The sequence below is a fragment of the Agelaius tricolor genome, unplaced genomic scaffold (genome assembly GCF_023055355.1).
Source record: "Agelaius tricolor isolate 1412-34295 unplaced genomic scaffold, bAgeTri1.0.p SCAF_10, whole genome shotgun sequence".
Taxonomy (NCBI): Eukaryota; Metazoa; Chordata; class Aves; order Passeriformes; family Icteridae; genus Agelaius; species Agelaius tricolor.
The window spans coordinates 33,084,255-33,156,343 of NW_027269270.1; the positions used below are offsets into that span (position 1 = coordinate 33,084,255).

At 42.4% G+C, this 72,089-nt stretch overlaps 1 long non-coding RNA gene across 1 annotated transcript; it reads left to right on the forward strand.

Annotated features, from left to right (window-relative positions):
* The first annotated feature begins 7,950 nt into the window (after nt 1-7,950).
* Nucleotides 7,951-45,680, forward strand: LOC139593932 (uncharacterized). The gene is made up of 6 exons (XR_011680440.1): nt 7,951-8,198; nt 14,577-14,685; nt 21,394-21,536; nt 28,624-28,723; nt 36,563-36,623; nt 44,902-45,680. It is a non-coding gene; the product is annotated as an uncharacterized lncRNA (long non-coding RNA).
* Nucleotides 45,681-72,089: the final 26,409 nt, after the last annotated feature.

Genomic DNA, 72,089 nt, shown 5'->3' on the forward strand with positions numbered 1-72,089 from the left:
TTTAAGTTGTTTATTTGCCTTTTTGGTGGGAAAAGAGGCACCACAAACTTGTGCATTCACATTTAGCATCTTAGAGAGCAGGAAACCTCTTTATGGAGATAAAGGTGGTTTAGTGTCAGTTCTTTCTTCTTCTTCTTTCCAGCCCATGCTAATTGATGGAGAAACCTGCCTGTTGTTTTGAATGGGGAGAAGTAGAAGAGGTTCTATGGATATGTACATAGAGAGTTGTATATGTGCATAAAAAATACAAAATTTATGAAAATTTGTAAATACATAAATATAGAGATGCATAAAACTCAAAATATAACCTAAAAAATGACTCTAAATAGAAGTGGAAACCTGAGTGCTTGCAAACACTTGCAGATTATGTTTCCCAAAGGTGTGTGGTGCTGCTGCAAATAAGAAAACCCTTTGCCAAGTAGGAAAAACAGCTCTTACCTGCTGACTGATGGGAAAATACATTGTCCAGGGAACTTGCTGAGCACTCCAGTGCTGGCTTTACTTTGTGTCCAGGGTGTAGAGAGCCAGGACTCTGGGCTGGGATCCAGGAGGGCCAGAGCTCAAGAACTGAGCTCAGGCTTTAAGCAAACTCGAGATCTCTGTGTGTGGATTCAGGTCACTCTGGGACTGTGAGATAGAGCTGAACTAGATGTGGACACAGCCAAACTCATCCATGGAAGGGAGCAGAAACAAATATTCCTGCTTGCTTTAATGATTTAAATAATCCCATGTATTAGGGACGGGTTGCTTTTGCAGGGTTTAGACTGAAAAAAGTGATCAGAGAAGCTAAGACATTTCTAAGCAACTCTTCAGAGTAATATTTCATGAGATCTGGAAATATTTCCTCCTGAGAATAATACTTATGTAGTTTAAAAAAGTAATTCAACTGTGCATTGTCCTCACAGGAGAGAGTTTCTAATATTTAAGCATGATTATATTACATGTCTTAAATTTGGGGTTCCTGGGCTTTGAGCATTTGAGTTTGATGCTTGAACTCTTATGTGTTTCATTTAGGATTTCTGGTTTAGCTGCACTTAAATAACCAGAGAGAGCATTTCATGAATCCACATTGTCAGCATTTAGGGAAGTTGAACACAACTGTGATTCTATGAAATTCTTGTATTCTACTTTTTTTTTTTCCTTGTAATAATATATGCACAGGCCTAAATCTGCTGAGTGTCACTGTTGTTTAGCAAGAATAACATGGGTAAAAGCTAAAGAACCTGCAGTTTGCTTTCTCCTCCCTTAAGCAGAAGAGCTCCCTGTCATGAACTACTAAAATATTCTCATAAAGCCCCAAATGAAAAGAATTTTTTGGGTTGTAACCCTCAAGACTTAGAGATTTTTAAATCCTGACACTTCAGGATTAAAAAAACCCCACCCACGTATCTATCAGGGAACGGTGAATACATGTTTGTGTAGTTTGCCTTATTTGCATTTGTTGGTAATTAATTAAAAAACATGAGTTTAATTAAACTTGGAGTTAGGGGATTCATTAAAATAAAAACAAAAAGCATTTCAGTTAAAAATGTAAAATAACGTGTTTGCCTGAGTTTGCTGGTGCAGCTTAAGGATTTGCAGTAGGAAAACTTTAGGGACTATCACACTGCACACAGTGAGAGAAGAGTTACTGAACAAAGAGTCTTTGTCAGCAGATAAATTTCACCTTGTAGTTACTCAAATTGGAATAACAATGTTTGCCCTCAGTTTCTTTCTGGGCTGAGTCTGTGGCTATGAAAAAATGACAGCCATAGAAGCCCAAAGGAAAGGGTTGCAGCATAACTGGAGGAAGGTTATTAAAACAAGAGCTAGAGGGGAAAAAAAAATTAAAAAGCCTAAAGAGAAGAGGTATAACTCATCTAAAACTCAAGACTAAATTGCATCTACCTGTTCTTACTGTCATGAAAAGTTATTTCTCTTTCCAGTCTCTTAGTCACAACTCACTGCCTCTAGATTTTTTCCCCTTTGAGAATCATGGAAGGGGCTCGATTTCTAAGGAAAGACATGCTAGAATGTTGAAAGCAAAAACAGAAAAAATAAATCACCTCAATAGAGAATTAAATGTTTATTAAGTAGTTTTCTCTGCTGCCCTTGACTTTGCCCCTCTTGCAGGACTGGGCTCATCCCTCCAGCAGAAATGTATGAACAGCAGAAATGTTGAAGTTTTTATAGTCTGTGTCATGAAAATTATCACCTAGGAAAGTGAAACCTTTTTACCCTCTCAGACTGAAGGGGTTTAGTGAAGCTCTCCTGAAGCAGTCACCCAGGTGGGATTTTTGCCTACAAGGACCTGCACATGCTGCTGGCTCCAGAAGCTTGGGACAGACGCAGATGGCAATGTCAATGGCACCTCTGTTCTCCTGGGGTAGGTGAGCTGGTGAAAAATCACCAACTTTCATCAAACTGCCTCAAAAATCAAGAATTTCTACTTTATTCTTCCCCTGAAGTATTTAACTTGGGGAGGAAACAATTATAATAACGGAATATAATACTCCCTAAAAAATTCCAAGTTGCATTCATTAGACTAATTTTCCCATTAAATTAATTTAAAACACCTCAGCAACGCATATGAAATGCATACAAAAAAAAATAAAATCTCAATTAATTTGCCTGGAGGTGCATCACGATGGTGGCTTGGCACTGCCTTGCAGGGTGTTGCAGGACAATTTTGGTGTGCAAGGGAGCAGGTTTAAAAGGAAAAAAAAAAACCCACAACAGAGAAATATTTGGTGTCTCTCTGAGATAAGAAACCATCTGTGGGTGCCCATTTCCTGCAGGGCTGGGCAGGAGGATCCCACTTTAGCAAAACACCTGCACCCACCAGGGAAGGTGGCCCTGGCAGGCAGCAGATGCTCCACAGCTGAAGCCTTTCAAAGGAGACACCTTTAGAGCTCCTGCCCTGATGGGATAGCTGAATCATCCATAAATAGTCTTTAAAGGCAGCATTGTCTGCCTAAAAAAAAAAAAAAAAAGAAAAAGAAAGAGAAAAAAAGAATGGAAAGGAAAACGAAGTAGGGGTTTTGTGTGTGGGTAAAGTAAATACGGTTGGAAATACATGACTTGTTAAAAGCTTTTTGAGGACCCCACACTCACGAAATCTTTTAGGTCATGTGTTTGCTTTCTGAAACATTTGGTAAGTAATAAGTGCCAAGGGACTATATGCACTCCATCTGGAATTAGCAGATTCCTCTTTGTTCAATTGTTCCTAAATTTGGAACCAGCCGACTTGTTTAAAAGTATTTTGATTTGCTTTTAAATAAATATGGGAGATAAACATAGCCCAGGACCAGGAAAGGTAGGTTATTAGTCCTCTCCCTCTCTCCACACAACTCTTAAAGGGCCAATTCTGCTGTTTGCTGTTGGTTTATGGTAACAATTTGTTTGGAGTGGTCCATCATTTTTCTTCCATTTTTATAAATAGTATCAAAGAAATCAGAGCTGGACAAAGAACTATTAGATCACTGAATCCACTCTGCTGCCAACACCGTCCTGTTCCTTACAGAGTATTTTTTCCATTTATTTCTCCAGGTTAAACTTGGAATTAAGTTTAGAACCTGTAGGGTCTAAGGAGAGGTATAAGTGGAGACTTCACTCTTTTCTCCTTTCCTAACAAGAAAAATACCTCATTTTCATCTCCAGCATCCCTACACAAGGAAATGGCATGTCAAAAGATCAAGTAGAGGCCTGCTCCTTGCAGGTGTTGCAGATTACTACCTCATCCCTGTAAAACTTTAATTTTTGCTTGGGGAGAGCAGAAAAGGAAGAGAAAAGCAGCACTTCTCTTATCTTCCCTTATGTCCTATAACATCTAAGAGTCTGAGACCAGAACACCTGCTTGTCCTGTAGGCGTATGAAAAGAAACTGCATTTCCTTTAGGGCCTTTAAAACTTTTTTAGACACAGGCCTTTACAAAAATCTTTGAGAAAACACTTTAAAGAATTGAAAAAGCAAACTGGAATAACCCAAAATTCCACCGAATTCACGACAGAGAACTCAGCTGGAGGAAAAATTTCACCCCGAAAATGTTTTCAATGAAAAGCTCGTAAAGCAGGGCTCAGGAAAGTTGTTACATTTGGCTTGTGAATAATTATGGAGAGGTGCAGATCTGTAGATTTGGGATCCCAGCCTAAGATGTTCAGCCTGTATGTGTTGGTTTGCTTCCATGGAGTGGAATGGAGCAGTCCCTTCTTACTCCAGCTGGGGATGGATGATCCCTCTCTCCACTGGCTGTGGAGGAGGCTTAGGGAGACTCTCCTTCCTAAGCCTTCCTGGCCTTCCTGAGCTGTGTCTTACCAAGCATTACAGAGCAGGATCAAGGTCTTTATCAGGTTCACGGCTGCTCAGAATTTCTTTTCATCCAAAGTTTATTCAGAGTATAAGCAAACATTTTATTTCTGCTTCAAGCTTTCCTAGGACTGCAAGCAGCGTGGCACAAGATACATATTTCCCTGTCTCTACAAGGACTTTTTATTTGGTCTAGATACACATCTGTAAGTATTTTACCCTCTCATATATTCATATATTCTGTAAGTCAAAGGAGCTTAAGTTTTCACTGCTTGCATTGCCTTGCAATCACTGTTTCATGGGGTGCTTCCGATGCAGCAGCCTCAGGCCTTCTCTAAGTCACTGTTCTGACCTTCCCAGCAAGCAGGAACTGAAACTGTAGTGAAAGATTAGTGTGGGATACTCAAAACCTAACCATAATCTCTTCTACCTCTTTTCCTATTCCAGTCAATCTTTGTTTTGAGGATAAATCTGTATTTCCTGCATGCTTGAGGAAAGTCTGTCAGGGTGATGAAGTATCAGCATCACTCAGCAGGACCTGTTGAGGAGCCAGTGTTTGGGCTTGGCCCATCACAGTAATGGCTTATCCTTTTTAAATCTAATTTTGTGAGTATGAGCTTAGGAGCTGTGCCAAAACTTTGTGGTGACTGTTGTATGCACACACTCTAGGCTAGGACACTTCGGCATTGTTATGAAACAGTGGTTTCTTTTTGTTTCTGGCATTGTTATGGTGATGGTTGGACTTGATGAACTCAGAGGTTGCTTCTAACCTTAATGATTTTGTGATTCCAGAACTCTAATTCTTAAAGAGAATGAGCTCTCAGCTCTAAGGAATGTAGTGCCACAGGCTGCTGGCTGCACTTAATGTATTTGTTTATGTATATATATATATTATATATTTTATATATATGTTCATGTTAGGAAACATTTAGCTGAACCTGGTGATTTGAAAAGGGAAAAATTTAAAAACAGTGCCTGAAGGGGCTCCAGAAGAGCTGGAGAGGGACTTGGGACAAGGGATAGAGGGACAGGAGCCAGGGAATGGCTCCCACTGCCAGAGGGCAGGGATGGATGGGACACTGGGAAAAATCCTTCCTGTGGAGGCCCTGAGAAGCTGTGGCTGCTCCTGGATCCCTGGAAGTGTCCAAAGCCAGGCTGGACAGGGCTTGGAGTACCCTGGGATAATGGAGGGTGTCCCTGCCCAAGGCAGGGGGTGAACTTCATGGTTCCTTCCAAACCAAGTCATTCTGTGATTCCATGAAAATGCAGCAACTCATTTCCTTCAGTACCTGCGACGTGAGTAAATACACCTGCTAAGAAAAAATTGTGGCAATTGTAATAATTTTCTGATAATGTGTCCTGCACAAAGATTTTTGTAGGGCAAGAAATGAAGAAATATTCATAGAAATGTTCATTCTTGCTCTATAGAACTGAATTAAAACCTTGTAATTACCACCTGTGAGAGGACAGAACCCCAGTTGCTCTGTAAGTGAGAGACCAGTGGTTTCTTTTTGTTTCTGGTTATTATTTATAAATTCTGAGCAAACAACTTTGTTATGAGACTCAACTCATTTGCAACTTGTGAATTTTTTTGACAATGCATATGTTCATGCTTCATATTTTGTCATCTCCTTTTAGGAGACTACACAAATTTCCATCATTTCACTTGGAAAAATTTCTGATAGTCGGGCAAAACTTTCTTAGAAAAAGATGAAGAAACTCTGGGAACAAACAGAAATATTGGATGGTAGGTGAGATGAATCTAAATTTTACAATGAAGGAAAAGGCTATCGGAGTTTCACTCTCACAAACTGTGGTTTCTCTTAAGGGGTTGAAGGCAAGTGGTTGTGGCAGGTCAGGTTTTCACATTGTGCTATAGTTAGAACTCTGGGCTGGTTCCATGCTGTTGTTTGTTGAGATGACTAAGTTGTCATTTTTAATTAGCTTTATGCTCCTCTCAAAGGCTAATTACTTTACTTTTTATCAAGAACACTTGATTGGTAATGACAAGGGTGCCATAGTTACGTATTTTCAGAGAATTCCCCAACCTGCACCATTATGTGATTTCCTTTTCCCCCCTGGATTCTTTGTGCAGTAAAGCCTTCAATAAAAATAATGATTAAGAAAAATAGAAGTTTACTGAAGATATTGGTGGAAAAAAGTATATTTTGATTTTTTTTTGGCAGGAAGGACACTGTTAATGGGTTTACTCAGTGTAAAACCATTACGCTTAGTTTAGCTCCCTGTCAGTGATACTCACATTGCTCTATTACCTTCACTGAAGTTACCTCAGACAAACTGAATTTGAGAACTTCCTTTTTTCCCCCCCCCTCTCATTTTTCTATAGCTGTACATCTGCCCTGATCATCATGGAAATCTGGACTGACTGAACTGCACCCCTATTTCCAAGTGTGGATATTGCACAGCTGGACAATGACATCCTTTCAGAGAGGATTCACCACCTTTTTACCAATACTGGGTTGGAGAGCCCTTGAGATAAACATGAGAGGTGTAGTCACAGGTGAAATCTCTCTTTTCTTTATCAACTTGTAGGTTGCTCTAATCTGTTCTTGTTTGGAATGGCAGCAGCCCAAAAAGTGAAACATTTCTGTGAAGGCTGCCTTAATGGGGGGGGGAGACAGCAATGGGAGACATAAATATGACATTTTTCAGAAATACAGTTTTACCCAGAGAATGGCTGCTTTTCTCCTGTTGATAAATGCACATCAGTTGTTTGGTAAGCCAAATTCTCCCAGGAGCCTGTCCTGAAAGAGGGAAAGACAGTGATTTGGAGTCCACATCTGCAGTCTGAGCTGCTTTGGTGCCTGCTGCTGGGAGAATTCCCTGCACCAACACCCTCCCCATGCTGGGCTTGGAGCTCTTCCAAGGGGATCTAAGGCAGTTCCCACTGGAAAGGCAAAGAGGGGACAGCCACCACCTTCCATTGCAGGGGGAAAGGGACTCCCTGGTGACAGCAGCTCTTGAGAGCAGGATCAGAGGAGAGATCCTCCAGACCTGAAGGTCGGAGTGGTGGGATGCTGGCATGGCACAGGTGCGTGCCCAAGCTGCCAGGAGGAGCTCCTGAAGGATGTGCTTGGCTGGGGAGGCCTGCTGGAATGTTCTCAGAGGCAGGAACCACATGAGGGACATCTCTGTAACCAGGCAGCTGGAGCTGTGAAGGAGTTCTGGAGCAAAGGCTCTCACAGCCCCTGTGTTTTGATGTTCTCCTCCTCAGAACCAGACAGGGAAGGCAGCAGCTCCAGCCACTGTCAGTCCTTGAAGCCTACATGCAAAAACCACCTTCTTTACTGAGCATCTCATCTCCTTAATGAGCCAGTAACACATTGAGGACTTCACTAATTAAAGTAGTGTCATTGCTTCTTACTGGTGTCAGCACCAAGGAGGAAAGAGAGACAGGTAAGGCAGGCTGGAAGCCTCTCTGGGAATCAGGCATTTGGTTCCCTGCTTCTTCTGCTGCCATAAAAATAGACAGGACTGGATCCTAAAGGTATCAAATTCCTAAATCCTATGGTATTCAAAGTGAGTGGCTAAATGCTGTGGGGATGTGGGATTAATCTCTGTATGCTTCATCTGTCCTATAAATATAGTGATTCTTTCCTGTTCACAGTAAAGAAAAATAATAGATAATTATGGAAAACAAGGTGTCTATTGCTGTCTTTGAATATATATATATACACATATATATTATATATATATATATCTAAGCAAGACATACTTATTTACTTTTTTACTTTTACTATTTTACTTTTTTTTTTTTTTGAGTGATGATTATGTCATAGTTTTCAATTTCAGAGAAGAGTGCTTGTTGATGAACACATTGCTGTATTCCCCAGCTGTAATCAGGATGCAGTTTCCTCTCCAGAAGTTCACCGACAGCAAGGATCAACAAGAAGGTGAGGTAAAGGTTCAACTTTTAGAATTCAGACTAATAATATTCTTTCCTCAGTGCAAAGCTGAGCCTATTTCACTTTCAGGCTAACTTTCAGCCTCTCTGATTTCTATGTGGTGCCTTGCTTCCAGTATAAATAAATGATCCCACATTCCGTCATGATAACATATGCTCATGCAGAGCTCAAAATTAGAAGGAATATGAAGTGTTCTATTAATTGCATGAATGTTGATTGTTAAAATCATGTGCTAATTGGTAATATCTGTGTGCAGTAGGTTCCTGCAATATGTGTTAGATTACATTAACTGTGCTCGTGACTCAGATATCAGCATTATGCCTTTCGTGGAAGGAGCTTTTTTAGACTTTGTGTAATTAGGTTCTATAGATTATCAGTGTAGGAAAATTAGTAAAAGGGCATGTGAAGTTAGAGGCATGAGGAATACTGAGCTTGAAAGATGCATCTGCTCCTCTTTCTCATGGTGTGCTTTTCCTCACATCCTCTCCAAAGTAATTCTCACCGTGTTTGTCTTGAGGTAATTCCCAGGGAATCCAGCACCTCCCTGCCATGGTGATCACATCTGGAAGTTGCCATCTTTTTTTTTTGAGTGGGCTTTCTCCCTTTTCAGTCTTTTCCTTTACTTTTCCCGGGTTTTGATCCAAGAAGCATTCAGGTACACTGCAGATAAATGAGATTATCACTGTAGTCACCTATCAGAGAGCACAGTTAGCAACACGACTCTCCTGTACCAGATGTGCTTCCTCTCCATTCCCAGTCCCTGGGGGAAAATTCATATGGATCTGTTTTGTTCACTGATGTTTTAATTTTATTGAGTGCCATGAGTATTTATTAAAATAGGCAAGGTAGAAGGAACTGGGGCTGGGAGGTAAATGTGGTGATATGTGTGTGTTTTTGAGAAATGTGGTGGTTATTTCCACTCTGTGTGTGACACTCAGGAGGGCTGGGCTCCAAACTCACCCAGATCTGGGACTTTTCCTCAGGAATGCAGTGGCAGGACCAGGAGTGCTGGGTTCAAAAGGAAAGAGGGGAAATTTAGGTTGGATATATGGAAAAAATCCTTCCCTGTGAGGATGGGGAGGCCCTGGCACAGGGTGCCCAGAGAAGCTGTGGCTGCATCTGGATCCCTGGAAGTGTCCAAGGCCAGGCTGGAAGAAACTTGGAGCAACCTGGGACAGTGGAAAGTGTCCCTGCCCATGGCAGGGTGTGGAACTGGATGATTTTTGAGGTCTGTTCCAATCTAGACCATCCAAGTTTCTATATTTTCAGAAAGGAAGACTGAAAATTAAAAAAAAAAAAAAAAAGAAAATATTGTTTTTAATTATTTAGAGAAACACCAGGCAGATTTTTCTGTTGTTACAAAAAGAAAAAAATTAAACACTTTAAACATTTCATGAGTTGCATTAAGAAACATATTCAGAATTGAATTCCTAACTAGCATAATTTTAATTCATTTTACAGTGGATCAGCTTGGTTATGATGCAATGAATTAGAACAGGTTGTCTGAGAGGAAAAATGGATGCAGTTTTGGTAAAGAGAGCATTTACAGAAGTGTTAGAAGTCTTGAGTCTTATCAGGGCTGTTGCTCTAATATCTCTTGATTTACTGATCTTGAAACAGGCAAAACCTCATGGGTTCATGAGCTTAATGTTGAGGCACACTTCAGCAGTTGTCCTGAGAAATGCAAAGATTTAAGAGGAAATCAGTTTTAGCCCCCATCCAAAATGTTGACACTGAATCAAACAGAGCATGAACTATATACACAGTTTTAATTAAAAGAAAAACTGACAAATTACCAACATTCTGGTGTTCAGAAGATGGTTATCTGTTACAGAAATATGTTTTCTAATGCACATGCTCTCATACATGAAATAGTTTCTAGATTTATTTTATTATCATTGTAAACTATGGCACAAACACTTAATCTTACCTACTTAAAAAATGTAAAATGTTTTCCAATTTCTTAGCAAGTCTCCCTCCTCCCTCCCACCCCTGATTCCCAAAGTGATGCATGGAAAAGGACGAACAAATTTAGTAGACAAGATGACCACTGGAAATATGTCAAAAAACTAAAAGAAAAAATAAAAATTCATCAGAAGAAATTGCACACTGATTTTTTAAGATAAAAAAAAAAAAAATTAAAATGACTACCAGCCTTCAAAGATTAATTGTCAAATTAAGTAGAGAGACATTCAGTGGTCACTGGCTACCTGGGGGAATTAACTGTTCAATTGTTTAGCTCAGTGCACATAATTTACAAACAGATCAGCTCCTCTGCCTCTGTGGAAACTTTGCATATTCCAGGGAAGGTGAAGGAGATCCCATGAGGACCCAGCCACTGGTGGGAGCATCTGGAGTAAATAGTGTGTGTTTCCAAGGAGGTAAAAGTAAACTGGGGAACAGAGCAAGTTGTTACTCCATGGGGAATAATAAAAATCAGTTTTCTCTCATTTCCTTTGGACTGTTAAAAAATTAGCTAAATATTTGGAGAGCCACTTTTCACATGGGCACGGAGAGATAGGACAAATGGGAATGGTTTTAAACTGACAGAGGGCAGGGTTAGATTAGATGTTAGAAAGGAATTGTTGGGTGGAGAGGCCCTGGCACAGGGTGCCCAGAGAAGCTGGGGCTGCCCCTGGATCCCTGGAAGTGCCCAAGGCCAGGGCTTGGAGCAGCCTGGGAATGGTGGAAGGTGCCCCTGCCCATGGAAAGGGGTGGAATGAGATGGACTTTAAGGTCCTTTCCATGAGTCTTATCAGGGCTGTTGCTCTAATATCTCTTGATTTACTGATCTTGAAACAGGCAAAACCTCATGGGTTTGCCTGTTGTTGAACCTTTCTGGGGTTCTGTGAACTGGCAAACTGTCAGGCATCTTTTATGGAAAATCCTTTCCTTAGGATTTTTCCTCCTGAGAAGCTGAGAGGCCTCAGGAACATAATGTAAACATTGATTATCTGCTGCTGTGGAATACAACAGGTGGATCTGTGATTGGTCCATCTTGGATGTTTATAATTAATGGCCAATCACAGTCCGGCTGGCTCGGACACAGAGCCCGAGCCACAAACCTTTGTTATCATTCTTTTCTATTCTTAGCCAGCCTTCTGATGAAACCTTTTCTTCTATTCTTTTAGTATAGTTTTAATGTAATATATATCATAAAATAATAAATCAAGCCTTCTGAATCATGGGGTCAGATCCTCGTCTCTTCCCTCATCCAAGAACCCCTGTGAACACGGTCACAGCAAACCCTCCCCATCAGCCATGGAGGCAGGGGCAGGGCAGGAGTGCTGAGAGCCCTCTGCCAGGCCAGACCCTGCCACTCTGAGCTCTGCTTTGTGCACAGCCAGGAGAGCTCTGGAGCACCCAGAACTGAGGGACATCACTGATTTTAACGAAGCCAAGGGGAATCCAGCACAATGCTGCACTTTCCCAATTATTCTTCCTGCCATTGTTCAGTCTAGCAGTGCTGGCAAGGGGATGTCACTGCATAGCTCCCTGTCCTCCAGAGCCACTCTGGAGCGTGGCTGAGGTCCTCAAGGGGCTGTGGTGGCCCAGATATCTGGGCTGTGGTGCGGAGGACGGGCTGACTCTGACAGCAGGAGCCAGGGGCTGCTGCCAGTGGATGCTCCAAGGGCGCTGGTGCTGGGAGAGGGGTGATGTCTCACAGCAGGAACCTCTTCCCAGTGCTGCTCTCACCAGTTTGCAGAGCTCCATCCTCCACAGGTGTGTTAGCAACATTCTGGGAACCCCGTGCAGCCTCCCCAGAGCCTGCAGGGCCAGAATTGGTCCCAGGGGTCACTCCTGGCTTTTGCTGTTCATGGGCTCAGTGTGCAGCCCACAACATGAGCATCAGGGCAGGCTGGAGGCTGCTCCTGCTTGACCATGCAGTGCATTTTTCTGGCCATTTTTAAAAGATTTTTTTTGTGACCTATCAGGCCACTGGAGGGGCAGAAATTATTTCTGCCCTCCCTTTAAGAGCTATGTGTCCCTGCTGTTAATCTACCCCATTAAAAATATCCTTAAATATATACTGTGAAAAATGTTATGCCTACTTAAGCAAGATAGTTGCCTGTAATAGTGTACCATAAAGCAATCTGAAATGTTTATTGTCTGTTCCTCAACTGCAGTTTTATTTCTTTTTAGCAGTTTTTGTATCTACAGGATTTTCTTCACTATGAAAGATTTAAAAGAAGTTTTTCCTTTTCCCTGCAAGCAGAGTCATTATTTGGCCAACAGATCCTCCTGTCAGTGCAGATACAGAAGTTTTTTACAAAACTTCCAGTTTCCTAAACTTTTTCCAGTAAAAAAAACATTGTTTAAATCAATAGCAAGCCTTGATATGATAGGCTTTAGAGGGCAGCCTGACTTCCAAAGGAGGAGATAATGTTAAACAAGATGTCTTTTGTAAAGGCTTAAATAGGAAATCAGGAAAAGAAAAGAGAAAAAAATAAAAGGAAGAAAAAAAAAAGCCAAGGTTAGGGGGTGGTAAAGATGTTGCTGCTGGATCTAACTCTAGAGACACAATGTGTATTTCATTGCCACGAATAAACTGTATCCAGGGAAGGAGCAAATGAAAAAGTGAGGACAGGAGATATCTTATTTTTGTTGTTTGTTTCCAAAGAGTCCACCCCCACATAGGTCACTTGGAATTCATTTGTCTACATCCTGGACTGCACGTAGGGGAAAAAAAAAATGCCTGGGATCTGAGAAAGAGGAATGCGATAGGGCATGGGAATCACAGCGTCACGGTGGTCACCAGAGCATAGCTTGGCTCCTCTTAAAACAAGCAAGCACCGTTGGACCTCTGTAAGAACAGCAAAGCAGCCCTGCTATCAGGCTACCTATCAGAGCCTGAATGCTTGAGAAAAAGTGTGTGGGATTTCACCCGGAGCCTGGGGCGTTGCAGGGCTCTTGGAGCTGCTGCTTTCCTCTTGACATCCAGCACTACTCGGTGACCTCGGCAACAATCCAGTGTACTGTTACAGTTCATTTCAATAATTAAACAGTTCAGGGATGGCAGGGCTTTCTTGTTGTCAATAGAAAATCAGGGCTGCAGTTTGCTTTTTTTTTTTTTTTCCCTTCTCTTTCTCTCTTCCCCTTTCCCTCTGCTGAAATCCGAAGTGTTTGTTTTTAATTATATTAGCTAGAGACAATTAATTTCACAATCCGAACAAAAAAACCCCCACGTTTTGCGAGAAGGACTGGCAACTGGTAAATGCAATTATTATTGTAGCACATTTTCAAAGGAAGAGATCCCAGCTCCAACAAAGTCATATGTATAAAATTTCAGTCATAGAATATAGTCTCAAACAGCAGATTTACTCTGCAAGAGATGGGAGCTGCTCTCCCATCTGGAGCTATGTTCTGTTCATGCCACGTGGACCCATTCGATACCAGCTCTGAAAAAAAACACCAGCCAGCAAAGCAGACCCCTGTCCATCATCTCCTCCAAGGAGCTGCCTGATGTGCTCCTTTGAGCTTGCCTGACGTAGAGATGATTAATGCCAGCCCCTTTTTAAGCACAACCTCTCAACAAGAACCTAAAAAACCCCACTCTCTTTGCAAGCAGCAGCATTTATATTTCTGCTGCTGGAGCAAAAAAATGAAAATAACTCAACTTTATGCCTTGCAAAAATTTCCTACAATTAAAAACCTATTTTTTTGAGGCGCTGGCTGTGCCCCTTTCATTGCCCATCTGGCTGCCTCCCAGCTGCTCCCTGGCTGGCTCCGTGCTCTGCCACCAGCGTGGCGGGAGCTGCCATCGCCGGCCCTTGTTCCCAGCGTTGGTCCTGCAGGACTGTGGGGCCACAGTCTGGCCTCACTTACACTGATTTACTTTTATGGGATTCAGTCAAAATGCTACGGATTTATGCCGCCGAGGCGAACGGCAAAATTTAATTCCTCGGGTCGGGAGTGCTGGTGGGGATTCGGGTCCTTCGGGAATGTTTTGTGCTGGCCCTGGTGACAGCCGTGCCAGCCTCTGCTGTCACACTCCCATTCCTGATTTACATGCCTCACAGAGCTTTTACCTTTCCCCATTTCCTACCAGTGTCATTGACACAAGAATATTAAACCAAAATATACTGAGGCATCGCTCCCTTGGAAGAGGTGTCTGACATCCTTGTTCCCACTGAGCAGTGTTTCATTTCCCAAATAGCTGAATCCTTCTAGTGGGGTGGCTGCAGAGGGAAGGCCAGGTCCACAGAAAGGTTTTGATATAAGCTGTGCTTAAATTGTAGGCCTGGTAGATTATTTTAGCTTGAGTCAGGAGTTGGTCTTTGCAGCCTGCATGGAGAAAATTGGGAATTGTGGATGGGGGAAGCAGAGCTCCGGGAATCTAACCAGGAAAATATTTGTGTTCAACAGCTGAAGCATGCTGACAGAGGAAGCATCCACTCCTTGGCACTGCAGTGGGTCTCCCTTTCCTGGTGCTCTCCTCAGGAACTGTCCTGGCTCCAAGCAGCGCCTTCACTGTGTAAGTACCATCCCAGCCACAAACAACCCAGCTCCAATGTCTTGATTTTCCAGAGGGGCCCTATGGAGCCCTTGTTTTAAACCAGTAAAAAGGAAACCTACATGACTGGGTTTAATCCTTATTGAAGAAACCCAAGAAAGCAGAAGCTTGACTTCAGAGACTCACATAATGGTTTGGGTTGGAAAGAACCCTAAATCTCATCTTGTCCCATCCTTCTGCCATGGCTGGGACACCTTCCACTAAAACAGGTTTCTCTAAGACCTGTCCAACCTGGCCTTAACTTACTGAGGTGCTGGTGGATAGCAGCCCTTGTAGGATATGGGTGCTGGTAAGCTTTATTTCCACCCCCTTCTTGAGGCTGTCAGAACATTTTACATTAAAGTAATCAGCAAAAAAGCAGTCTGTGGGTTCCAAGCACCAAGTAACAGCTGCCAGAGGATTATTTTCTGCATTAAAGGTCTAAAGCAGGAGTTAAACACAGATCTGGCTTTAGGGCTGCAGGTGAGGATCTCAGCCCGGCCTTTGCAGTTCGCACCTCCAAGCGTGACAAACCTCTCACCTCTTAATTTTTGGACTTGATGATCTTAGAGGTCTTTTCCAACCTTAATGATTCTGTGACCCACCAATCCTCCAGGAACGAGGAGGTGAAAATATTCCCTGGGCACACGAATTTACAAAGCAGAGAAGCAGCTGCTGAAGGTGCAACCACTTGTGGTGGAGCTGCTCTTGATTTCCAGGAGAGCTCCCCAGACCCTTGCAGAGCCATGTTGATCCATGCCAGCATCAGAGGGACCAGCCTTGCCCTTTTGCCTGTGTTTTTGGTCCCTCTGCTTGCTCTTTTTTTTTGGCGGGAGGAGAAAACCTTGCAAGGCTGAAATGAAATATTAAGCCTCATTCTTTCCAGGTAAGTGCATGCCAAATCTCGCAACGATGTTGGCAGGCTCCCAAAGTTGCAAAATAATGAAGAAAACATTGAGTTTAGGACTCTGTGCCCATTTTAGCAGCATTCCTTGTAAGTGCAATTAAAGCTGCCACTGATTTGACCTCAGGAAACACAGGAAATATACACTGGAGTGCTAAAAAATCACCTTGAAAGGGGATTGAAGTATACTCACAATCTTGCTCTTAAAAAAAACCAAATAAATTCATGATTTAAAGGCCATTGGAGTCCTCATCTGCACATCCATGGTAGGTCAGGCCCAGCAGGAGCTGAGGTGCCTGGGATTAAAAGTAGTTTTCAGCATCTCTTGGGGTTATGCTGAGCTGATTGGGTCTATGGATGTGTTATTTAACACCTGTTGATGCAGATTTTGCCCACATCTGGACCACCTGGGAGGGCACCTTCCCACAAGGCAGATCCAAATCTTGACTGCAGGATGGGACAAAAAACCAGTGTAGAGATGCATAAAGGTAGTTTAAGGACATTTGTGTCTTGCTGCCACCTGCTATTACCATTATTGATGAATGCTGTTGTTGCAGGGAGAGGCTTCTCGGTGTGAAATCATTTGTTGTTATCCTTTGGTCTCCACAATCCTATTTTTTGCAGAAGTTAATGACAGATGCAACTTTCCTGGCTCCAGAGGTAATGAAAATAAAGCATAACTTTACAATATCTTATGAAATATGGAATTCCCACAGTGTAAACCTGTTGTAGTTATAATAGGCTGAAAACAAAGATTTTGAGCTCTTATCCTCGAGGATATTGCACAGTAAGGTAAAAAGTCTCAGAGGAAAAGCTAAGATCCTTGGAGTCACTGTGGTGGCCTCACACAGACCTGTAGAAGACTGATTTCAATGATTTATTGTTCAAATTCATTTCCACCTATAAGGCAAAGGAAGAAGCTTTGCTTTTTCCCCATTTAATTTTGTTTTTTTTTAGATAACACCAGAAACACAGAAGCCCCTGGTGGTACCAGCAGCAACATTACTGCATCTGTGGGTGACATGACTGTCCACACTTTTTTTCCTGACACAGCTCTCTAATTCAGTTCAGAAGAATGACATGAGCTGCCTGAACAGCTGTTAGAAGCTGCAGCTGAGAAAAAAAAAAAATATTCTCCCTGGGACACACCATGGAGCAGGAGAACTTGAACCTCCTGCCATTGGTTTCAGTGGCAGGGGCTCAGACCCACTGACCTCTGGTTGTCCCCTCAAAATAGACTGGGAAACCAGAATTTTATAGTTAGGTGGTTATTTCTTCTGGAGCCAGGAACTGCAATCCTAATGACATGATTACAGCACTGAAAAGTGATCTAAAGCAATAAAAGAGAGGATATTTACCTTGAGGACAGTTGTGTTTTGTTATATATTTAAGAGAAATAACATGCTTGGCTAAGACACTTTTAACATGTGGGTGTTTTTTTTTTTTTTTGATTGGGGATTTTTTTTTTCTTAATATATAAAGGTTTCCAAGCAGAGTGACTCATGAGAGCAACACTCCAATTCCTGTTTCGTGAGCTGACTCTGTAGATGTGAACAGAGCTGCTGGGAACACAGGACCTGCTGCAAAAATATTCCTGCTTATTAACCAGCAACTTTAACTTTTCAGTGCTTCAGATTTATTCATATTTTCAGGGTTTTTTTTTCCCTATGCTTCTGGCTGTGATAAATTTTATTGACAGTGAGCAGGAATTTATTATTGTTTGCTGATGGCTGGGCAAAGTATTCAGCAGGGGTTAGGCTGAGACATGGAAATAATGGAGTGGGCAAGGAGTTCTGATCCACAGGTGCCTCTATCTGCTGCTGCACTCCTTGTAATCACTTTTGAAAGCCTGGAAAGTTCTATCATGGGATAAGTGAGGTTTTCCTGACTCCATTCCTGCAGTGAGGAGGCACCACAACCTCAGTTCTCTGTTGATTGAAGACTTTCTCCTACTTTGCATTGCAAATTTACGTATGACTAATTCAAACCCACTGGCTTTTTCCTACTTTTTTTCCTCTCCAGTTTTCCCTTTCACTGAAATAATGTTTGCTTCTCCCGGGCCTTGAGACCAATAAGTTCACTCACAGTGAACAGGTTTTTCTTGGAGCTTCACTAAACTGTAGCTGTTGTGTTGGGTGGAATTAAATTTAAAACATTTATGATAAATCGCAATTCATAAAGTTTTTCCTAATTTCCATGTACCTCTGGTTTCTCTACTTCTGTCTAGACTTAGTAGATGTATTTGAATTCTGGATTTAGCACCTGGCTAAATCCTACTAAAATCCTTCAAAAAGTTTCACCCCAGTTCATTTAACAAAATAAAAGCCAAGCACAACTAAAAACCATTAGAAAAACATAAAAAGCTCTGATTTATGCTGGATATCAGAGGAAATCATCTTATCCCCTCTGATATGCAATCTATGAATGCAGAAAATTTTGGCTGACTCATGAGAGTCCCAGAATGGCACTAGATGTTGACAGATATATTAAGAAGAGCTAAGCAATTTTTTTTGTACCAACGCAGAGGCAGGGGAGATGTGTTCATTCGTTGTTGGTGAAATTACTGAAAGAGCTGCAATAAACTTTGGGTAAACTTTTTACCTTCCCTAATCACGGGCTTACCTGGGTCACAAGCATTAGTCATGGGTATTCATTGCAAACTGCAAGCTCATAAAAGACAGCATATGGCAGCCCCAAATTTCTTGCTATATAAAGTTAAATTCACAGTAATAACATCTGTGCAGAATTTAGAGCCCCACCAATTAAAGCGAGGTCAATGTGCCGAGGCAGAGATTGATGGCATTCTGCAAATCTTAAACGACAAGTTAAATTGGTATAAAATAAACAAACAACTTTATTTCTTATTAAAGAGCAGACAAGTGGGGTGAGAATGCTGAGTGCTCAGTAATGAGGGCCAAGAGGAGCAGGGCAATGCTGCGGGTTGGAACTGAGCAGTGAGGGGTGCACATGGAGCAGGCTCTTGATGCCTTTTTCTTGCTGGTGTAACACAAATAACAAATAAATAACAAATAAAAACTGCTGGGCAGGACCCTGAAACCCCAACCTGTGAAACTCAGGCTAAAAAGTATTGAAGGAAGAAGGGGAAGACACATGAGGAGTGGATGAGGCCACTTGTTCTGTTCAGCTGGAGAAGAGGAGACTCATCCTGCTCTGCACCTTCTTCAGGAGGGGCAGGTAACAGCTCAATTCTGGGTATAGGCAGGAGCACCTCCATCCTAACTTAGGTTCTAGATTGTTTGTTTTTTCTTAAATGGGAGATGTAACTTTTCTAAAGTGGTTTCTGCCTTAATTTTTCAGTGAGTGATGCATTTTTTGCAGGAAGAAAGAGTTAAATTGCGAGTGGTGACTAAAATCGCCATAATTGGGCTGACCCCACCACGGAGCTCTTTCCTTTGTCTGTTGTGTTGCACTTGAAGTTTAGGAAATCCTTGTCAATAAAAACAAAAGTACTGGAGAAAACTTCCCCTTTCAAAGGTGGAATTCATCCAAATCTGCAAGTAAAACTTAAAGGTTTTAAACTGAGGTGAATTGAAAAAGATGAAATTATGCCTCCACCTGAAGCTTGGGTGGGTTCTGTCCTTTTAGTGCAGTGTGACCTTCAGGTCATTATCCAAAGAGATTCAGCTCAGACTTTCCCAATTCACAGCCAGGATTTTTGCTCATGGTTTTCCACAATGCTGCACATGAACGTCTGAAGCAACATTTCCAACTCTACAGCAGGGTAAAGGGAATGGGAAGGAAGGGGAATTTATGCTTTGCTCAGCTGTGAAGCTGGAGACAAGGAAACTTGTGCTTGTTTGGGTTTTTTTCCCATGCAGTGAGAAAAACATGCAAATGAAGTGTGAAAGAGAAATTATTCTGAAAGCAGACAGGAGTAGCATCACTGGAAGAACAGGGCCATCAAGAGAATCCCAAATCCAGGGCACAAGTGAGAGAAATCACAGAAAACTGGTACTGACACCACCTCATTGATGGGCAAAGGTGATATTTCAAAGGGAATAATCAATGGAAAATAGACCTTTCCTTTTTTTTTTTTTTTAATTCTATGGAGATAATTTGGAGTAGGATGGGTGAAGAAAGCTATTATAAAATTCAAAAAACCTGCTACATCACCATTTCTCGACAGCCAAATCCTCCTCTTGTGTGTGTCCAATCAGGCCAACCTAAATCATCTACTCTTGATTTAGTCATAGATTTTTCTGTTTCCAAAGCAGGAAAAAGGCTGAAATACCTTGTTGGAAGGAGAAGTTGGGCAAGGGAAATATGTTCTGCTGACCAAAAAATGAAACCATGTGTGAACAAAGAAAATGCTGTACTGGTTATCTTTAAATCGATGTATTTATCAGCACTACTTTTTTACCAAGGGTTTTCCTGGCAAGCTCTTTGTTATCATAAAGGAAACTCACGGCTGGCAACTCTTTGTGGTGGTCATTCACTAAAAATGAGAATTTAGTATCTTCTGGCACTGTATCAATCTCCACTAGAGCCTTATGTATAAACTAACTCTGAATATTGACTCAAAGTTTGGAACAGTGAGTGCATTTCTTAGCTTAGAGATGAGCCTGATCTCTTTTTCCTCCTGTAAGGAATAATAATGTCTTACTTAGAAGAACCTGTAATGTTTCTGGCCTGCACTCAGTTTCTTGTACAGCTGAAACACTGGATTTTGTTGAGCAAGGAGAGAGATTTTTCTTAGCTTGGGAGTCATCCAGGGAAAAATAGGTATGGGATGGAAGTATGCAGGAAAGGCAATAGGTGATGATGTTCTTTAGACTGCACTTCCCAGCCAAGGTTGTATCATATTTCTTGGATACCAAGGAACTTGGAACTGGGCAGTTATCTGATGGATTTACAGCTTGGAAACGTTTTACCTCAGAAAACCCTAGTGTGCCAAAATCCAGGAGTTTAAAGGAAGTGTCTTTGTTTTCAGAAAGATTCTGCTGGAAGTGGAAGAGCTCAGCTGGTGCTCAGGCCCCCAGGGCATGGCCCCAGATCCTGCCAGGACTGGGGCAGCCTCCTCTGTGAGGACATTCTGCCTACAGGGCTCCTCCTTTTACTCATCCCTGCAGCAATTTTGGTGGCAGAATTGCCCCAGATCCAAGCAACAAGGTAGACCTGGAAGCCCATGGGTAATTTGGGACACAACCAATGTCCCTTGTGCTGTCCCCATTGCTCTTGAACAGCTCAGCCCCAAAAAGGAGCTTGCAGTGCTCAGCTCTTGCTCTATTGTGTCTCTAAACAAGGGTTTTCAGCCTTAGATGCTTTGGGACAAGCTTTGAAAAATTCTAAATTTTGATTTGTAATTAAAAAAACCCCTCAAACCCACCCTAGCAACTTTCAAATTGAAGCAACCACAAAAAAAAAAAGGAATTTCAGCTAGCTCCAGATGTAATTCACAGGACTTTCCATATTTCATGTTCAGTAAAGAGACCACAGACTTTGGAAAGGTAGAGGTGTTGCCTGTTTGGGTGCAGAAAACAGCAGTTTCATTGATTCCTTTCCATTGTGATGCAGTTTCCATGTAAGTTATTGGTGGCACCTTGTTTCAATCCCAAAGAAAATGGTGTTTCATTGGATGGTGAAGCCTGTGCTATGTTTGTTTGCTGGGTATTAATTAGTTATTTCTCATAAGGGTGTTGTTTTAGAGGAGACAATGTTTGCCAAGGTGGTGTTGAACCAGCAAATCCTAATGCTAAGGTTCTAAATCTGAAAATTTCATGTGAAAATGTTAATTATGAGTCAATTTTGGGGTTTTTTTTCCCAAGGTGTCCGTATTGAGCCATATACCAGGAGCTGAGAGGAGCCTGGCCAGCACCACACATGATCAGAAATAGAAATCCTGAGCTCAGCCAGGAGTGATGGAAGAGTTTTGGCTGGATGGTGCACAAAAAGCTTTGTGCACTCACAGGTTGGTGGTGGGAAAGTTTGCCAAAGCAAAAATAATGACCCCCCCTCAAAAGTGCTCTCATGGTTATGCTGGGGATTTGATTGGTTTTGCTGTTTCTTTTTTAATTCTGGAAAAAAGGGATTGAAGGCTTTCCAGGCTATTATTAATAACGATTATAACATAATAATTCTATCTGCAATTTTATGCATAATTTAATATACAATATTATTTTATACATGCACAATATTATTTTATACATGCACAATACTATTTCATAGTGTACATAGATGTAATCATGTCACAGTGCCCTGTTCAGGAGATGCATTCCTGGCTCCCAAACTCCTCAAAATTAGTTCAACCTGTGTGGCCCTGAGAAGAATGGCAGACAGGCATATTTTTTATTGCTGATTCCAACTCTCATAAATTCTTAACTTGCTTAGAACTCGCCAGATTAAATGAAAAGTTACTGTAATTAGGGATTTATTAAAACATGGATCCTTGACCCAACAGAATATAATAACTCATTTGTTTCAAATAAGGCCTCTTTAATTGTTCCATCATTGGCCTGAGCAGCCCATGCAGTGCAGAGTCACGTGTGTTCTCCAAATCCACTTGCAAAATGCTCTGTGAAATTTTTGATCCCCATACCACTCTATAGGCAGAAGCCCCTAAAATAAAAATATGTCATTTTAATTAAAAATTCAAGTGCTGAAAGCCCTTACTATTCTGCACTACGAAGCAAAGTCTATGAAAATGCTCTTTCTATGTGAAAGGTTTTATTTTAACTTTTTTGTGGAGAACCTTCCTTCTCTGTGTCTTCAAAACCAATAGTTATTGATTTACAATCTTATGAAAGAGGACTGTAAAATCTTGTACCCTGGAACTATAAATAGATATTTTTAAAAGATATGAAAATTGCTCCCAAATCAGGTCTATATAAGGCACTAATCAGCAGAGAGCCACTTTGCAGGGGAATATAAACTGCAGAAAATAATTCCCATTGAAAATGCAAAGAAATCTGAGACTACACACAAACAATGCAGCCAGAATTAAGGAATTACCCATTCCTCCTCCCCATCCTTGAAATAAGCCTTCTCTTTTTTTTTAATTGGTTGGCTGTAGAAAGCATATTGCTATATTTGGGTCCTGTTTCCCTGTATCAGAATAGTCCTACAAGGAATTCCCAGTAAAACAGCATTGCAGTTCTGCAGTATATTAAAAAAAAAAACATTGGAAAGTGTTATCCAATGGGCAGATGTTAACTTAAAGTGCACATTGTTTGGAAAAGGAGTTAATTAACAAGTTATTAATTGGATAGAAAGTCTGAAACTGTTGTACTTCTAGCAAATACATAATTTTCTTCAAGTATTATTAAAGCGTTTTTGTTGTACCTATTAAAGATTCTTGTCTCTAAGTTAATTTCATTATGCTAATAAGCTATCATCGTTACAGAACCTAAGCTTTGATCCATGTTAATTGTCGTGATCTTCAAAGACAAAGTCACCACTTACTTTAAATGAATTTTACATCTTTTTAAAGAATCACACGGAAATTAGGGGAAGTAATTAATTTTTTATTATGTGTCTCAATATTTTTAAGGGAGGAAGTCAATGGTATTGGCTAGAATTCATTTTAACATTTAACTAGGGAAAACAGCATGAGGCAAAAAAACGTTCAGATGCAAAAGATTAAAGAAAATTTGAAACTGGGACCTAATTTGTCTTGATAAACTTTGGTGTTTAATATGCTTCTTTTGTTCTCAGTGTGAAACTGCAGGGTTTTGATTTGTAAAAACTTTTTGAAGAATTAATTCTTTCTAATTTTTATTCCTTTCTTTTCTTTCCTTGTACTCAAAGACAGTGGAGTTGACCTTCAAACCATAACACTTTTAAATATCTGTGAATATACAAGGTTAAATCTATTAGTGGTCTGAGATTAGCTGTTCTGCACTTGCAAAGTGTGTACCTTCTGCAGCAAATTTTATCTTCTGGTGAATGATAACGAGCTTACATCCACCCTACAAGTTTTCAACAAATAATGGGATATGTGTTGTAAGTGATCTATTCCTCTTTCCTTTAAGTGTTGGTTATTTTAACCCTTTGATGTAACACAAAGCTCAGTTCTGAGCCTGTAAGGTATTTTTCTTGTTGAGATCAGGACCTAAATGTTTGCTCTGTCATCACTGCTGGGATTGAAAATTGGCAGTTCTCCTTTGGCTTTTACAGACCTATTTTGCAAAAAAAGTGGAAATAAGAATATAAAGGAAATATGTGTAAGAAAAGAAAAGCAACAAAAGTGGGAAGGTTGTGCTGTGTTTTCCTGACAGGATTCACTGTTTAAAGCCCTGCTCTCTGTCGTATTTGCACAGTACAAGATTCCCGTTGCACTAGAATGAGAAATGGTGCCTTTTTAAAAGGCAGCAGACAAAAGTAATTTTAGGATGGCAGCAGCAATTGAAAGAACAGCCAGATTTACCCTCTTCCTCCTCCCTGGTTAGCAGCACATAAGTGTTGAAAATGCAAGAAACCCTCAAGTTTGAGCTGAACCTCAGATTTCCGCAGCAGACAGGTGGTGAGCTCGGCACCAGGATTTTCCAACATTAATGCTGAACTCATTTAGACTAACCCCAGGCTTGAGTGACCCTCATCTGGATTTAACCTCTGCCCTGTCAATCCACAGACATACTTTCAGATCTCAACATCAATTTTGCAGTTTTTTATTTTTTTTTTTTTAGCATAGCTGACTTTAATCATTAAGCAGCTTTCATAACTGGAGCATATACATGTGCTGCTCAGTGCTCTTTGGTTTGTAATCTCAGGTTCTGCCCAAATAATCCCCAGCATCTGAGTGAATTGAGCTGAAGTTCAAAATTCTTTGATTGAGAGTGCAGTGATGATTTGGCTCTGCTGCTTTTCTCGTTTTGTAGCAGGAGTTTTAGTGTGCTAAAAGGACAGATGTGTTGTTCATTATCATTATTATTAGTAGTAGTAGTATTAAGGTTTGGCTCATTGGTCTTGGAGGTCTTTTCCAAACTAAATGATTCTGTGATTCTCTTATTTTAATATTTGGGCATTTGTTCCAGTAAAGAATTTTTTATGAAGCAAGTTTTTCTTTGTTTATTTTATTTTGTATTTTGGTTTCTAGATGTCAGTTTTGATTAAGTTCTGTTATAAAAATATTTATATTTTTTCTGTTTTGATGCTCTTTTGAAACACCTTAGGTTATAGTGGATATAAGGCATGGCATGAAGGCATAACCCACCCTGCTGTACAGAGAACCAAGAGTTTCCTCACCATTTTAATAAATCCAAGGAAGGTAGTGGCTCCCAAGCTATCCTCCCCTCGCCTGAGCAACTGAAAGGTGCAATTCTGCCTATCACATCTTTTCTTAATAAACATAACAGCCCATAAATGTTTATGTAAATACACAGTTTAAAAGGACTCATCCCAGCAGCACTGTGCTTGTCAAGTGAGTCATTTTTTCACCTGGCAGGATGATGTTGTAAGGCTCAGTTGTCTTAACTAATCCTGGCTAAAAAGCAAAATTCTGTTTTGTAAGAAAATTCCTGGCCAGCTCTAATCTTAACCTCTTGCATGTCTGTAGCTTCTAAATCGATGTCACAGTTGTAATAGCTTTGAAAACCCATATGTTTGTAAACTAAATAAACCTTGATATTCAAAGGAGATGAAGACAAGAATTACATCTCTTGGCAGTGGTGCTCTGAGCTCCGTTTCAGCTCGTGTTGGCTCCTCATTTTTATGCCCGTGCACCACGCCAAATCTGCCTTATCTATGCAAACATATTAACACTGGCTGTTTGCTAAGGCTGTGATGCATCAGCCTCTTATCTGCAGTTCTGACCCTAATGTTACATAATAACTCGGGATCGGTATTTCTTGATAGTTCACTGGGACCGCCTTCGCTTTCTCAACTCCTCACTCTCCTACCCACTGACTAAATCAGCTCCTGGCTGCTCTCTGCCAGCTCAGGCACACAGGCTGCCAAATAGCTTCCTGCTCAAAGGTCTCTGTATCCTCTCTGTGCCATGGGCCATCACCCTGCAGCTCCAGTGGTTTTTTTTCCCCAGGTAATTCTCCCCATTGTGTTGAACTTACATGGTTTGGCTTTAGGGATTCAGCCCCAGATCTTCCCAAAGTTGCCCCAAACCTCTGCTCATCCTATTTTCTGTCATTAGCCATGCTTTAATATCTTCTTAAAACAAATGGGTGTTCTATTAACGTGTGAAAAAATTCTGCACTAAACATAATAAAAAATGCCACCCTAAATACCATATATGAATACTGATAAGCGTTCCTAATACTGCCTACTAAGACTATTAATGCCAAAAGAAGAAAATAAATATTTGTCATCAGTTCTATCTGGCCAAAAGTCTTCCTTTAGGAATAGAATAACATATTCCTTTGCAGTATATAATTGCTTTAATTATCTTTTGGCCTATCCACAAAATCTTGGTTCCATCTCTCTCCCCACAGCGTCCGAAAGAGTATGCAAATTCTGTTCATTCCAGCTCTCAAAATAATAATAATAATTAAAAAAAAAAAAAAAAAGCCTGAAAAGAATCTCCTTTAGCCATTTAGGAAAGGCTCAGGAAACTTTCCTAAGCATGGCTGTGGCGTATGCCAAGAACTTTCTTATTTGTGGAAGATGTTCCCAAGCTCTTTGCTATTGTTCCGAGGTCCTGCCCTTGCCCAGTCTGGCTTCTCAGCATTCCTACAACAGCTCTGTTCATCCCCCATCCCATCTCCAGTGTGGAGCCTGCAAACATGGGAAACTGAGTCAAGCCCTTTAAACCTTCCAGACTCGGTTAGGAAGCCAAAAGAACGAAATGTAGGAGGTTTTAGGGTCTCTCTCCTCTTAATGAGGAGTTTGCAATATCCAAGAGCTTCTATCGCTTCTCACGGCTGTAAATGTCTGGTTAACAACCTCCAAGAAAACTCAGGAAAGCCAAAGGGTGGAGGGCTTTGGGAGGCTGGCTCTCCCAAAATTTCTGTTTCCAACCCACCCTTTGTCTGATATCACTGAAAAGAGCCCCAGAACCCTGGACATGACAGGCAATGGGCCTGCATGGCATTTAGGACTGGTCTCTAATGCAAAATGTTCATACTGCAGCTTCTCAATTCTTTCTCCTCTTTCCTCCCTGGCTATTAAAAATTCCACTTTTAATGCAAAGCAGAGCTGGAGTTCTGTGACCACCCTACAAGCACAACATTCTGTAACTCAGTTATAGGAAATCATTCCCTTTAAACGAGACACTGAGGACATGATCCAAAACAGGATTTCCAGTATTCCATGACCTAGATGACAGCTGGATTGACCTGCCTATATTATGCTCAAAAGTAAAATGGAAAATGATCCAATTTTCCAATGTGTTAGTGACAAAATATGAGTGAAATGAAGTCAAAGAGCAGCCTCTGATGCTCAGTGGAGGTGGCCTTTATGTTGGACAGATTCGTGCATAATTCCAAGCACCTGGAGCTTAGAACTTTTCATCTTGAAGACTTTGGTTGGTGACTGGGTATTACTCCCTTTTTTATCTCTCAGAGAAGTCAATGGTGCTCTCAGAAAAGCCCTTTGATTTCCCTGTTTTCCAGAGCAGTTGATTATGAAAACGAAGCTTGACTCAAGACTTGCTGTGGGAATGGTATTCAAGCACTGGTTAAGTGCCAGAATGTGTTGGGAAGGAAGAGTTTCCAGAAAAATATCACCCTGATTAAAACCTGATTTGACTGAGTTTTCTCTATGCAAAGGGTTACCAGAATAGTAAGACAACGTTGCTAGTCAGATTTTCCTTCCCTTACTTGATCATTACCAGTGATGGTTTTATTGCTGCTTTTTGAATGATTATTGTAACAACAACTCATCCACGAGCTGCTTAGGTACTGCTTGCCTCACTCCTCACATGATATGTTGAAAGTCTTGTTGATGCCTGTCCTTGTTTGGCAATTTTTCCACAATGCCCTTTTATTCTTTATAATATGTTTAATTGGATATATGAGGAAAAGATGGGAAGAAAGCCATAATACCAATGGGATTTTTGCTCCTTACATTATGCTCTTCATGAAGCCACCCTTGTGACTATTAACAGAAAGCAGCCCGTCAAAGGACAAAATTAAATCAGCAGACAGCAGAAGACAATAAAAAATGCTATTTTCATAATTGAAGGGATTACACATTTTTATTTCTTTTTTAAGGCCGTTTGTGAAGTTCATATGTTTGGTTCTTTTCAAAAGACAATAAATACTGTGGGCAGACCATATTTGATAGTGGTTGAGTAAGATCTTTAAAAATGGCCATGGCCATGCTACCACTCTGTAAATATTGACTGAACAAACACCCACCATGGGATTTCTGTGAAACACAACTTCTTTTTTGTTCTCTCTTAGCCATGGATGTGGTTAAAACACCCTACTGTATTCTGAGAGTGCTGTCCTGCTCTTGGTAGGAGATCACAAGATGTTGGGGTTAACTGTCAGATGCTTTGCTCTTCTAAAGACCTTTGCCTTTTAACTAAATGCTTGCTTATCTTTCTAATTTAACATAGTCCCACATTCTTTTTGTAGTAATTTTGGACTATCTGATAACATATAATGGAAAACATGTTTATGTCTTCCACTAGTTCTTGTTGCATATTTCAAATGCTTAGAACAACAATTTTCAGAAGCTTTCATTAAGGTTAATTTAAAAACTACATTAAATACAAACAGATTTTCTCACAAACAAAATGCAATGTGTACTTAACAGACTTCTGTATGTTATATTTGATAAACTACCTCATATAAATGCAAATTCTGACTTTCTGCCAGAACAAGGTGGTACAGAAAATATTTCTATTAAACAAATAATGCTGGGAGAGCAAACTTCAAGTTACGGTATGTTACACTGAGAAAGCAGAATTTTTTTTTTTCACTGAGGTCAGATATGCATTTATTTTATTTGCTCTGAGTACTTTGCTACTTCTACACTAAAGATGATGTAGCACAGCTCTGTATAAAAGGCAGGTACATGTATACATAGGATAAATATCCATTTTTAGCCCATTTCTTTGTTAGTGTTCTACACAGGTATTGTTGGTTCATTTTGCTTTACAGAACAGCGGAATGGGACGATGTCATGCTCTGAGCTTAGCGCCAAGACCGAGCCAGAAGGGTTGGGAAGAGGAGGAGCAACCCTCACACCTGGAATTGTGAGGTATGGTCTGCACACAGAGCTCCGTGCGCGCTCTCATCGCGCTGCCGCTGGATAACGTTCACTTGGTAAAGGAGCGTGAAAAATAAAGCTGCCAGAGGCCACTAAAGAGCATATGATGGAAACAAACTGAGTCACCAGCAGTGGGGCTGACACTGTTGGTGGAAACTGGGACACCCGCGTGAGCCATTGTTCGCTGCACCTCGTCTGGTTTATGTAGCTGGCTGAGTTGAAAGCTGGATCGGCGCTAACCTTCGGCTTGGAGGGGGATTGGTGCCATGTGGTTTCAATTGTCCATGGATGCTTTCAGCCCCTACTGACAGTAACGAGCTGTCCTCCAGGTCCTCCCACAGCCGTGGTGTTGTCCCAGCTCACCCTGACGGGGCTGTGGTGAGCACTGCTTCCTGATGTGGTCCCTTTCAGCGGGAGCTGCTCTGCAGTCTGCTGCGAGAGAGGGTTTATTCACTCTTCCCTCTGTCCCAGTAGCAGCAGCAGCTGCTGAGAAGTTTTCCCTGAATACATTTTGCTGTGCAAAAGGGATTTTTTTTCCTTTTTGAGCTGGTTCCTTTCCTGACTTGGTCTGACACTACCTTTGGTGCAATTGTGGGAATATCTGAGGCTGTGAGTTGCTCTTTTCATTTGGAGGTTGGGCAGAGTGAGGCTCATACTGGTTTCACCACCTATTTCCTGGTGCACACAGCTCTTCTCTGGGAGTGTTTTTTGTGGACATGGGGATGATGAGACCCACAAAAATATTGAGTGATCACTTCAACCACCACCAAATTACAGCCATGCCTGAGGCAAACTGCAACAGCTTTGTGACAGTGTCACCATGCTATCTTTGTGACAGAGATGGAGATAATGAGAATTAATTAATCAGTCTTTGATTAGAAAAAAGAGGAGGGGGGAAATCCTTGTGCTGTGATTCCACTACAATAATGCATGAAACTGGTGAGGTTTTTGTTTGATGTTACTTCTTAAATGTAGGGCAGGCTTTTGTAACGCAGAGCTCAGGGTTTCATGGCTGCTGCCTTGGTTACCCATCACTGATGGATCACAGGGGCAAGAGATCCTCACTTTATAGAAAAACACATGCTCAAAACTAACACCACGAGACTATGGAGATGTTTTTACTCTCATGGTGCAAAAAATCTCTTTTATTCAAAGATCTTGCATGTCCCAGGTACAACCTTGTTGGTTGGAGTCAACCCTGCCTTCTTTACAGTCCCGGGGGTGAAATTTTGTCTTGTACTCTTTAGACTGATGGCTAAACCTTAGAAATTGATCTCTTATGATAAAACATGAACTACATGGTGCCAGTGTCTGACAGGAATTACAATTATCTAAGTAGATTCATTTGTATCCCTTTCACAGCAGCTTTTCTCTGGGCACAAGATTTTTCTGTGGGGCATGGGAAGAACTAAATTAATCTTATAAAGAGGAAGGGGTTTACACTGAAATCGATAGTTACAGAATTAACTGGGTAAATGACTTTTTCTTAATTCTTTCTCTTCTCAGAAGATGAAGTTTTGATGGGTACACAAATCCAATGGCTGCCAAAAAGCTGATATCACATGAAATATTTCATCTCAGCTGTGCTGAGCAAGTCTAGACTTTGGTATTAGTGAAAACTGAGAGTGTAAAAAATGTCAGTGTTGAAGCAGGGAAAAATGCCCTATTCTGGTTATTAACTATGAGTAACTAATGAAGTAATGTTTTCAACAAATGTTGTCACTTCAGAAAGAGCTACATGGCTCTCCTGGGCAGTTTTAAGGATAAGCAAAATATGCAGTTTTAAGCTTGCATTTAGATAATTCACAAACACAGGGTGCTTGTATTATTTCAAAGAAGCAAAGCAGTGGATTGAACAGGCACAAGCAGTAGGTGTGTCACTATTGAAATTTTTGAAGCAGGCTCAGTGGCTGGTTTGATCTGCAAACCCCAATTCCCAAGCCAAGTTCATTTCCCTTTGTGTACCTTCAGTGGCCACTGCTCTCAGATTTTCACTTTCAGCCAGGTGGAAACACTCTTAAAATTTTTTCTCACCACCAAGCCTTTAGCTTAACTTCAGCTGTTCTTCAGCTGCATTTAGGGGATTCAACCCCAAAGATGCTGCAGGTTTCCCAGCCCAGCCATAGCACTTCTGTGTAATGACAGTGGTAAAACCCTCTCACATGCAGTTCCCAGAAATGAATTGTACCAAGACATCTATAAAAGCTGCAGCATCCCTGTAAAGAGCACATAATGTCATCATTTTTCAGTGGGTATCTTCTCTAAAGGCAAATAATCACTTTTCCTATTAATGGTTGGACTGAAGCTTTTCTCTTCATTCTGATTTCAGCAAAGGTTAGGGGTAGAACATTTAACATGCATATGGGGATGCTACAGGGTGACTCATGTGGCTTCCCACTGCAAATGGTGAAGGCAATACAGTACCTAGGAATTTTTTTTCACCTCTCTATCCTGGGGACTATTTTCATTTTTCCTTTTCCCCTTCACTCATTACTCCAGAAATTTTTACATGGGCATACAGTGACGGGGGGGGGGGGACAAGGGGGAAGAGTTTTAAACTAAAAGAGGGGAGATGTAGGTTTGGTGCTTGGAGGATGGTTTTTTTTCTCAAAGGTTTGTGAGGCCCTGGCCCAGCTTACCCAGAGAAGCTGTGGCTGTCCCTGGATCCCAGGCAGTGTCCAAGGCCAGGTTGGATGGGGCTTGGAGCAGCCTGGGGTAGTGGAAGGTGTCCCTGCCCTTGGCAAGGGGATGGAATGAGATGCTCTTGGACACCTCTTCCACCCCAAGCCTTTCAAGGCTTCTTCTGTGATTTTATGAAATTTAGTTCATCCTCTAAAGATGTTTTGTCTCCTACCAGCTTCTAAGACTCCTCTCTGCTGGGCACAAACCATGGTAGCACCAGCTCCTGGCTTATATCAGGTTCAGGGAATAATTTATACCAAAACCAGTGTCATCATTGGAGTGCCCTTTCTCAAAGTGCTATTAACCACCTTTATTCAGAGATACCATAGATTAATGCTGCTTTGATGAGGAAAGGAAATATTCCAGCAGCAAACCTTTCAACCACATGCTCTCAGTTTAATTTTGCCAAAGTCAATCTAACCTGTGGACCCACAGAGTTACAGAAACTTTAATTATAAATACACAGATGTTAATGCCAGCTATCAGCCTGCTCCAGGACCATCATGTTTAACTGCATATACTGTGTGCTAAACCACTGTAGGACAGATGTTCTGCTCAGGGGAATCCAGATGTAGCATCAACACCTGGCTTGTCCCTGGCTCCCATGGTGGGTACTTGGATTAACATCTGAGACACCCACGACAAACCTGTCCCTCATTCTGAATATGCCTTTTGCACTTGGGGACTCCCTCCTGGATTTCTTTTACTTGTCCACATAGGAATGTTGAACCCTGGCACCTAAATCCCAGGTCAGTGTTAAAAATTTGAATTCCAAGCTGTCCCTTTGTGGTGTCTACTTGCAGATACCAGGCCACTGTTGCAAACTCTTTTCTTAGTTGTTTCCAAGGAGCAATCAGAATCAGAGTCCTGAAAACTCCAGATTTTATGATGGATGTTTCTCTCTAATTTGTCACTGGCCTCTAATTTGTCTGATTTGTCATTGGCCTCAATCAGCAGCAAGCTCCTGTGTCAGATGCAGCTTGTATCCATCTAGGAATTGTATGGGAGAACCTTCCCTGACATGAGGACCAAGGGCCAAGTTTAATTCTCTTTATGCTACATGTTAGCAACTCACAAAGTTGGGACCACTGGGAACATTTAAATGCATTTAGTTATTTCCAGGCTCATTATTTCACTATAAAGCTTTGCTTTTAATACCTTCTATCCTGTCCAGTAAATTCACTGGTGTACAAGTTCTGATCTCAAACCAAAGTTTTAATTTACTGATTTTTTTTTTCTGTTAAAAAATATGATTCTGCTTTTCATTGCCCTGTGCTTTAAAAAATTACTTGTGTGTACTCCTTGCTACGATTTAGGGTATTTATGAATGGTTCTACATAAAAGGAATGAAAATAACTAATTATAATAATACCACTAAAAGCCATGGCTGGCTAGAAAGTGGAAATCCCTGCCCATTACATATTTTCTGGTTTTAGAAAAGAAATTAATCCAACTCTTGGATGAAAATTGAAAACCACAACATTTTTCATAAGAAAGGATTTCCAAAAATATCATATTTTTAGAAATTCACAATTTAAGTTGCTGATAAAACTGAAATTGATTTGAAAAATTCAAGCAGTTAAAAAGAAAGCTGAATTTTAGTGACATAGAGAGAAAACTCTTCAAGCCAAATACTGTTTTCCTTTTCATGGAGAGGACATTTTCTATTAGAAAAGTAATTTTGACAGAAAAGTCCTGATATGGTCAACTAATTAGAGCATCTGGTGCACCCAGCTGGCCTAAGGTAAGAGCAGCTATGAGCATGGAGCAACATTTGCCCAACCCGTTCCCTCAGCTCCTAGGGAGAAGAGCCATCAGAGCCTCCAAGAAATCATTCCAAACGTCCTTGCCGTGAGCCAGGCCTTGCTCTGGTCCAGTCTGTGGCAAAAAGGAGGACTGGGACATCCCTATGGATGAGGAAACATTTTTCCTGCTAGCATCCAGCAGAGAGATATCAACCACATAGTTTGTCTTCAGGATTCAGCAAGAGGTGAGACCAAGAGCTGTTCAACACCAGAAACACAGAGGCCAACCCTGACCCTGTGATGTCCTGAGCTCTCTGGAGAAGGCCAGCCAGTGCCAGTGAGGCATAAATCCCTTCCAGGCATCCTGGTTTCTGCCTTGAGCCTCTAGAAACAAATGTAAGAGAGAATTTTCTACTGAAAAGAAAATATTTTAATTTACTTTATTATTTTTCTTTTGTTTCTTTTCTTTTCTCTTCTCTTCTCTTCTCTTCTCTTCTCTTCTCTTCTCTTTTCGTCTCATCTCGTCTCATCCCTTTCCTTTCCTTTCCTTTCCTTTCCTTTCCTTTCCTTTCCTTTCCTTTCCTTTCCTTTCCTTTCCTTTCCTTTCCTTTCCTTTCCTTTCCTTTCCTTTCCTTTCCTTTCCTTTCCTTTCCTTTCCTTTCCTTTCCTTTCCTTTCCTTTCCTTTCCTTTCCTTTCCTTTCCTTTCCTTTCCACTATAGAATAGTAGAATGGTTTGAGTTCAAAGGGGCATTAAAGATTATTTCATTACAAACCCTGCCATGGGACATAGACATCTTCCACTACCCCAGGCTGCTCCAAGCCCTGCCCAGCCTGGTCTTGGACACTTCCAGGGATGGCATAGCCACAGTTTCTCTGGGCACCCTGTGCCAGGGCCTCCCCACCCTCACATGCAAGAATTCCTTCCTAATATCCAGTCTAAACCTAGTCTCTGTCAGTTTGAAGCCATTCCCCTTGTCCTGTCACTCCAGGCCCTCGTAAATTGTTTCCCCCCATCTTTCTTGCAGGTCACCATCAGGTACTGGAAGGACACAATTAGATCACCCCAAAGCCTTCCATGTTTTGGGGGGATATTTTGATGGGAAAAATTTTGGTTTTATCACTCTTGGTAAACTTTGTCACTTTGGCTTTTTTTTTTTTTTTTTTTTTTTTGGCAAATGTTAAAAATTTGTGGAGCCATACAAAAAAAATAAAAGTTAACAAGATGGGATCAGCAGGGGTACTCGGTCACTCTCACAGCTCATAATCTCATTTGTGGATTGGTCAAGCCCCATCTCCTGCAGCCTCTGAGGCTGCTGTTCTCTTCCATCCCTTATCCCCATGCTCTTGTGGGTCAACTGTGGGACAGTTCACACTGCAGGTCCCTTTATCAGGCTTCTCCCAAAACACATTAATTTCCAGATTATATCCATTCATATTTGGGTTAATTACAAATCTTCTCCCCACTTCTTTTAACCCCACTGGTTTATCCATCAACAGAAATTGCATCTCAACCTTTGATTTATCAGGCTGAGCTTGCCCAGCTCCTTTAATCTCCTCTGACAACACCTACAGGCTCTCCTCTGCTCACCTACAAGTCCCTCTTTGCAGATGCTCTCATCAGAATTAATCTGAACTGATACCAGGTTAACCTGACACATGCTACCTTCCAGAAACCCATATGGCAACACTGCTCATTTTGTACTTTCTTCCACATCCATAGATTTTTTTCCTTCTTTCTGTTCTCATGCCCAGTCTTAAACACCATTTTTCCACCTGGTTGGCTTGAACTTGAGACAGTCTTTTCTCTTCCCCATATGTACCTCTGTAAATCCCCATAGGAAATGCCCCATGGTGAATTTCAATTTACTCCATTTCTCTAAATTTCACACAGTTTCTAGTCCAAGAACAAGTTTGTCATAATGAATTAATCTGTTATAGAGACGGACAAATACATATGAGAAAATGCACATCTATATACACAGAGAAATAAAATACATATAAAAATATATTGTTTACATGTAAGTATATCAATTTTTGAGAAGGGAAGGCTTATAGAAAGATATATATATATATATATATAACAAAATATCAAAAAATATGAACAAATTTTAGTTTTCATCACATTTCTGGGTGTGATTTGGGACTTAATACTATCAGAGTAGAGGGAGAATTTGTCGATTCAATTTTTCATGGTACCTAAATGGGAACAAGGTGCAAAACAGGAGATGGGATTAATGATTCTTGGAAAGTGACCCTATCCACTGAAAGGAAGACACTGTTCTGAGTCACACTTGTTTAGTCAAGACTTGCTGTAGTCCTGCAATAATGAGTTTCACAAAGCCACTTTTTGCATAGTTAAGCAAATACACTGTTAATTTGAGAAAATGATAGTCAAAGCTCAATAAACATTGATAGGTACAGCGTGTTATTTAGTCACATAAACTCTTTTTAACAAACTACTTTGAATCAACAGATAAAAATAATTCAAAATTAACTTGCTAGACTCAGCCCCTAAGTGCACGCACAGTTTCCATGGAAGTCAGCATGTTGTAGGGCAGAATTTAGTCTGTGTATTTAATTCATCTTAATCACTATTATTAATTCATAACTACTGTTTCCAGAAATGTATTCAGTTAGTTTTACATTAGTCAAAATCAATTGTATGTGATTTATTTTGATCATTCAAGATTACAGTTTTGATGTATTTGCTCTCATCCTCTATGTCAAGCCAGGGAAAGTGGGAATGCTTTGCTAAGGAAGAGTCACCTTCCATCACCAATTTAGGGTTTATTTCCCTTTATTGGGAGTTCACAAATTCTTTGGAACAATCCTGGTTCTGGTAGGTTTTTACAGTGGGATGATGCAGTGGATAATGAAATGTCCTTGAGGTGTCCAGCTAGACCCATGGTGGTGGTTCCAGGCTGGTGGCCCCAGGTGACACAGGTTCTCTGCTTGTAACTAGACTCAGATATGGGAGAGTTGGCCAAAATCTGGCTCAGCACTATCAAACATGCTTCAAAATTGGCTGGATCTTACTTCATCCAGACCAGCAGCTTTCTGGAGACTGATTTCAAATAAAGGGTTTAGGTTCTTCTGGACGCCCACCAACTTCTGTGCTGCAAGGAACATGATATCCTTGTGCAGACTTGGGGTTTTGGGCAGGCCTGTGATGCTTCAGATATGGAAATTCACTTGGGACAAGTGTTTGGTGCCTTCTGTGATTTCAGAGAGAGCAGTGTGTCAAGTGCCTCTCTAAGAAGGGCCAATTTTGGACACATAAGGGTACAGAACACTTAGAGTTGGAAGAGACCTTAAAAATAATCCAGCTCATGGCCAGGGAACTTTCCCTAGAATTTATCCAGCCTGCAGGAACACTGACTATGACATATCTTACTTTTACAGGTGTCTTTGCTGGAGATTCTCATGGGAATAACTTAAAGAACCAGGCCCTCGGTTTACAAATGTAAGTGGTGCCTCCAGGTTGAAGGAGGGTTTTGTTTGGCTGTTTTTCTTTATCATTACACTGAGACCCACTCAGGCTGTGTCTCCAGTTTGGACTCCCTTGTGCTGGCTGCCAGCTGGAAACACCACTAAGGAATAACCCTGGATGCTGAAGTCCATTCATCTCCAACCCATGATTATACATCTTCTGAAGACTCTCATTACCTTCCCCACATAGCTTTGTCTTTTCTCTCAGTCTTCCCAGTCAAGGATTACCATTTTGCAAAACAAAAGAGCATTCCTATTTTTGTCTCTTTAACGGCATCTCCAGCCAGAGAAAATTCTTTCTGGTGGAGGGAAGAATCCTGGTGCTTAAACCTGGGATCCACTTGAGAGGAACCTCCCTGGCTTTGCATGGCCCAGGGCTGTTGTACAGTGAGCTGGGTTAAGCTGAATTCATAAAGCTTTGGTGGAATTAAAACAGCATGCTCCGTACCAAGATGCCTTCACTTCCTGTGCCTTAATGTTAAATCCTATAGTATTGTGGATCTTAAAGATGATTGAGTTATTTTTAAACCACTGGATGTCTTCCAGTCACTCTATTTCACACTGGATTAATTATGTAAGAATACTGACTTGTTCGTCACTAATGTTACAACTTTTAAAAACAACATGCTGTTTAAATTCAAGCTTGGCAACTCTTGCCTGAATCCCCTCAAATTTATGGCACCACACCCATAGCATAATAAAATCTTTAGTGGTCCTTTGTCTTTTAGCTTGCCTTCTATTTTTTCTCAAGGGTGTTTTATGCTGGAAGATGCATACAAAAGTTGTCCAGATGTTATTTGTATCAGAGCAGAGATTTCGGTCCAGCTATCTGTGGTTGCAAATGTTTATTTTAATGGGTTATTGTGCAATCCTCGCTGTGCGGACCTCAGCGGCCTTATATGTACGTTCTCAGCCATGCCAGCACATTGCTTTTGGAGATTTTTATTTTAGTCCAATCACAGTGGAACTGGTCACTGGGGGGAGCAAAAAATGTAACACCTGTAGGAGCCCTGCAGGGCGGTGTTTTGGCCGAGCTGGGTGCGAAGCTGGTGGGCGTTGGGTGGGAGCAGGGCTGAGACAAAGAGCTCAGCCTGGCCGCCACAGGATGGATGTGCTGGGAGTTTATTTTACCCTAGCTGTTGCAACAAACAGAAGGGTGGGTTTATCAAACATTTTTGGGAGCCTCGTAAAATGCTAAGCGATGTTTCCTTGATGCTGGAGTGAATTGTTTATCTCGTAACTAAAACCATGCCGCGCGCACGCCAGTTAGGGCCGCGGATTTCAGCTCATTAAGATAAATTTAAGATGAGAGTTTTGTTGTGCACTGTAAGGACTGGGAACTGTGGCAGGATGGAAATATCTGCAGAGCTCAGAGCCTTCTGTGGAGCCTGTGAGCTGAGCTAGGCAGTGCACAGTGCTGAGGGCTCATCTGCAGGCTCTGCTTTACCTGTGTGGGTCCTGCTGAGACCCAGGTCTCTGGTGGCCAAGAGTTTAAAGCTAAATTTGCATGCTAAAAGTGCCCAGCCTTGCATTTCCAAGAAATGTGAGCAAGCAAGATGACAGCAATTAATGACAATGACACTCATTTGCACATGCAAAGAATCAAGACCATTTAACCTTTAAGAGAAAACAGCCATTATATTTTAATGTTGTTTTATGTATTAACAGTCACATATTATTTTGATGTGCTTAATTAATATAAATAAGCTTCAGCCATTATACTGTCATTTAAACCCACATAATTTCCTTTTTGTAGGAATTTGTGTGTAATTTACACTGTTGCATTCAGCTCCCAATGTTCCAAGATCATGCTTCAAATAATTAGATTTCAAAAATACAATTGGAATTGTTCTTTGTCTTTTGATTTTTCTGCAGTAAACACATTTTGAACTTCTCAATAATAAGGACCAGGGGCTTGTTTTTAAAAGCCAACGTCGATGTTTTGAAGCATCATATTATTCCTGGAGCATGGGCTTTGGTTAAATGGCCTGGTGAAATGGGTACCATCAGCAACACAGACCTTGTTTGTAGTTCTGCCCATCCTCACTTATTTTCAACACTGTTCAATTACACAGGCCTTTACCACTAGGAAATTAGCCCAAATAACTATCTTACCCTCAAATTGAAGGTACCAAGTCACTAGTGAGTGGCATCAATCCTGCCCGGGAGATGACTTAATTTGGAGCCACTGGAAGCAGATAATAGATGACCCTTTATAAATATGGGACTGGGAATGACATTAAATATTTGTGTTTGTGAGATTGTAGAGTTGGGAGGATATGGGATGTGGCCTTTCTGATGAGACCCCACTTTCCCTGTGCATGATGCATCCCCTTCAGTACCCTTCCCTTGTGCCAGTCCCCAGAACAAAAAGGGCCAAATATTTAATCTTGGAGCTCCTCCATGCCAGGGAAATCCTGGGTGTGATAAATGGCAAATCCTGCAGAGACTGGGGCGATTGACATCCATGAGATCCAACTCTCCTTTGGCAGCAGGGTGGGAGCTGCAGGTCCCAGTGTTCCTGTGGTCACTCCACCTGTGGGTCATGGTGATTGAAACCCTGCAGCAATGCCTGGGAAAAAACAAATCCCTGTCTCAGGTCTTGGCAGGTGGCTCGAAAATCAATTGCTTTTCATTTATGTTCTGCAGAAAGTAAATGCATTTGTAAATTTGAAAGCAGCTGCTGACGCTCAGCAGTAAACCAAACCGATTTTGTTTTACAAAACCTTTGCTGTTTGGTCTTAACTGGTGGAGCTGCACATGGATCCAGCACTGCTCTTCGCATTGCAGGGAAGATTTTGTCTAGCTGCCTCTGTGACATATGGTAATGCTTAGTGTGTGCTGTATGGCCTGGAGCCATACCACTGCAGCCTGTATGCTGCTCAGATCTCCCAGGCTAAGGGAATCGGGACGAGACAGCGTTTGAATGCAAGGGACCTCCTAGAAAAAGTCAGAGTGCAGCGTTTTCTGCCGGTATGAGGACAGGATGTTCCTCCCTCAGGGCTGAGGCAATTCCCCACACGGGGCTAAGGTGACTGTACTCTCCCAGCCGTGGCTTTTTGGAATCAGATTATGAGAGACCATTAATGCACCATAAAAGATCTCACAGCTCTCAGCCATGGGAAAACAGCAAACAATCCCACTTCCCAAGGTAACCCAGAGGAAGTGGTGGCGTGCAGGAAAGCACTGCGAGACCTTTTCTCATCTTGTTCCTGGGGGGAGGACGTTCCCATCACCACCTTCCCTTTCAGGGTGCAGCTAAGCCTGCTGAACAATCGCTGCTTGTTTCTCACACAGATTGCTCCCAGGCTCCCTGGGAAGCAGAGGGAACTCCAGAGGTACCCTCAGCACAGCCCAGTGGGCACAGAAACCCACCCGTGTCAGGGTGGGAAAGGAGGGAAGCAGCATGGCTCGCAGGGAGGCTTTGCAGCCTCTTCTTGGCGATGTTATTAATTCGTTCTGGGACGTTGGGAGACTCGTTTAACCTCTCTTTGTCTCAGATTCAAACCTCTACAAGCAGTTATTATAACATTTGGCTGCATTATGGCATTGTTGAAAGGCTTAATTAAATTAAGTGTTCTGAGATCTTTGAATGAAAGGTGCTATCCAAGTGAAAGCCTGTTGATGATGATGACTCCAAATTATGAGGCCAAGTCCTTCACAAGTTTTACTCAGTCCTTGGTTAGACAAAGTTATTTTTAAACACTGTATTTGATGTAGCATTACAATTGTTTGGGGAGTGCCATGTGTAAAGACATGACATCTGACCCACAGTGGGAGGGATTTGTCACTGGAGGGTTTTAATGGCAGCAACCAACCACACATCATCCACATGCAGGAAATCCTGCTGGTCACAAGCAGCTTTTAATTGTTTGTTTGGTTTGGTTTGGTTTTTATAAATTTATTTGAAGACCTTTATTGGGAAGAATGGCCAGGACTCTCAGTTATTTCAGGAGAAATGCTGTCTCAGGTGGGAAATTAAAAGGAGCTGCTCGATCAAAGTTCGTAGGCGTCTCAGCCAAAAGATGCATTAGCAGATGTCTTCTTTCTTCCAACCTGTCAGTGCCTCCCTAGAAAGAAAACAAAATTTGTTGGGGCTTTCACTAGGTGGTATCTTACCAACAGCAAGCAGGCAAAATTGCAAATATATTTTTTAAATTTGGATTCTTTTGTAACCTATGCAAAAATTCCTCTACTTTGGCAGGAGTAGTCCTAAAACTCCTGTCTTTTCTTCCTACCAAACTTCTCCTTACCTGTTTCTTCAGTTCATCTTTGCCTCTACCAGAATCCCTGACACTCTTGTCCTCAGCATTTTCTCCTTTTGCATCTTTTCCTCTTAATTTGAAATACACTGTTTCCCTGACTGCTTTTATCGGGAAGTTTTTTTCCCCAATATTACCCTGTAACCACAAAAGCCTGCTGCCCCTCTCCCTCCTGCTATCCTGAGTAAGTTATCAACCCTTCCTACCTTTTCCCACCAGTTTGTCTCCTTTCCCAGTTTCTCTCTATTGTACAAAATCCACCTTAGCAAAGTCACCAGAAATACAAGAGTGAATCATAGAATTGTTAGGGTTGAAGTACACCTCTAAGTTCATGGAGTTCAAGACTTTATGAGGATATTTTGGGCTAATTGTTTTGCTGGGTACCACAGGCACAGGGCCACATCTAAAGTCTGGGCTCCTTAAAGGTCTGCTTTACAGCCTATTATATAATGTGTGATCCTTTCAATAGACAGGAAGGATGGTATTTTGGTTAAAGCCTCCAGGAGATCAGGATTCAGCTTCTAGCTCTGCACACTTCCTGTGTGGTTTTGGGAAAGACACTTTGTGCCATAATTCCCCATCTGCAAACTAAAGATGAAATTACATCCTGTTTCTCACCTTCTCCCTGCAAGCTCTGTAAAGCTGCAGAGCCTGTAAGTACTGTGGAGCAAATAATGTCACTTTTTAATGCAACACTCCCCACAACAGCATTTCAGTCTCAGTTGAAGTCTAATGACTATTGTGGTGTTAATAATAAATAATAATTGTAATCATACATAAGACTTTCAGCCTTACTTGCACTTAAGGTTGATTCTTCCAGACTTTCTGCAAGTTTACCTTGGAACCAGTCTGAGCAAAGAATAAGCATATCAAACTGTGCTAAATAAGGTGGATTTCTTTTCTCATATACTTTCTCTGTATTTGCTGAAGGACAATGAACAGTAGACTTAAGACCATCAAACTCATTTCACCTTTGTAATATTTAAACTAATTAGTCCCAGAGATGAAAAACGCATTGCTCAGATTCCAGATAATCTTAAACAAAACACTTCATGCTGATTTTATTCTGCTTCTATCTGTGCAAAGATTAAACAAAACCCACAGTTGGTTTCATCTGCCAGGCTCTAAAAAAAAATCATGTCACAGAAAGAGAAAGGGGGGAAAATAAATCCAAGGCAAGGTTTGCAGTGCTCTGAGCTTGCTCATCCTTAGTTTATCTTCTGCAAATGAGCATGTATAAAACAGTCCACCTACTGTTCTAGTTGCTACGATATAATGCAGTTCCACTGAATGATCCTGTTAACCTAACCTTCAATTTGCTGGGATTTGAACTCTGAATTACAGCTTACTAACATAGTTTAACAGCTGGTACAAGGGCTTCTTTTGAATTTTTAATCACATGAATTAAAGATTGCTGGAGATGCTTTTCAGACCTCCACTAGCACTGATCCAATGTACAGAAAGACAAGTATAGGTAGCCCCATGAGGATTAAGAGCACAAAGGTACTATGGCTTGTGAAGCTATGCTGCACTCTTTGCTTGCCAAATTAGGAATACTGGTGCAAATTATTCATGTGAAGATAAATTCACATTATGGCTCCAAATGGATTTAAACCCCCTTTTTAGCTCACGTTTTTATACACAGTGTGCATCGCCAGAGCACAGGTTTTGAAGATAAAGCTTAGTTTAGCAAAATGTTTCTTCTGTTCCGTGTGTAAAGGGAACACAGACACTCACACACAAAGCAAGAGAGAGAAAGAAATATATATATAGAGTGATTGCAACTGATATCTGGAATGCAATGAAAACAAACATGACCGTCTGTGGATGTTTCAGGGTGGATGTAATCATTTGTTGCCGTCGTACAGCGTGTGGAATGCGCGTGTTTAGATTCTGCACTCTTTGTGTCTCCCGTTATTTATTCCAAGAAGATCTTTCTTATTGAGGATATTTCTCAGGGAAAGGGAGAAAAAAAAAAAAAGAAAAAAGGAAAGGGATAAATAAAAAGAGGCAAAAATGTAGTTCAACTGGAAGCTTCTCTACTGACACGCCAGCTGATGAGTGCTGTGAGAACTTGGGAAAACAGACCCTGCCTCCGAAGTTCACTACCCCTGCAAGCCTGAAGATCAGCAGAATAAAGTGGATGGAGTTGTTTAAACAAAGTAAGTAGGGGGAGGAAAAAAAAACTTAAAAAAAAAAAAAACACTAAAAAAAAAATTAGGGCAGCAGGAACAAGAAAGCATGTTGCTTCTTAATTATGCTGTGTTCTCTCTCTAATGGATTGGCCTCCCCACACGCTCTAAGTAAAGCAACTGGCATGTGGCATCCTCTGCAGAGAGAGGAGCAGTGGCAAGTGTACAGCTGTTCGTGCTGACACACAGGTGTTGGATTTTTGGATCTGTTCGCTAGACAGATTTTTAAGGGTGTACGGGGGAATCATCTGCAGTTGTTGCACAGAAAGTGAGTTGTCCAAGAATACCGGAGTTAATTATTATGTAAATCCCACTCCACAGCCAAGGCTCACGGCTGGAGTTGGAGCTGTGCTCCCCCCATGCCCTGCCAGCTCTGGGTCACTGTCTGATTTCCTTGCTATGCCCTGTTCATGAAGTGCTGTGGTGGGCTGGCTGTGTCAGCAGAGGCAGCGAGGTCAGGTGGGGATGAGCTGCCTGGGTGACCCCTGCCCCTCTCACCTGGCATGGGAAGATGGAGGTGGCCCTGCCAAATCACTGAAGAGGTGATGCTGAAGCCTCAGGGATGCTCTTCCCACTCCTCAGGGAAAGCCTGAAGAGCAGCAGGTGGGGAGAGGGTTCAGGCAGACCTTTAGCAGTTTATTGTCCTTTTATCAACAGGACTTGCTCTGGCACTGAGGGCTCGTACTGCACTAACAGTCCTGAGCACCACAGGGGCTTTGGGCAGTGTGGAGCTGGGGAAGAATGCATCTGAGTGGAAACAAGGAATATCATTTCCTACCAAACTCCCCCTATGGGTAGGCAGTGATTTCTTCTTTCTCCTTTGCAAGGGTCTTCACTCAAGGGTGCCTTGGTTCCCTCAAATAGTATGTTATTTGATTTCATGAAATAATATATACATTTCAATACAGGGCAGGGTGCCATGTTTTCTGTAAATCACTAATATGTATCAACCTTTATATTTTTAATTATTTTTATATTTTTAATGAGCTGTCAAGTGAAGCAGAGGTGTCAAGAATGACTGGAGGGACGTGACCAAACAAGGCCAGGTTGGAAAGGGCTTTGAGCAACCTGGTCTAGTTGGAGGTATCTCTGCCCATGGGGAGGGGGCTAGGAAAGAGTTGGTCTTTAAGTGCACTTCCAACCCAAACCATTCTATGGTCTCAGGTAAAAGGTTGTGATCAGCTGCAGTTTATGGGACAACTTCTCCTCCCTGTTGTTTCAGGGCTCCTAGGGTGGATCAGAAGGCTGCTGATGGGTTTGCTCTCCACCTGCACCCAACAGCTCAAAAGGGATAAACACTACAACTTCTTGTTTGGCCAATTTTAGACACAATTTCATCCTGATGGAAATTTAATTTTTTTTTTTTTTTTTATGCTCTGGGACCCCATGGTCAGTAGCCCTGCCAGGTGTGTGTAACTCTCTGCCTCCTGCTGCCGTGCTGGGCTCTGACCTGTCCAGGCTGCATCACTCTGGGGGTGGCTGAGCATCGCTCCCAGGGGCAGAGCCAGGGGAGCAGCAGGAGCAGCACGGGCAGCGTTAACGCTCTCCTGCAATTCAGATTTGAGTGATGAAACCCAAGAATGCAGAGCAGCTGGGAGCGGGTCTCAGAGTGCTGATAGTGGGCAAGCTGGGGAGTATCACATTTCCACCCGGGGAATAGGCTTTTTTCTTTTTTTTTTTTTTTCCTTTCCCTTAGGGTTAAGTCTTTTGTTTTGTTTGTGTATTCTGCTCTTAGTTTTGCTCTTTTTCCCGAAGTTCACAATGGGAAATAAATCAAACTCATCTCTTTTTCTTGCAGTTTCCCAGGGAGGAGGAGAGGAGCAACACCTCATCCCACCCTCCTGTGACTCCCAGCCTCTCTCTCCAATCTCAGTCTTGCTCCTGGCCTGGCCTCTCCACGCAGCTCCAGAGCTCTGGATATTACCATCTGTTATGAGTAGAAAAAGCTGCCATTTTTTTAAAAAAAGTTGCAGAGTGAACAGGTTGGACCAGTTGCTGCCAGGGTGGAGTTCTAACTGTTTGTTATTGTAATTACCAATCATTTTTGTTAACTACCTGTCCTAATGGTTAAGAATTCCTCCTTTAGTCCAGTGACACCCTGCCTGCTGCCAGGTGGATGACCCTTCTGGGACAGTGAAAGGAGAGGACATCAGAGGGCATGCAAATGACCTCGGAGCCAGCATGCCACGGGAAAGCCACCCCACCAAACTTACCAAAAGACCCCAAAAACAATGAGCCAACACAGAATTAAGAGATCAAAGTGATGTCTGGACGTGAGGAACAAAGCCCAGAGCCTGCAGAGACGCTGAGACCCTTTTTTTGCCCCTCGCCCTAGCCAAGAGGACCTTGGCTAGAGGCAGGATCCTGGGAGTCAAACCAAAACAGTAGAACAAGGGATCTTTCCCGATGCTGTGGTGAGGATGAAATGCTCAGCTCTGCCCACAGACCAATGGACAAGAATGCACTCTTCCTCCTCCTGCGAGTCACTCCTGGGAGCGGTGGCGTGAGGGCAGACCCTTCAGTTTTCCCGACCCGAGCTGATCGCTTTTAATAAAGGCATGAGAAAGGAGAAAGATACCCTGCCTGTGTTTATTTCGCCATCCGTCTCAGCAGCTTCGGTTCCAGCACTTGCTAAACGCCTGAATTTCCCGCTGGCTCGATGAACAGCTTCCAGCTTGTGGTACATTGCACAGGCACCGGGTGAATGGGGCTGAGCAATGCTCCTGTTTGGCTGCGAGCGCCGCGTTCACCTGAGCTGGCTGGCAGGATGAATGGTTCACCACAGCTCTGCTGCTAACCCCCTTTGTGAACTAGCACTGAGCCATGTACCTTATTACAAAGGCCGACAGCTCCCTGGAAACTTAAATCCACTCTTTTCCCCCTTCCCGACCATAGGGAGCTGTAAAAGAAAAGGACTTGGTTGGTAGGCATGTAACATAACAAAAAGCCCTCTGTTGTGGCAAGATCCAGACTCCCCAGTAACAATGGGGATTATGCTCTCGCATCGAAAATGCAGTTGCTAGTTTTAACTGCAGTACCTTATTACAGATTCCTACAGAGCACATTTATGTCAGGGGCTTGGATGTTTAACTTAAGTCAAGCCTGGTAGCAAAGAGAGCTCGGCAGCCTCTGGTTTAGGTTTTTTTTTTCTTCTTTTTTTTTTAATATAGAGGGGAAAGATGCAGCTAGATTTGCTGCTGTGGTGCTACCTTTCCTCAAACCACTTCTCAGAGAGCTTTAAATAGCCTGACACTGGCACTGGGCAGGAGCTGGCAGAAGAATGGATTTTTTTCATCTGATGGCTCGCCAGGGTTGTTTTCAAGGAGGAGAAGTAGAAGAAGAAGGGGAAAGAAAAAACCCAAAAAACCCCTTTTGCATGCCAGTCATTCATTGCCTGCCAGTTCCCATGGTTCTCCTACGGATGGTAGCCACAGAACTATTCAAAGTACAGTAAACACTGAGGAAAGTGAAAAGAAACTCATGAAGCAGAGAACAGAGAAGGAAAAAGAGTTGGGTATGGGATGCAGGGTAGTAAGAGTCACTTAGGGATTACTTTAGGGCGTACCATGAATGCTTCACTCCGTGCCAGTAGTAGCTGGACCAGCACATTTTAGGGAGGACCTACCTCACTTCTGCAGGATGGGGAAACCAGCTGATGTCACAGCAGGTGGGGCAGAGGGGAGGCAGTGACTCTGCCCTGGGGTGTCCAATATGGAAAAGAAAGGTGTTTACAATGTCATTTAGCTGCACTTGGGAAGAGTATGCACAGTTCTCTGCATGGACTGCAGATCCCAGGGGACTTGTGCCATCACTCTCTTTTCTGCTCTTTCATCCTCTGGAGTGGAGTAAATGTTTGTGGTTTTTTTTTTTAATTTTGATTTTCTTCTTAATATTAATTATTATTTATTTTACAAGTCAGGGAAGGAAACAAAAAGAGAGGAGATGAAGTGTGACATCCCATCCCAGTCCAAGGCCAGATTGGATGGGGTTTGGACCAACCTGGGATAGTGGAAGGCGTCCCTGCCCATGGCAGGGGCTTGGAATGAGATGAGCTTTAAGGTTCCATCCAGTCCAAATCAGTCCATGATTCTAAGTCTTGCAGTTTTCTTGACATGAATTCATTTGTCTTTCCTCCAGGGCAGGGGAGCTGTAGATGGAGATCTCTATAATGAGAGCACTGGTGCAAGGGACATCTGCCTTGCCTTCTCTGTGTGTATCATATTTAACCCCCTGGGATGAGAGGTGATGTACCAGAGAAAACAGAATTACCTCATTCAGAGCAAAACTTTCTTAGAGATAGAGAGTTTATCACTATGGATTTTTTCTGATACACTTAAGCACAGGAAAGATGCTGAGATGGATCAAAACCTTCCTTCCCTGGGAGTGGTAAAATGAGGTTTCCATATTGGTTTTCCTTTAATACTTTCATTGTCAAAAATATCCTTTCTTTGGCAAGCTGTTTGAAACCCTACAGATTTATTTGTTGTTTACATTATGAGTTGCACAAATCAAACCATACAGGATTGGATAAGAGGTTAGCTTTCCACTGACTCAGATTAAAAAATAATGGGAAGTCCCACTGGCCTGGGACAGTTCTGAGATTCATCTCTTGAGCTTCTCATGCCTGAGGTTGGTGCCTAAGAGAGACACCTTGTCCCATGAGTTTTACAATTCCAGTTACTCTTCCTGGTGCCATTTGAGGGTCTCCCCTGCATTCCTGTGTGGGACGGGTTTGTCCCCTGCTTTTGTACTCTTGTGTGAAATGAAAACTCAAGAGTTACTTATGGTATCAAATTATGTATTTTTTAGAGAAAAAACCCTGCAAAATCTACCAAAAAATCTCCAAAATCAAACCGTTTTAGAAGAAAGAGGAAGCTGCACGTGGAGACGAGAGCCTAAGAAGAGCAACAAGAGCTTCTAGGTGTCTTGAAGTCTGACTCTTGTGAAGATAAGAGGAACTCAAAGTCATAGCAACATTTATATTTCCCCACAGCCACGGGAAGTGTTTGTACTTGAGCAGAACAGCTTTACAAGCAACAGGTGAAAGGTAGTGATGAGCACCTGCCCAAATCTGAGTGCCAGCAGACTCTGAGGGTGCTGGTGAGACCCTCAGAGCTGTGCACCCACAGAGGGGGTGCTGGATGGCCGGGGCTTGCTCAGCTCAGGCCCTGTGTTTGTGTAAAAGCAGAAGGTCCCGGGGAGATGCCGATCGTCTCAGCAGCTCCCAGGCCCCTCTCTCACACAGCTGCAGCCCTGATTCCTCTCTGTTCCCAGGCTCTCCTCGCCAGTGAGAGTGCAGCAGGCACCTGGTGTGCTAAATAATCCCCCAGCAGTAGGCTGGGAGATCATTAACTCTTCCATCACCACGTCAGGGTGTTGTGCAGAGCACATGCCTGGCAGTGGGACAGGAGCCCACTGGAACACCTGGGTTTTATTGAAGTGGGGGCACTCGAGGAGCAGGTCCAATGTACAGGGCAGCCTGTTTCAGAGCAGAGCAAAGGGGGGAGGAAAAAGGCAGCCTGAAGTGTGCGTGGGTCTTCTCAAAACACCTGCAAGTAATATTGGAGAGGACAGATGTGAGATGGAGATGTGAAAGGGTGAAAGTGGCTTGATCCCCACCTCAGCTGTAGGAAGGCAGGGAGCAGCATCAGGGGAGTGTTTGAGGGAGGTCAGGTCGAGCAGCAGGAGGCTGAGAGCTCCCTTTGAATGTCTAAAAGCAGAGGTTGCTGTCAGCCTGGCTGCTCCTCAGTGCTGCACAGCAAAAGGTTGGGATGGGGAGCAACCATCCCAGGAGACCAGGAACTCCTTTCACTGTCCACAACATGGCTGGACAGCAGGAAGCATTTCTGCACTGAAAAGGTCATTAGGCATTGGAAGGGGCTGCCCAGGGAGCTGGTGGAGCCCCTAGGGGTGTTCCAGCAACCTCAGTGCTCTGGATTAATTGCCAGGTCAAAGGCTGAACTTGATGATCTTGGAGGTCTTTCCCAGTCTAAACAATTCTGCGATTCTTTGATCCCTGCATCTATTTCCTCCATCACAAGCCTTCCACTGGTTTGAGAGGCTCCTGCCCTTCTGTGCCCTCATTTCAAGAAGGATATAGCTTTGTACCACTAAAAGAGGTACACAAGGGAAAGGGGAGTTGACCATGACTCTCTTTAGGGCCTTTTTCTGACTCTTTATGCTCTAGGAAATGAAGGAATGGGAGGAACATGCTTGATGCAAGCATGTCTACCTGTGACCCCACACCTGTGCAGCAGGTCCCTGTGGAGCTTCCTTCATGCCCCTGATGATTTACAGGGGAATTGGCAGCAGAAAATGCAGCTGGAAAAAGTCTGCTACCCTACAAAATAAAGTAAGTGCTGCGTATGTCTAAGGGGATGGGCCTGGGGTCTGTGATGGCACATTAAAAAAAAAAAACACACACAAAAAAGTTCCACATGCTGAGAAAACAGACATCTGGTCATCTGGGACCAAAATCTGACTTTGTTCTTGAGCTGATGAATAATTCAAAAGGCCAAACTGATATTCAAGTAGCAAAGTGTGGGTGTAGACCTCTCACTTCCCAATGCACCTGCTGTGGGTAAGCTATCGTTCTGGATGACCAGTGCAATTCCAGGGGCACAAAGTGCTGGGAGAAAGACAGGAAATCTGTTTAAATGCACCCCAGAAGTGATGAGTTGCAGGAAGGGTATTTAAAAGCTTAAGAGAATTTGGCAGAGTGTCTGCTGTTGTTATCCCCTTCCTTCCTTGGTCCCAGCTCTCTGCCATGTTAAAGCGAGCAGGAGAGGTGGCCCTGTCAAGCTTTCAAAAGGCAGAATACTGAAAAGGTCAGAGTAGTAAACTATGACAGAGCATGTAAGTCATTATCATTCTAATATTGCCTCTGTAATGAGAACGAGAGCAGAGAAAATTATTGTGAAATACATTGTAAAAACTTGGGAAAACGTAGTTCTATTCCTGCCTAAGTTCTTTAATGACAAGTAGATTCTATGTGTGTCTTTATAAACGTGCTCTGTAGCTTGAAGGGGGCTGAAAGAAGAAGATTTGTGGCAATTTCCATGGTAACTATTCATTTTTCCACCCAACCATAAGGAAACTTCACATTGTTGCAATGTTGGGAGAAACTGAATCAAGCTAAAGAGCTTGGGGATTTTGTTTGACTTTTTGTTTGTTTGTTTTGTCTGTTGTTTGTTTTTATTTAGGGTCTGTCAAAACTTTGGCATTGTAGTAACAAAAAATTGAGGGTGAGGTATTTTTACTCTATCTAGGTCCATGTAACTCATAAAAGTCCCAGGCTGTATAATTTTATTGCTGGTGATACCTGGACTAGTTGCTAGAGATGCTTCTTTTGCAAAAATTTGGGTGACTGATAACTAACAACCCCTTATAGATTCATGAAGACAAAACAGTCAAAAAAGGGTGACATTGGGAGCACCAGCTGGTAGAAGAGCTCATAGCTAAATAAAAAAGAGATTGAAGAAACACCTGTGGAGGTAAGTCCCAATTAATTCTGGGTGTTCCATTGTGGGGGATTGCTGTGCTGAAATAAATCCCTCAGACCCACTCTCCATCCCTGCAGGGGGACACCAGACCAAGCAACTGATGGGAACAGAAATGTCCTCAAGTTGTGCCAAGGGAGGTTTAGGTGGTTATTAGGGGAAAATTCTTTACTGTCAAGGTGGTCAGACATTGGAACAGGCTGCCCAGGGCAGTGGTGGAGTCCCCATCCCTGGAGGGGTTTAAAAGCAGTGTAAAAGTGGCACTTGGGGACATGGGTTAGTGATGGCCTTGGCAGCGCTGGAGAATACATGGACTCAATGATCTGAAGGATCTTTTCCAACTTAAGCAATTCTGTGTTTCTATGCTTCTGCCTTATTCTGACAACCTGCAGACTTTAATGCACTCAGAGGTTTAAATAAAGTGGATTATGGGTTGATTTCTGTAAACCGTGGAAAACTCCACTTGACTGGGTTTACAAGCTGGCTTTTGTCAGCTTGGCTTTCTTTGATATCTGAGACTGCAAATGAAAATACAAAATGAAATGAAAGTTGTACCAAATGTGCAATATGTAGTTTATACCAAGGAAGATGGCATTTCTGGGTGAACTGTATACATTCAGGGCTTTGATCTTCAGGTGGGAGAAGCCACAGTCAGAAAGTGCTCATGGCATTTAAAAACTAAGTTGTGATCACAGGAAACCACCTGGGATTCATTCTGGCTCAGGTAATTCAGAGAGACAGAGGGAAACAGACTCTGCTCATCTAATTCCAGCCCTTGCCATGGGCAGGGACACCTTCCACTAACCCAGGCTGCTCCAAGCCCCAGTGTCCAACCTAGCCTTGAACAATTCCAGGGATCCACAGCTGCTCTGGGCACCCTGTGCCAGGGCCTGCCCATCCTCACAGGGAAGAATTTCATCCTAATATCTGACATAAACCTGATCTCTTTCAGTTTGAAGATGTTCCATCTGTCCTATCATTCCAGCCCCTTGTAAAGAGTCTCCATTTTTCTTGTAGGTTCCCTTCAAGTACTGTAAGGCTGAAATTAGATCACCCCAAAGTCTTTTCTTGTATAGACACATGACAGTGGCTGTCTTGAGTTCAACTGAATGTCCCTGGGTTAGTTTGGACTGAAGGTTCCCAAAAGCCACTGAAGCCTCTGGCGGTGCCCATGAAATCAGGACAAGGGACACCTCCTCGGATTTCCCTGAAACGCTTTTCTGGAAAGTAGTGATTCAAGATGGCTTTTGTTGGGAACATCTGGGATTTGGTTTCAGGCTCAGCTGCAGTGAATGTGAGGAAAAGTGTCTTCACGGTTAATTTTTAGCTTATGCGACAACATTTAACGGGGCTGTTGAAATGTTTAAAAGATGGCACACACAGAAGTGTTTGTGGCTCCTCAGTTGGTGAACAATCTGCCCTGACCACAGCATGAACTTGATTTATGTGAGAGGGCTGAAGTGCCACAGGACACCAGAAACCCCTTGATCTCAAGGTTTTCTGGTTTTGGCAGACTTTGCACCGGAACAAAAAACGTGTGGAAGTCTGTGATCTGCTTGGCTTTTGCAGGAGAGGCTGGGGGTTCTGAGAAACCAACTCTCATCCCACTCCTCACATTGACAGATAGCTGAAATCCTCCAAAAAGTCTTTATTCAAGGGACATGGAGCACAGGACTTGGCTCAAAACCAGGTCATGGCCTTCAGCGGGAAATATTGAGCTGAATCTCCCACAGCAGGAAACTACTTCCCCTCACGTGAATGTGACTAAATAAGTTCTGACTACTTCAAAATATCAGGCTAGAGGTGTATTAAATATCCAGTGGGGAGTGTGTGGTGTTGCAAGGGTTAACTGGAGCATCAGTAGTTTTCTGAGAAAGCAGTGGGGGGAAGAAATCTGTACCCAGATTCCAGATCCTGGTTCCAGCTAAGATTCACAGGGTGAGCTTGACTCTTCTCTTTAAAAGGCAAAAACAATACAGTGCCCCAATTATTCTTTTATTTTGCAAAATGTCAAAATGCGCGTGATCCATTTAATTTCTACAAGTGTTCCAAATGGAAGAGCTGTCTAGATGTCCCTTTAATTGAGCAATACCCTGCATAGCAACTATAGTTTCAAACATTCCTGAAAAAGCTACAATAGACCTAATACACATACAGAGCTTCAGTTAGACTCTAAACTCATTTCTGGAGTTAAAACTCTACTTAACCTGTAGTTGTAACTCCTTACTGAAATCTCCTCATCTATTTTTCTCTCAATCTGGCTTGCAAAAGTGATGCCTTTTTTTTTTTTTTTCCTAAAGTTGTCTATAAGATCTTCCTCTGATGATGGATCTGTGCTGTACACTCACCTCCCAGAGCTGAGAAAAGGTCACTGGCAGTTCACTCTCTCCTTAAAATTTGAAAGAGTGAGTTTCTCTGTAGTACTAAAGTTACATATAGAAGCTGTGAGACACAAGAACAATATTGTGCCAGCTTGTCAGAAATCCACTGAGCAGCTGCCCCTCAGGTTTCTCATGGATGCATATGTGCACATATCTGGCATTTTCCAAACTGTAAAAGGTCTGAGAGGTAACTAAAACAACCAAGGCAATTTATTCACTGAACAGGGGACACGGCCAAAGGAGTGAAAATCCTGTGGGTATTTTTTCCCTCCCCACACACACCTTTTCTTCTATTTTTTCCCCTCACTGGCAAGAATGCGGACTTGGTTTGTCATCTTGTGGGCCTACCTATGGCAGTGCAAAGGTGAAATGCCTGAATATTAAGCCATAATCCATCATTGTACACACACTAATTACTTTCTGTCCTCCCCTCCTCTTGTCACCGTGGTCCAAAGCAGGTTTTCAGAGGCTGAGTACATTCATCTGAGATGTTTAGCTGCCACGCTCCACCGCATCCCTGTATGATCTGCCTGGGCTCAGGCCCCCAGAGGAAATTTGTGCATGCATACTGTATGTGAACTTTAGATAAATAAATAAACAGGAGAAACAGCTTCCAGATAATTGAAAGCGAGTGAAGGAGGGAGCAAAAAGAAAACAATTTCTCAGGGGAGAAGCAGGCTGAGGTGGCAGGTATGATTAAAATCCATATGATTTATGAGTAGGTGCATTACTAACATGACAAACCCTTAGTGTTCGTTTGTTTTGTTGCATTTGACAATAAAGTTTCTTTTTTTTACCCACTTTTTTTTTCCTTTCTTTTTCCCCCCTTCTTCTTTCTTCCTTCCTTCCTCTCTTTTTTTTTTTTTTTTCCTTCCTTGTCTCCTTGCTGCAGGTTTTGCTCAGGAGTTAGCCACTCAGGAATTCCTAGTGCCTGACTGAGCAGTAATTTAGCAAGCTCTCTTGTGCTCTTTTCCTGTCAGCATTAACATGTCAATTCATTTTAATAGTCTGGGCATGCGCAGAGGGGATGCATTTTCTCAGTAGGTATCCCATGAGCCCACCCCGTGGTGCAGAAATGTGTTATAGCTTGTCTCAGGCCACAGAGACTTCAGCAGGTTTATTTTCATTATGGCCAAGCGTATTTGTTAAGACAAAGCATGAACAAGAGAAAAGAATACACAAAAATGAGACTTTAAAATATTAAAGGGGGAATCTACGTGTCTGGTTGGTAATTTATGACCTGAGCACAGAAGTGGTTAGAAAGGACTTCTTTGCATGATATCATTACATGGGTTCAAGAAAATGTGTGCTGTCACTTCCTCTGGTTTTGGGAATTAAATGATATCATGCCGCATTAGGAATCATCTGCAATCGTGATTAATAGTTGAATGGGCTTTTATATTAAACCAGAATTTACTTGCCATTTTTCTTCTTAAGGAGCCTTCAGATAGATTTGTATCTAATGTTTTGGCTCCAGTATGTAAAACCAAGGGCTGTTCAGACCAAGAGCCAACCCTTGGATTACAACATTATCTTTCTACCTGAAAAAAGTTGAATTTTTACACACTTTAAACCTGGGAGTAGAAATAGCAGATTCATGAGTAGAGAGAAGCAAAAAATTAGACAGTACCTCTTGGCATCTCAAATGACATGTTTCCAGATGCAACCTAAATTAAGCCAAGGTATTTTGGTTGTACAGTACCTTAGTGGAATTAAATATTTAAGCAGGCAGAGCTGTGGTACCAGCTTCCGTATGGTACAAATACTTCTCCTGCCCAGCTGGACTCAGATACATTATCTAAGTGACCTGAAAAAGGCAAAATCATGGTTTATTTTTAAAGGATTCTTTTCTCTTAAGGAAAGTATACTTTTTTTTTTGTGGGAAGTCCTGCCTTTCTTAATCTCTGTAGGCACATGGAACTGCAACATCCTCAAACTGTGTTGGGAGCATGCTAGTTCTGTTGTTGAGTAGGTGGAGAATTATGCCAGGAATCTGAAGTCTGAACTAGAGATTCCCTCTCACTCTACTGTGGAAGGAACAAACTAATTTTCCCCAAAAAAGGAACGCACAAAGTACCTTTTTTTAAGGAACAGGCTCTGCTGGTCAGCAGGGCTTTGCTCAAAAGCAGTTGCACTAGAGCTCAAAAGTGACAAAACGTTATGGCACAGGGCTGTAGAAAAGCCAAACAAACCCCTGCTTTGGGCTGAGTTGTGTCTGCCCAGTGGTCAGGCAGCTCCTCTTTATGGCCTGAGTAAGTGAGAACAGTGACAGGAGAAATGCTGAGCTGCAGCTCCTGATGGACGGCACATCTGCTAAAAGAAGGAGCAGTGACTTGGGCTGTGCTCAGTGTCTGGAGGGTAGCACAGGACTGCTGGAACTGCTTTCTGGTGAGCCATTCCTACAGCAGAAAATAAACATAGCTCAGGTAAAGGGAACTCTCAGGCTGTGCCCAACACCCAGAGAAATAATTGTACAGGTCAGGAAATGTCAGAACGTACCTGCTTGGTGATTTATCAGTGAGAGGGTAAAAATGTCCTGGATAGCTGTGCAAGGTGTCACCAAACCACCTGTGGCCACAGACCTGTCCCTCTGGGAGGGTTATTTTGCCATCAGAGTGTTTGTGGCTGGTAGATCTCAAGGAGATCCTTCTCCTGGTGCTTTGAGGAATTTGGGCAACTTGTTCCAACATCTTTCAGTCAAGAATTTCCTCCTAACATCTCTAACATCTAATCTAGATCTCCCCTCTTTAATTCAAAAACATTCCCCTTGTCCTGTGACTATCTGCCTGTTTAAAAAGTCAGTCTCTGTATTTTTCTAAGCTCCTCATAAGTGTTTTATTTCCAGGATAAAATATAAATAGGTCTGGAGACAATCAGCCTAAGGTTGGCTGGCATAAGTGACATTGAAATTCCATCAGGTGTGCTTTTAGGAGGTGATGTGCATGTCCAGTAATTGAACTCATTGGCCAAATTCTGCTTAAATTTGATTACTGGCCAGGAAACACAACCTGTTTCTATAAATAATAGATAAGTTAGAGAAGACTTTTGAATCAACAACCTCACAAGCACTGTGATCTCTTCAGGTACCTGGAAGCAGGAGGAAAGAGAGAAAGGTGATAGGAAGAGCCCAGCAGCAACAAAATCTTTATTTCAGCCGCCTGTGTGACTTCTCCTAAGTCTAATAAGTCATGGAGCCAAACTTTGCTCCATGTGGGAGTTTTTCACTAATCAGAATCCAGGAAAAGATGCACTGGCAGCTCCAGATAAGCGTGATAAGCAGAGGATGAGGTTTGGGAGCTGATTCCCATGTTCTGCCTTTTCCCATGGAGGCTAAGGGTTCATGCAAGGAGGTGCATCCATCTGTGCCAGACTTTACAAACACGTGCTCTCACCCTGAGAGTTTTACTGCCAAGTTGCTCTACCTTAAATCACTCTCAAGGAGGGTTTGAGCTGTAATTCATGTTGGGTTCTGGCAAAACTGGGAATAAAGATGTAAGAAGTGTCATGATTTGGTTCCTGAGAGAAGAAGCAGGGGAAGGGGGGAGTGTGGGGGCACTTTACAGCCACATGGCAGTTTCACCATGCGGGAAAAATGTCTTCTTAACTCTAAATAGCAAAATTGCAAAATCCTTTAGCATTTCAGGGAGATCAGTCATAGCAAAGAGCAACACAGGAGGCGGGGAAGGAAAACCTGAGGCTTTAGGAGCAAGACAGGCAAAGCTGCTTGAGGATAGGGTGCATGGCATGAACACCCCAAATTCACAGGGGCACAAGCCTCCTGAATTCCCTGACCATCAAGAAGAGACTCAGAGGTGTCAGGGAATCTCCCAGACCAGTGGGGCAAGAGACCCCTCCATCATTTCCCATCCACCACACAGCCAAGCGAGGAGAAAAGCAATTGCTTTGGGTAGGAGGCACAATAAGACATGAAATACAAGCGTGTCTTTCGTAGAATTTGTAGGCCATAAAAAGTATTTTAATGACATCTGGTGCAGGGGCGTGTTGAAGCTTAATTAATTAATCCTTGCAAAAAAACTCGGAAATTCTGGGATCAAAGGTGTTGCAGAAGTGCAAAATGCCATTATTATACCTATAAATGTGTGCTTGTTAAGTTAAATGCTGTTTATTTATTGCCACTATATACTTGTTCAGCAGTGTATATCAAGTATTTTACGAACATTTTAAAAGTACAGGTTTTTATCACCTAAAACTGTCCCTGCCTCAGCCCCTTGCACAGGCTGTCAGGTACTGCTGGTACTGAATTTCAAAACATGTAATTGAGTCTGATAATGCCTCTGCTTCTAGGTTAGTTTGATTTTTTTTTTTTTTTTTTTGGTGTATCTGAGGTGTTTTTCAGTCTGCAATATTAACATGGATGCTGCTGCACAAGTAGCAGAGATTATGCACAGTGGTCCATAGCCATGACTAAAACCTCCAAAATTAACTTCAGGGTTGGTTTCAGCTTGGTACGTGGTTGCAGTTTGCTGTTCCCTCTCTCTTCCTTTTTGTTCCTAGAATCATTAAGGTTGGAAAAAACCTCCAAGATGGAGTTTTCATCCTTGGACCAAGCATAACCATGTCACAAAGTGCCACATTTCCTCGTGCTTTGGACAATTCCAGGGCTGGTGACTCCACCACGGCCCTGGGCAGCCTTTTCCATTGCTTAACCCCCCTGTCAGTGCAGAAATTTTTCCTAATATCCAACCTGAACCTCTTCTGGAGAAACTTGAGACCATTTCCCCTTTTCCTTTCCTGTATTCTAACATCTGTCCTATACAATTAAAAATATTCAATTTAAATTTTTTGATTCCATGCAAAATTTGACTAAATTCATTGAATTGAGCTCTCTCACCCTAGAATATTTTTTTGTCTTGGGTATTTCTTGTTTTCTTTTTTCCTTTTCTGTGTAGCAATTTATAAATAATAGAAACCATAATCAATGCTGTGTTCCCACATAATTCAAAATTTAGTGTTGGAGATTATTTACAAATTAAAGGAGCAATGCATGTGCATCCTCAGCAGTCAGTTGAAATGCAGGGTCTTTTTCCTCCTCTATTTGAGTATGTTGTAAAATTATTCTTTCCCTTAGATTTATTTCAGCTTTTGTTAAATGATTGGCTTTATGGCTTCCCATAGTTACATGGAATCTTCTGGCTGACACCAGGAAAAAAAGTTTAGAAATGCACTCTCTGTGATTCATGGCAGCATTATTTAGACTAAATTTGTAAATTCTGTGCAGATGACAATAGCATCTTTGTAAGTCTTTTAAAATATAAATGAAATACGAGTTTTCTTTCAAGGTACAAAATGTCATTAAGGGCTCAGGTGGTTAAAATCAACATGAAAAATACATGCTGCATTTTCCCTCCTTAAATGCAATAATGTAATCAGATTTCAAGTCATCTTACCTACCTCACTTACAGCTTTATGGAGATTAATTAGTTTTTAGCCCCCAGTCACATGATCTTTTCTGACTGCCATTTAGCTACATTTGCTATCTGACTTGAACCTGTAAGCTGTCTCCAGCCCCAGAGGACAGATTAAATTTTAGTATTGGTTGCCTTCTTCCTTTGATTTAAAGGTAGATAGTTAGAGCCATAGTTCAATTATTCTTTGTTGTTAATTAGCCATGTGTTGTCATCATTTCTTTGGGCAAAGTGTTTGATGAAAGAGGTGAAAAATGGCTTAAGAGTAGGAGGCAACTTTCATGCGTTTGAGGTGAAAAAGATTTTTCCTGATCAGGTGCAGAGCCATAAAAACACTTTAAATTCTCATCTGTATCACCCACCTCTCCCTGCTTTGTGTATGCCTGGCTTTTATGCACTGCTGATCGATAAGGTTACCTTCTCATTTCTGTAAAATGAGCTGGCCAGGGAGGAGGAGAGGAAATATTTCAGTTCTCTTCCCCAGGCAGGAGCGAGGAGAGTTTCTGTGTGTGTGGCTGTGACTTGGCTTTTGTTTTCTAAATTTTCTCCTTAAATTAACTTGAACACTTTTTCTATAATGTGATTTTATGTAAAGGAAATGTTTTATTCCTTGTTGAGAATGATTTCCAGGGCCATTTAATATCCAAATAAATTCCCTTCTTCTCTCCTAAGTGTATTAGAGACGAAAAATGTAGATTGGATAAAGCAGTGTGTAGACAAAATCCTGCCCTTAATTCTGGGTATCCTGTTTACTTCAGTGAAATCCTCCTTTCTCAAGTCAGAAAAGTACATTTTGGCCCATACTCTGAAAAGACAAGAAATGGATAAGCTTCAGGGGGAAAATAGAAGGATTTTTTTTTCTGTTTGCGATTAAAAATAAAGAAGTAAATAATAAAGGGATTTGACTAGTGTTGGTGCTTAGGATGGTGTATAACTGGGCTCCTCAGCATATATGACAAAAGATCAAAGGGATCTCTGCCTCACATAAGTAAAGGAGCTCTTGGAGTGAAGGCTGTGTGGTTTTTCCTTAGGTGAGGGCTGGAGGAGAGTAAAGATAATGAAGGTGTTATCTATTACAGTTGAGAAAACACCAGAGCCAGACCCATCAGAGCCTTTATACTGACATTACATGTGGCTGCCTATTTGCCATTTGTTTCCTAAATTTCCTCTAATTTGCTCTTCAGCAAACATTCACCTTGGTTAAATAGGGCTCTGCTCAGCAATATTCCGCAGAACCGCGGCGTTTCCTGGCTCCGGCCACCAAGGCTCTGCAGGATTTTCACTGCTCAGGTGTTGCAGAGCCTAATCCTTATTCAGGAACCAAAATGATCCACTTTCCTTGCCTGCGGTGCTTGGATCCCTGCCTTTGGCAGTAGCCCCAGACTCCTGCAGAAGATGAAGACATCCCTCCATGCCTATAGATGGAAAGGCGCCAACATGGATGCCATCAGAAGGACGCAGCTGAGCATATGCTGAGAAAATTGTGGCATCCATACTGTACATGGGGAAGGGCTGACTGAACACACCAGTTTGTTGAAGCTTATGGCCCTGAAAAGGAAACATAGGTTTCCTGTAAATGTCATTCAGGGATATGCTAACTGTTATTTCCTGGCGCTGGATCATGATGCTTTCAACACATTCTGTTCATCTACCTCTGCTGCCTGCCTGCCTGGCTGTGCACAGCGATAGCTCTCCTGTCTTCTCACCTTTCCCTCCTCCCTGAGCAAGGCTAAGGTAAGAGAGACTCAGGCAAAAGGGAAAAAAAAAATGGCTTGGATATGGAGCACCAAGGGGAAAAAAAATTTAAAGGGATGGTTGGGTGTTGTGTGCCTTCCCCTGGTTGCCACCTTACTGGTGTGCTTGGGCTCCATCCCTTTGACTCCATTAGGAGGTAACTGGTCCCCTGGTGCCATTCTGCCATGGAATTCCATTTGTACAGATTGGTTTCAGCCTTAGTGCCGATGCCAGGCCTGCTCTGCCATAGAATCTTCAAGGGTTTCCCTATGTGTCTCCTGTAATGTGAGTTTTCTCTTCTTCTGCCTGCACTCACTGAATTCTTCACGTCCCTCCTTCTCTCCAGGTGCCGTGTTTGGGGTGGAGGCATCAGCCAGTGGGTCGGGGCATCAAGGAAATGTGCAGTCAGAATCACACTGCCCACCTTGGGCTGGTACTTGGGCCTGGCTGCTCCTCCTTCTGGTGCAGAGAAATCAAGGGCAAAAAGGTAAACTCTTACAATTCATCTGCTGAGCCATGGGCATGGACCCTGAGCTTTTGTCCTGGCAATAACGGGGCTGTGTTATCTCCATTCCGCCTCCATGCCAATGAAAAGTAAGTTTCTGTGTCTGGTGAATGAGGACCATTGTTTTGGGGGTTGAGCCTCCAGCCCCTTTTGGCTCCCTGAAAGGTCCCAGTGCTGGCAGAGGAGCCGTGCCACGGGTCTTGCAGCCTCCTTCTCCCCTAAAATTTCAATATCGTCTAAATTTCTGTATCTATTCCCATACTCCATTTCCATATTGAATATTTCCCCATTCCTAAAAATTCTATATTCATGCACAGTGCAAAAAAAAAGTAGATTAAAGCTGGATACCACTATGCTGATTTATGTCGTACCATAAATAATGCTTTAATTATCACAACAAGGAAATCTTGAAATTAACCAGGTACTCAAATCATATCAGGACAGTCTACCTGGAAAATTTTGGAAACAGTGGAAAATTGTGGTCGAAGCTCCGGTGAAATCTGGTGAAGTTGTGGAGTCTTTGAAATGTTGACATCTCTTTTTAACTGCTGAAATATGAATACAAGAACTTTTTTTACAAGTATTTTTTTATTTTGGAATATATGTGTTTGGGGAGCTCTGACCTGAGTGTCACATGTCACATTCAGTGAGAGTAAGGAACCAAAACCAGCCTTTTTATTGTTACTATTTTCAATGGGTGTTTTCCTAAGCAAAAAATAAATTTAAAAAAAAAAAAATCCTTGGTTTTATAAGGGAAAACCATTTCCATTTGAAACAGGAAGCGTGGCTTGAAAAAATGCTGCAGCAAGACCCCCATGGTGGCAGGCAGGCAGGCAGCAGGGAGTAGACAAACCCCTCACTTTATATGGTGGTGCTCTGGATCAGACAGGGAAAGTACAGGAAATGCAGGGAAAAGGCAGAGTTAAAGCAAGGAACAGCAGCACTGATTTCTGTGGCGAACACAAGAGATTCCAGGGGTTTGCTGGGGTCTGGTGGCCCACAGGGGTTCACCAGTGGCCATCCCCAGAGTCTATGGGCCACTGGGGATGAACCACACCGTGTGTATCTCCTGCCTGCTGTGGAGTTTGGGGTGCCCAGTTTTGGGTTCTCATGTTCTCCATGGAGGGTCTGAGGGCGGATGTTGAGCATTTTTGGAAAATTGTGCCTCTTCGGACCGTGCCGTTTCTCCAGTTGTCAGGAAGGCAAACAAATAAGTGAAAAGCCAAAGAAAAGCCAGATTTCCACCACACAGATCTACTTTACAACTGGCTCTGAGCACGACCAGGTTTACTTGGAGTGGAATCATCTCTGAGGCAAATGCTTAACACAGGGAGCCAAAGGAAGCTTTCCTGTAGGGATGCCACTTCCAGCCATTCCCAGATGCAGAAGGAAGCAGAATTCCCTGTGTTCCCCTCCAGGAAACAATGATTCCTCACGTAGGCTGCATTATTAGATACCTGTTATTTACTAAGGCAGTTGAACTAAAGACCTGGGCACTACTGGACCCAGTTCATGGATATTTATTGCACCAAATCCAATCTATAATATCGTGTCAGCCTTGTACCAAAGCAGGAGACAGTTGTATTTATGATTATTAGTACAATATTGAATCATCCTGAACCAATTACTGGTCCAATTACTGTGTCATTATTATCTTCTGAATAGGGCTTGATTTGTCTGTGATAAATATGATGCAATTAAACTACCTTTTTACATAATAAAACACTGCAGGTGTTTATTCTTAAGGGTTTACGGATACCAACAACCAATAGATTTAATTAAAAAAATCCTTGAAATAAATGTGAATTTCATTAAATTGTTCTAGCTCTGGTGAATATTTTAAGACTATCTACCAAAAGATTCTCTCCCTATAATCTGTCTTAAAAGCTATGCTAAGTGCAGAAAAACAATGACCTCAGCTTTTTAATGTTTCAATAATTAATAACATTTCTTTAAAGAACGTGTAATTGGTCTGTAATAGTATAACTTAAGAAACAAAAAAGTTATGTGGGTCAAATTGCTATTACTGTTGTGTCAGTGTGAGGGATAAATGTATGCTGGCTTAATGAAAAATCTTCTTAAATTCAAATTTTCTGCTCCATAATTTTAAGTTTAATCTTACATTTTTAGCACTACAACCATAAACATAATATTGACTTCACTCCTGTTTGGTACCAGCGATGGGCACAGAACTGTGTTGTGCTGGCTTTAGATTCTGAAAAGAAAATGTGAAATCCTACCTGGAATTATTTTGTGCACTGGGGATAAATACCGTAGCTTAGCTATAAACCAGGCAAAGTCAATAGAGTGTAAATGGGTGTAAACCCCATGGCTGGGATGGGTTATGCTGGTTCTCAGAAAGGAGAATCCCCCTTTCCCAGCTTTGTGCTGCAGAGTCTGGAGGAAGGGTGATATTGGTATTGCCTCTTTCCTCCCTCCCACTGCTCAATTCAGCACCTAAGCATCAAATTTGGGGTTATCTTGTGTGTGCTGGGTTTGTCTTTTCTCCCTGTGAGTTGTGGCAGCACAGGATGTCAGGAGAAAGAGCAGGGCCCCTGCAGACAGGCCAGATGTTTGATATGGGACATTTTTTTGTGTTGGAGCAGAAAAGGCCCAAAATTTTTTCTACCCACACTCATAGCTGAGTCCAGGGCAGGAAGGAGCTTGTGCTGCAGTTTCACAGGCACAGCAGGGAGGAATGAAGCAGAGTTAGGTGGCAGCTCCAGAGGAAGCGTGATGCTGACCCAAACCAAGCTGGGCTCGTGGACCTCCAGCTCTGCAACAGGGAAGCTCCCAAGGCTCCAAAACAACCCTTGCATTTTCAAATTTGCTTTAATATCTCAATTGCATTTGGTCATTATCAGCTAGGTCCTTTTATGCACACTCTCAGACATCTGTATTCTTTCCAGTGAGTGCATTCTGAGCTGTGAGAAGCTTTAGCAGAGGATCTCTCCTGACTGCCTAACCCTTCACAGGAGTGTCCGTGGCTCTGTGGAACAGCATTTCAGGGCAGGATGCACCCCAGCTTCCCACCCTGCACCCTTGGGATGTGCCTCTGCACCTCCACAGCTTCACCTATTCCCTCCCATCCATCTTCCCTGCAGCACAGACCAGGCTGGATGATAAAATAAAGCTTTTTCAAAAGGTTTATTAAGCAAGACGTAAGGTCAGGCTTTTAGCTGGAAGGCTGGAAACGAAAGGTTACAAGCAAAACAAATACAAACACAATCCCAGCCTAAGCTTAAACAACTGGATTCCTTTTCAATTGCTTGGTCTGGTTTCTCAGATCCTGAAGACACACTGCAGCTGTTGGGATTTGAAGCATCCTAACTTCTGCCCTGAGTCCTGGTGCTGTGGGGAAGCACAGGCAGCTTGGCTGCCCTCCTCTTCCTCTGTTTGCTGCAGCTCCTGGGGCACACTGACACTCTTCTGGTTTGAGACAAAACCTAATTTTTGGTGGAATGGCCCTGCTGTAGACACAGCACGTAGTCAGCATGTGTTTCCTTCTCCCACCCCTCACCTCTTTGGGCAGCACCAAAGCACAGATCTGGGTGTTCCCATCCTGGAGACCAGACCTGGGTGCTCCTACCTTGGTTTTGAGATGCTGATAATGGCTTTGGGGGATGCTGGTGCCTTCAGCTGCAATTCAGTTCCTCATTCCCACCTCTGGGGCTGCCTGCTGACCATTCTCACCCAACCTTGCTTCTAACATCCAGGTATGGAGTAATTCCTGCAACATCCCTCTTGCTTGCTGTGTAGGACCCACCCAGGGGTCTGGACCCCCTGAGGGGTTTTGGCACCAAAACTGGAAGAAAGGATGAAGGTAATTACATTTTCAGCTTGTTTGTGAAGTAGGACTGATTAGGGAAGAAAGTTGTAGTGAGGGACAATGAAATAACCCAGGCCAGCTTTGTGCTTGGCTGGGGATGTTGCACCCTCTTGGATGATGATGCCCTGATTTAAATTTGTCACAGCCCTACTCTGGAGCATGGATCAATAAACTCTGAAACAGAAACACACAGAGAAGGAGAGCTAAATTATGGGAGAAAAAAAAAAAAAATGACCCCCCCCAATCAAATGAAAATCAAATGGAAGCATCCTGGATCGCTAATTCTGATAATTCTTTGTAGCAGCTGACACATTTGGGATTTTACTGGAGCCCCTCTGCCACCAAGAGCTCAGGGCCCTGTTGGCATCCAGCATCAGTTTTGAGGTCTGTACCCCTGGGATGTGTCTGCCAGGGAGCACCAGGAAGCACAGCAGGTCTCAAAACCAAAAAAGTATTAATGGGTGGATAATTGCCCACCTTGTAATAATTTACTGGGAACCTGATACTTTTATCATTTGTCACAAACAACTCCATGGTGTAATAATATAGGAAGTATCATTGGTGCTGTAAAAAAAGTGATGGTGCAAATTACACTTCTCTTTCTGCTGAATGGTGCTAAATAGCAGGGAGTTCCCATTCTTCTATTGCCAGGATTTCGATAATTGTAGATGTGCATTTGCAGGGATCAATTGATAATTTGGATCACATGCCATCAATATTTCATTTTCTCTATATTTTTAAATGAAAGGAAGGAGCCCAATTTCACAGTGGTAAGATTAAAAAAAGAATCTCATTTTGTTTTCCTGTCTGCTGTTAAGGAAGAAAGCTCATTTCTTGCAGCATAAAGGGATATTAATGAATGCAAAGAGCATTTTCCATATTGCAGAATAAAATTTACTGTTCTAACCAAAGATATTTTATATAAATTAAGAGTTTGTTTAAAAAAAATCGAAAATGGGAACTCAATTCTAGACAACACTTAATTTAAACTAAGTGTTAAAATAAAAGCAATAACACTGAGAATAAATTAATGAACTACAATTAACTATATTTACAATAAGTGGTTTGGTTAGAAACACCTATTCCCTGCACTGATAAAATAAAACCTGCATTCTGCAAAAGCTGAAATAAGTTAAATGAAGATGCTTTTAACAAGGTTATTACTTAAGCAGTGACAGGTTTACAGATTTTAGCACCATTGGGTTTTCACAGGAGCTGCAGCAAGTGCTAAAATAACACACACCTTCAGGTTCATTAAATTCACCAGTGTGATGAAATAACTGATATTTTTCTATATTACTATAGTGCCTCAAAGAACTGGCTATAAATAAGATACACTAATAACAACTGTTTGCAGTGCTAAAACAATAAAATAATTCTTCCAGGCTTATATGCAAAGGAAGAAATAAGTGTAAGGCAGACTGTTAGCAGAGTTATATCTGGTGGCTTTAATTCTACTGGTGCCATGCCTTCAGCCATTTACTTATCATAGAAATGCCCTATAAAATGTTTTATCACTCATTGTGGCAGGAAGAAATTTGTTTAAAGGCTACATAAAGAGGGGGCTCCCGTCCCGAAATGCTTTCTAATCTGGTGTTTATTGGAGCATTTCTGAAGCCCAGCTTAGGCGAAGAACTGATTTTTTAAAAAAGGAGCATTTCAGATGGCAGTAAATCCCACATTATGCCCTGTTTGGGAAAGAACCAAGGCTGGGGGAAAAGAAGCAGGTTTCTAATAAATCAATGGAGTGTGGCCTTTGGAGACCTGGGAGGCATATGGACAGTAATAGAGTATCCCAGGTTGTTCCGTGAACGATTCCATCTGGATGAGGGCTCGGTGTTATTCGCAGCCTCCTTCTCCCCTAGAACACCTCCAATCTCCCCCGCAGCCCCTCTCTCAAATGTCAGACCACCTGGGATCTGCAGCTGTCGGGCTGAAAGAGGAGCTGCCAGGGCAGCCACGGCCCCGCTGCCGTCGGGGGAACCGGGGAGTGGTGTCCAACACTGTGCTCCCTTCTGTGTAAAAATATGGCTTTCATGGCTTTTGTATAGAATGTCCTATTGCCAGCAGGACAAAGGGGAATGGCTGCAGGATGGAGGTCAGGTTTGGGTTGGAGATTCGGAAGAAATTTGTTGCTCAGAGGGTGGGAAGGCCTTAGCACAGGTTGGCCAGAGAAGATGGACCTGTCCCATCCCTGGAAGTGTTCTAGGCCAGCCAGGATGGGGCTTAGAGCAACATGGTCTGATGGAAGGTGTCCCTGCCCATGGCAGGAGGTTGGAATTGGATGAGTTTTAATGTCCCTTCCACCCCAACCTGTTCCATGATTCCACATGTGTTTAAACATATCTTTGCACACCTAAGCAGTTGGAATAACTGTTTGCAGCGCCTGGGTTTGGTCTCCATGTGGTTGTTGTTCCCTCCATGCTGATGAAGAGGTAAAGTCACTCTGTTGCAGTCAGAGAGTCTAAAACACGACTAAATGGAGTTCAACAACCCCACGATGTCACAGGCTTGCTGCAATTTTGCAATGCTGTATCTTTCCTCTGAGCAATTTGCAATTGTGTTCTCTGGTAGAATCACAGAACCACACACTGGTTTGGGGTGGAAGGGACCTTGAACTCACCTCATTCTACTCCCTGCCATGGACAGGGACACCTTCCACTAGACCAGGCTGCTCAAAGCCCCATCCAACCTGGCCGTGAGCAAGAACTACATAATATGGCCCTGGGGGACATGGTTTGGGGTGGGTTTGGCAGTGTTACATTAACAGTTGGGCTTGATGATTTTAGAGGGCTTTTCCAGCCCTGACAATTCTGTGATCTGTGAGCTGGTGCTTTGCTCACCCTTAGGGAAGAGTGTGCAGCCCACCATGCTCCAGAGGCACTGCTGAGTGAAAGAACTGCAGGGTGCACATCTCAGGTAAACAAGATACCAAGAGCACCTTGCACCTGGGAAAAAACCTTTTAATTTCTCCACTTTGTTTATAACCCCCTTGTAACAACTCTCTAAGAGCAATAGGACCATTTTATTGGTGAATATGCAGAGCCACAGCAATATTAAATGATTCTTAGGCTTTTGACACAAAAGAGCTGTTACCTGCCCATAAATGAAAAAGATGTTTTTCATTACTAGTCCTTTATCTCAGGAGTTCCCCTCCCACCTGGAATTTACACAGCTCACACTCACTGATCTTTTGGAGCTATTAATCCATCTAGGTATTTTGTAAACTGTAGGAAACTTCGGGAGCAAGTCGGGTTTGAGTGCCTGGTGTTATTAATAATTTATGTTTCATGCGAGAAGAAAATTGATCCAAAGCATCCTGGAGAGGCCAATCCATGCTGCCTCTGTGATCAGCTGAGACACAAATTAAATGTGAGGAATGAATGGAAATGTATTGTGGAGAAAAGCTGCACAGACCCATTCCAAGCCAGGAGGTGCAGAGCTGGTGAGGGCTGTCAAAGGGAAGAGCACGGTGTCCTTTGAAGCCTGGTCATGGAGACAAGGATGTGGGAAAAGATCCCGCAGCAAAAAGTGGTCAAAAGTTCTTAAGAGGAGGACGAGAGCAGCTCTGTTTCCTGAAGGCAGGCACTCCAGATCAAACAGCTCTTTGTGGAAATGTTCAAAAACAACCCAAACCACCTCATCCTGGGTTAAAGATGAGCTCCAGTACCTGGGGCTGGATGGGAGGTCAAAGGAGGAACACTGTGGGACATCAGTAGATGCTGAGGCTGTGCTGGAGCTACGAGATGGACCTGTTGTGTCAAAGGTAAGAGTTTATGTTTTCTCCTAAGAAAGAAAAATGTTCAGAAAATAATCCCTGATGGAATATGTGAAGCGTTTGCTGAGCTTTAATTTCATCCTGGATACACTGATACATCCTTTGTTTCTCTTTGCTGCTCTTGTGTTTAAAGTAACTTCTACCAGAAGTCACACATATCTGACCCAGAAATACAAGAATTTCACAGCCTCTGAGGAAGTGTGCTGAAGGGAAGTTTTCTGGAGCTTTTCAGCTGAGAATGAAGCCTCCTGCCCATTTGGTTACTACAGAGAGAGCCCAGGAGAAGGACCAAGTGCTGGAGTGAAGGAGGTGGTAAAGAAATCACTGTAGGCACCTGCTGTTTCTGGAAGTTTCTGTTTTGAGGTATGTGCTGACTTTGGACAGGTAAGTTACCATGGACTAGTAGAACTTTTTGTCAGATATTTTCCCTGTATGTTTTAATTGCTACACGTGAATAAGCATGTAAATGAATGCTGGAGGTACTTTTTGTCTTTGTAAGGGTGAACTGTATAGATAAATGCTTCTACATATTTGTGTGTCCTTATCAGTCTCGATACCCTACTTGTTAACGTGATGGTGTCATCTAAGTTGTGTCATACTTGGTTCAGGACAGATTCATTGACTGTTCTTTCTGCACTTCAAATGAACACCTACTTCAGTGAGGTAAATCCAGAATAAATCCCTTGATCAGGGGAATCAGGTTCTTTTGCCATTCCTGCTTAAAAATACTGGGAAATGCTTATACTCAAAGAAAAATGAGATCTCTTACACTGAAAAATGCAGTGAAATAATATGGTACAGTGGAGCAGAATAATTGAACTACATGTTTGCACAAATTATTTTCTGTGTTCTAAAATCCTGGAATCATTGAATGGTTTGGGCTCAAGGCACCTCAAAGATCTCGTTCTATCCCCTGCCATGAGCAGGGAAGCCTTCCACTAGGCCAGGTTGCTCCAAGCCTGGTCTTGGACACTTGCAGGGATTCAGGGGCAGCCACAGTTTCTCTAGGCACCCTGTGTCAGGGTCTCACCATGCTCACAGGGAAGAATTCAGTGGTGGCACGTTGTGGTCCAAAAACGCTACTGCTCTGGTCCTTGACACACAAAATGATTTGACACAAAACAAATCCGTTGTTTACACCCTGCAAGCATCACATGCTAATCGTTGTTGATTAGAAGAGTTGTTCTGCTCTGGACACACCTGGATGGAGCATCCATCCAGGTCACTGCATCCCTGCTTATCCCTCTGCACCTGCAGTGTGGGATCACGAGGAGCAGACACAGGCTGAGGGCAGGTGACCTGTCAGAGCAATAAGCTGCCACCCTGGATTTTCAGTCCTTGGCTGCTCTCTGGAGATGCTGGTCAGGGTGCCAAGTTTAAAGCTGTTTCTAATGATTTGCCACTTTGCTGTTGAAACTGAAGCAGGAGTGGGAACACATCGGCTTTGGCCAACCAGCAATCGGTGCTTGAAGGGATGAGCACCAAAATACTTCTTGGCCACTGTTCATTAATTTTCTCTAAATTCCAAGGGGAAGATGTCAAATTTTTACCTTTTTTTTTTTCCTTGCCTTGCAGGTTCAGTGCCTCCTGCAGCTTTTGCAGAGTGCCAGGTCCACAATCTGGTATAGCAAAGGCCACTAGTCCACATCCCTCTCCCATGGAAAATCAGGAGTTTGAGAAGCAGATTCAAGGTTTGGAACCATCAAATCCTAGAATGGTTTGGGTTGGAGGTGACCTTAAAGTGACCTTAAAGATGATCTCATTCCACCCCTTGCCTTGGGCAGGGACACCTTCCATTGTCCCAGGGTGCTCCAAGCCCTGTCCAGCCTGGCCTTGGACACTCCCAGGGATCCAGGGGCAGCCACAGCTGCTCTGGGCACCCTGTGCCAGGGCCTGCCCACCCTCACAGGGAGAAGTTTCTTCCTAATTTCTAATCTAACCCTGCTCTCCATCAGTGATGTATTTTTCCTTCATGATATCAGTGTACTAAGTCCGCTGGAGTTTTTACGCACATTTAAATTGTGCATAATTGAACCCTCGAAAAGCATGCAGGGATCTTCTCCATTTCCTGTTTCATTGTTTTCATGAAGGTTTATCCTATCTCTATATATCCAACATTCAAATATCCTTCAGGAAGAGGATGCTGGACCCTGGTTGAGAGTCTAGAGGTCTCTGCAGTGGTTTTGCACAAGTTGTCTAGAAAAAGGACAACGTCTCCTGGTTGAGAATTTGTGGCATGAAGGTCGGAGTAAGAGGAGCTGTAATTTCCATTGCATCACTGATGTATCAGTCCAGAGCTTTCCCACATCTCATAAGCTGCTTTGAGCCCGTGCAGTTAGCAGAGTGGGGAAAAAAGGAATTGAAGAAGCAAAAATAAATATTAAAGCACGTAAGAATTAAATATCACCTATTCAAATAGCAATTATGCCGTTGAAAACAAGATCACCACACCTGTACAAGAAAAGACAACCAAGCCTAAAACATCTGTTTGGATCCACCTGCCAAGCACCTGTTCCTCTGTTTCAATGCCATTTGATTGCTGGAGATGTAGAGGCTCTTGTGAGGTAATGAGTGATTTTACATTATGCATGATTGAAAACAGGTGTTCTAATGCTGTACAATTCTATGCATGAATAATTCAGTTTGTTTAGAGCAAGATCTTTAAAAGAAATATGGTCTTTATTTTTTTTTTTATAAATATTAAGGTTATTCTTTGTAATGTATGGTGGATGGTCTTTTCAGCAGGCTCACTGATGACCATTTTTGTATAATTTTATGGGAAGGAAAAAACACCGTGAAAGGTAAAAAAAATAATTATACCTAAAGCACATAAGCAATGAAAATTGAAAGCTTTCTTTAGCAAGGAGGGGGAAAAAAAACCTGTCAGTGTTCTAAGGGGGAAAGCCAGATGACTTTTGGCAAAGCCTGCTTCTCACCACTAACAAAACAGCCCAAGAGCTTAATTATAGAGAGGGGTGAATGTGCCTCAGGGATAAGTAAGTAGCTAGTCCATCTCTTGGTCCGAATTCCAGCTGAGTCTGAATATGTTTAAGAATTTGTTTGGTTTTTTTTTCTCTCTCTCTCTTTTTCCTCATGACTATGAAAAGGTTTCTTGCACAGTTGTATGCTTTGTGCTGGTGGAAGATGCTGCAGACTCAGGTCTTTACCCACAGACCAGTTTCCATGCTGGGAACTGCAGGATAAATCAGCCCATGCTCCTCCTCATCATGGAGAATTCAGCAGCTGCTTGGGATCATCTCCCAGAGATGAAGGAGATGTGGAAGTCAAACTGAGAGGTGCAGCTAGGCCTGCAGCATCCCCTCTGCCTCTTCCCAAGGTAAGCAGTGCAGCTGGAATGGCTTTGGCCACAGAGCTGGGATGAGATGAACTGGAGCAGCCAAGGGTTTTCCCTGCCACAATGAGTGTCTGCTCTCTCCTCGCTCCCTCAGCCAGGGATGTGATCTAATTTAGTTTAGGAACAAGGGTAGTGCCTGTTGTGGTGTTAATTTTTATTATGGGAGTCTTCTGTGGTAGGCAATGAGGAATCTTGATGGGGGTGAAGGGATGGCAGTGAACTGAGAGTGAACAGAGGATTTCAGACCTTCCAGATCTTCCTGTCCATTGAAGTTGATGTGACAACGATGTAGGAGAAGAGTAGAAGAGAAGGAGGAAAATGAAATGATTGATTTGCAAGGAGGAATGAACAAAGGTCCCCCTCAGGTGGTTGATGCCTCATCCCTGGAAACATCCAACACCAGTTTGGACAGGGCTCTGAGCAACCTGGCCAAGCTGAAGATGTCCCTGTTCAATACAGGGGGGTTGGACTGGATGGCC